Genomic DNA, 50,870 nt, shown 5'->3' with positions numbered 1-50,870 from the left:
TAACCACATTGATGTGGTCCTCTTTGACTCTTGATTTAAGGAGACTGGTAAGGAAAAGTACATTAAAGACCTGCCCAATGATCTCTCCAAGTTTGAGAAGATCCTGTCCAACAATAAGGGAGGATTTCTAGTTGGTAACCAGGTACTGTAATTAGTCGTGCTTCACATTCTTGTGTTGTGTTTTAGATCCTGTTTACATATTCAAGAAACCAATACACCATAGAAGAACAATATGAAATATACAATACACGAAGGTTGTGCTTACATGTGCTAATACTAAATCCCTTTCTACTTACTGTAGTTTTCTTTAAAAAAAGAGTGGCTTATTAAAAACACATTATATTTGCCCATGAAAATGTTTTTAATTATGAACATTTGCTGACAAAGCAAGGTTGCAGTTAATGGAATGCTAATTCTCTGTCTGTGTGCTAGATTTCCTATGCGGATTACAACTTCCTGGATCTGCTGCAGAATCTCCAGGTCCTTTCACCACATTGTCTGGATTCCTTCCCCTCTCTGAAGAGCTATGTGGAGCGTCTTTCTTCCCGTCCCAAAATCAAGGCCTACCTGGAGTCCGATGAGCACAAGAAGCGGCCCATCAATGCCAATGGCAAGCAGTGATTATCCTGACAGCTACAAGCAAACCACAATTTATTATTTTAATTTGAATATGATAGCAGAACAATCTTAAACATACTGTTTTATGTATATTTTCTAGTGAAAATAAATGGCATATGAGGAATATAATGTTTGTTGTTCTGTCCAAGAGCTCTGAATGTAAGCCAGATCTGCACTTAAAACCCTTCTTAAAGCACAGTTTTAGTTGGTTCTGATGAGTTTGTGTACAGTCCTAATAGAGCTGATTAATTAGTTTGTTGCCTGTTGCTTAACACATCCTGTTATTTTTTACATCTTTTCCACCATATCTTACTTCCAACTGCCACACACATGGGTGCCTACAGCCAGAGAGAAAACAGCCTTTCTTCTTTTTGTTTGCTGACAGGCCAGAGCTTGTTGTTTTGTCTGCTCATGGCTGCTGTCTATCTGATAACACGAACAGCCGCACACAGAAATCTTACAGCGTGTGGCTATATTCTTCCTTATACAGACAGATTTGGTTTAATGGAGTTAAACCTTGGATTGGCACTGGAAATTCCTTTGATGTTGAATGATTAATGATTACAACTCAGAAAATACAAAACGGATTTAGGAAAGCACAGCATGATTCCCCTCCTCAGTTAAAGTCCTTCCTAGCCCTACTAGGAAAGCAATGTAGGGAAGGCCTGTGTCTTAAAATAAAAATGACCCTAAATATTAAAGTTGGGAAAAAATGGCATTGCTGGACATCAGGATTTGCTGTTATTTTAATTCCATTAAAATATAATTGAAAAGTGAAAAAGAATATTGCAAGAACCACAAACAATTAATGGAATGATGATCAAAAATGATTAATGATTGGTGGAATGATTATTAAGGACTCTTTTGATAGTCCTTAATATATTCCATAATATAGGAATAAGATGATTAGTGTGGAAAAAAGTCATTGTAACTCTTTATAATAGTAATTAAGATGTGGTGGTACAGTAGCATTTACTGTACTTTAGGAACCCCTCTTGCCACTAGGGACTGGAATAGTCATCTATTCAACCATCCATTTTCCAATTTGTGGTCACAGGGTAACCAGAGTCTATCTGTTGTGTAAAACTGGGGCAAAGGCAGGGTACAGCCTGGACGGGACACCAGTCCATCACAGGGCAGACAGACACGCACACACTCACACCAGAACCAATTTTCCCGGAAGCCAATTAACCAACTAATTAACTGAGGCAGTAATAATAACCACTGCTAACAACTGTACCACCATGCTGCCCTGGATTTGTCATATTAGAGTCATATTAATGGATATACTTTAACACTTTCCCAAGCAATATATTGATATCTGATATATTTAATATATTTGGAATACTTTTATTTTCAGTGTTTTACTGGGAGTGTTCCTTTTGCCTAACTTGTGGCAGGCGTGCCGACATTTGATACTTATTTGCCAGAAGGTGTGTGTACATTAGGTCATTATTTGCTGGAGATGAGCAACACATTTAAAGCAAGCGCAAAATGAAAAATACATGCAATAATTTATCATTTTGAATATCCTGTAATAGACAATTGTATAATTTTGTTTTGCTATTCTACCTTGCATGTAGCAACTATGTGCAGTATACAGTATGTATATGCTATTTATATGGGCTAAGGGATCACTGCTTTTAAAACATTAAAGAAACATTATTTAAGAATTTAAACCTTTACTTGATATACAGTATATAGCTAATCTCTTTCCTGTCCCAGTATTTTAACAATATACTGAGTATAGCTAATTATAATGAATGAATGGCAAACCTCCAAAGAAAGCAACAGAAAAAATAATAAATGGGGCTATAAATTACACATCCAACAGTACTGGTAATAAGCATGTTCATTACTGCCATGAAGAAGTTCACGTGGAGTAGCATAAATGTCAGCTTTTCATTGCATTTATTAATGATTATTGTTTTTCCAGGGAGTAAATGTTCACTATTAACTTAGAAAGAATTCCCATAAAACCATGCTCAAAAAAAAGTAAATGAAAAACGAATGCATGTAAGCTCAAAATGCTCACAAAAATAAATACAAGTCAAAATTACCAGTGAAATGTGTAATCAAAAAGTAAAATAAAAACAGTGCACTGGAAAGGGTCAGTAACTTCAAATTCCTTGGCATCCATATCACCGAGGACCTCACATGGTCTCTCAACGCCACCTGTCTGATCAAGAAAGCGCAACAGCTCCTGTACTTCCAAAGATGGTTGAAGAAGGCTAAGATATGTCCCCAGATCCTCACTAACTTTTACAGATGCACTACAGAAAGCACACTGACAGGTTGCATCACAGTGTGGTATGGCAATTGCAGTATTGCTGACCGCAAAGCTCTACAGTGGGTGGTTAAAACTGCCCAGTCCAGGGGTTGCCCTCCCATCCATACAGGACATTTTTGAGAGACGGTGCTTGAAGAAAGCTTTAAGCATCATCAAAGACCCCACATACCCCAGCTACAGACTGTATGACCCTCTACCATCTGGAAAACGGTACCAGAGCATTCGGGCCCGGAATACCAGACTCAGAGACAATTTTTACCCACACACTATCAAACTATTAAACTCCCAGCCTCTCTCACCTACGATCTGAACCTCACAGTGCCTTCTTTCTTACCAAAAACTCAAACACACATTGAAATCTACCTCTACCTCACATATAAAAAAACTCACTCCCCATACTTTTCTATCCTTTATTTCATTCTGTTGATGTATGTTTTTGCACACCTAATGTTGTTTTGCACATTGCCTGTTGTTTTGCACACTGCCTGTTGTCTCTGTCTTTCTTTTATTATACAATTGTATTGTTGTTGTTTTTTTGTACTACTTATCGTCTGAGAGCTAGCTAAATAGCATTTCATTATACCATATACTTGAATATGAATATAATGACAATAAACTTGAACTTGAACTTGAACTGCAAATAAATTCTAAACAATCTAATCCATAATTATTAACTACATAGTGTGTTTCACCCCTATGACAGATTGACATCCTGTTCAGGGTGCATCTTGCTGAGGTAGGCTCTGGCTCCCCCATAATCCTGAACCGGGAGAAGAATCGGAATGCTTAATGTGTTTCAGTTAGTGAGTTTTATTACAAATTGGTTGTGATCATCAATGGATCTACCTGCACTGCACAGTTCTGCAACCGCGTCATCTTTTGATTATCAGTTTGATTATAGATGGTCCTAGAATTATCCTAGACTTATTTAGGCCAGGAATCCTACTGTCATGTTTGATCCAAACTTTACATTTAAAGCCCATGCTCACAATATTGTGAAGAGTATTGTTTCATCTTTGCAACAGCTCCTACCATTTCATATCTCTCCCAGACTGATACAGAAAAGCTAACGGATGATTTCCCTTGTCCAGGCTTTATTACAGTAGTGCAGTGCTTGCTGGTGTATCCAAACAGGCTCTTATCAAGTTACAAAATGTTCAGAACTCAGCAGCTCAGATCTTAAGTAAAACTAAAATGCATAAGCATATATTTACTGTTTTATCTTCTTAGCACTGGCGCTCTGTGGATTTAAGAAACAAGGTCAAAATACTGCTGCTCAATTTAAGAGCTTGAATGGTTCGTCTCCTGACAGCATTAGTAAACTTTTAACTCCCTCTAGACTTACTGTACACATTATTTACCTTCTTTGTACTCTGGCCTTATTTCAGTTCCCATGATAAGGTTTCAAACCCTTGGAGACTGTGTTTTCTGTTCTGTTACTCCAAGACTGTGGAGAGTCCCAGCCTATATGAAAGAAAATTGCTCAGCCCTTTCAAATCCTGTCTTTAAACTCACATACAGTACATTAGCTTTTATTTCTGTTTGATTCACTGTGTTAATTTGTATTTCATTGTCTCAGTTGTTTTTGCCTTTATCTTGTATTTTATTATGAGCACCTTGAAATGGAAAGTGCTGTTTTACACAAAGTTATGGTACGCTGTTATTATTAACTGAAGTTTACCCTAAAGAACACTCTGCTTGAAAATATTACTTAGACAGACTTTTTGTACATCTGCATAGATTTTCTGTAATGTTTTTTCTAGCTGCTTAAAATACACTGTATATCCATCCATCCATGCAACACAGTAGGCGCAAGGTAGGATACACCCTGGACAAGACACCAGTCCGTGCAGGGCAGACAGACATAAAAATACACGCACTCACACCAGGGCCTATACTGTATGTACAGTATATTTCTTAAATCCGGCACTTAAGAGCTACATTTGTATTTGGTTTCAGCCTGAATTTAAGAAATTACTTATGTATTCTTGTGAATATTTTCTATATCTTGTCCTGCTAACTATTTAAAAAGACCTATAAATCTACAGGAATGCAATTCCTGTAGATACAACAGTAGAATAAGGGCTGTCAGTCTTGGTCCAGCATTGTATCTACAGGAATTGCATTCTAACTGCAATTTTGGAGTTTGGCTACAACATTATTTGGCCTAATCTGCAATTATCAGATTGAAATATGTGAAGCGGCACAGGGCTGAGAATTCTGCGTCTCCACAGAAAAGCATAATGAATAGACAATGACTTCTTTGTGTGTTCCTCATTCTGTGTCCTGGAAACACACAGTAGGAGGTGGTCGGGGAGTGAGACTCTGCAAATGCAGGGTGATTATGTGATATTTTTGCAGTGAGGTGCAAATAACTCCACAGTAGCACTGCCTGGTGGTGTGCTGACTACATGACGGATTTAACTCTATAACTATTATAATTAATTAATACTATATAATTAAATATGATAAAACTTGTCTGTGCATTATAATATATAAAGCACATACAGTACTGTATAGGCAAGGCCAACAGTGTTGGCGGCACTATCTAAATCACCTGTTTCCAGCTCTTTAACCATTGCCAAATTTTAAATTTCCATTACAAACCAATAGGATTGTAGTTGGAGAAAGTGGGTATTCCCTTACCAGGAAGGACTGGCTATCTGGTAACAGGTGGATGGACAAATGGATGAAATAATGTAAAGCGTGCTTATAATATTAGACTCTTTGAGCAGCTTCACCATGAAAGTTGGACACTCTGGAAGAAAACAAAAATGTACCTGTGCAGAAATATGTTGTTTCATTACTTGCAGTTTTCCAGTTCATTATCATCGTCTTGTCTGTTTTCTCTTCATTCATTGTTCATTGTACTGTATTTGTATTCCTTTTATATTTTCATATTCAGTATATATAGTGCAATTAAGACTCTGATTTAACATACTGCAAAGTTCACCCCATTGAATAACATGACCTTCACAACATTGTCATGACGTTTGCGAAACCACCAGAGAGACAATATGGTTCTGATGTCCAGAAACGTCACAGATTTATATTTGCGTCTTGGCTTAAGTCAGTTAAAATCAGTATGCTGAGACCAGCTGTGCTGGTTCTCTTCTGATCCCTTGCATGTTCTGCATGAAGAATATAAACTCATGGGAATTATTTTAAAACATACTCAATCAAATTATTCAATAAATGTGTTCCCAATAAAGCAGTAATGGTTCATGGGCAAATGCCCACAAATCAGTGGATTATGGGCAAAAATGAAGGGGAAATGTGAAATTATATGCACATAGTGTAATTGTGGTAGGAGTAAATTTCAAGGGTTCTGGTGTACAGTAGTTGTGTGGATTCCTGTAGGAGTGGTGTGAAATGAATGCATACAGTATACACAGATGTCATGTAATGGCATATTTATTTGTAACATAATGTTTACTTATTATGTTTTGTAAGTTTCTGTGTGTAAAACAGCTTTAATACATGACAACTTTCTGAGAAATCAGACAATTAAGCACTATTGAATCACATAAAATAACTCTCAATTTTGATCAGGACAGTTCTGATCACAGTACAGTTTCTATGTTGAAAGCCAAAGCTGAACTACAGTAGATTTTTCTTTTGCCTGAGCAATGTTTTCCACTGATGAACTGGGAAAAAATGATAAATGGTAGATTTTTTACTTATACTGTACATATTTACAATAATGTATATTTTGCATTGATTGTCAACTTAGTTCTTGATGGTGTTTGTATATGAATAAATATAGTCAAACAAAACTACAATGGAACAATGTACAATGTACAGAAAAATGTGTCTATAATAACTATTATTTTACATTACATTATAATGTTCACCAGACATTATACAATTGTTGAATTCACAGGTGCTCTGTAAACTGTATAAAAGACACAAAAATAAGAAAACTGTGTTGGATACAAGAGTCTCTTTATTGCCACAGTACCTTCACACCTATGATTAGCCTTTATGAATCAGCATTCTTCAGTTTAGAGTTTAGAAATACTGTTGTCGTGATCGCATGTCTCTAATATGGTTAGGGTCTCAATTGGCATTGTGATTCTGAGGTCAAACTCAAAAGAGTTGAATGTTACGTGGTAAGACGCATGGATACTCCTGACTTCCCCTAACCACAGATATCTTACAATGATGAAGGGCTATAGTTTTTCAAATAACACCAATGTGTTTAATTTTTGCTTTGCTGTTTCTTGGCCTTCAAGTTATTCTGTGAGTGTCTATAATGAGATGACTGATTGAACTGAGAAACTAAATTAACTACTGTATATGCCTGCTTTTTAAAAATGCCACTAGAGCCTAACGTGACTGCACACCAACCTTTACTGGAGGACTGTAACATTAGTGATAAAACAAAATGAAACACTTTATTGTAAATGGTAAATTAAAAACTGAAGACTGTCTCTTTAAACTACATTCAAATAAATGGGGCAGACAAACATAAACCATGTCAAATGAATTACAACACATTTAACAGTCCTTGCTCCTGAGCAGGTTCAAGATATAAAGTTCAACTCTGCATTGTTGGTTGGCATTAATGATTTACAGACTGAAGCAAAAGTTAAATATAACTTTCTTATCCACCTCTGAAGTTTTCTCTATAGAGGCCTCCTTAAGACATTCTTTCTAGATTATTCCAGATAATCGTAATGAATTGGTCTAATTTAATTAACTATTAAGTAATTTGCAGTTCTCAAGCCTCAAAATCTTATAGAACTACAAGCTATTTGTTCAAATTCCAGAATGTGAAAGTGAAGACTTACATTAATTAACTACTATTATTAAGTAATAAAGTATATGGCACTGATAGTCTTTAGATGATTAACTTTAATTTGTAAACAACATAAATCTAGCATAGTTAGTGTCTAAGTAAAGATGTTACTTTGGTTGTTTGCTAATAAATTTTCATTTTTCATTTTCATCAAGTCCTATTTTTATGTCTACAATCCAACTAAGACTCTTGCATGCTTGGGAACTTATAGAAAAGAACATAAAGTGTCACTTTTAACTCTTTGTTTTAGGAAAAGTCTCACCATTTGCACAATAAGTCCTTAAAGCTCAATTGGAAACATAATTCTTTTGATAGAGTACTGTATTTAAAAAAAATAAAAATTGACTGAGAATTTCTTATTTAGTTATTAATGACATTTAGAATTTGGGTAACTTTCTGAATTGAAATAATGTACAGTATATTTCATACATATCTACATATACTACTCAATATGTGAATAGTCACTTCATTAAAAAGCAAGCTTTATTATTTAAAATCTCTTATGGACATGCTTATTAATGTTTGTGTATGTGGTGAGGGGTGTTGCGTTTAAACATTTGACAAAATCACTGTGGAAAAAAAAAATCTGATTCTTCATCATCATCATCTCATGAGACTTCCATCAGAGCATTTGTATATACATTATGCTCTGGAGAATATACTGAATGGAAAAGTCATGAAAGGACTGATTTGACAAGGAACTGATAAAATATACCACTAAAATTTGATTGCCAAAATGCCTGATATAAGTTCAGGTGTAAGAGCTGTCAAGGAAGTATTTTCTGATGTAAGCCACTTTGCAGAAAAATAACAGTATCCTCTGTTGCAGTTTCTCTTAAGTGGGACACCGATTCCTAAATGTGGTTTTAAATGCAGTCATTTGTGCATTTCTCATTGTCTTAGCAGTTAAAGTGTTTTTATTGTATTTGATTATTTTACTGCAGTCTATATAGTAATTAGGAATCAGAACGCCAGGGAGGGATCCTTGATTTGTACAGTTTTAGCTATCACCGTGATCGCAGGTATCACAGCTCCAGCAGGTGTCTGATCCCACTCTCCGAGGCCCACCCACCTGCTGGTTTTTGTTCTATCCTTCCTCTGAGTCACACAATTACACCCTTAACTGACTTAGTTACCAGATTAATTTAAACTGTTTGATTATTTTTCTCTCTTTAACATATTGGAGGTTGCCTTTTATCCCCCTATTAATCCATTTACTAGCTGTTTCATCCAATTCAGAGTCACAGGTGAGCCAGAGCAAGTCCTGACACACATGGCAGGATATATCCTGGATGGGACGCCAATCCATCTCAGACAGACACAGTCACACCCAACACCAGGGCCACTTTTCTCAAAGGCCCATTAACCCACCAGTATACATACAACACAAGATAAGATAACACCCCAAGTCTGGAATTGAACCCAGGGCTTTAGTGCTGCAAAGCAAGCAATGCTATCCACTGCACCACTATGACACTCTGGTAACATCAAAAATGTCTTAGTAGAAAAGAAACGTGCAGGGCTTCCAATCATGTAACTTATTAGTTCATTTAATTAAGCTCAGCTGGAAGGAAACCCAGCAGGTGTGTGAGACTCCAGAATAATGATTGGGAACCCTTGTTTATTGTTTAGCTCTAAGCAAACCCAGCCCTACAGAGTTGGAGCTGTCCATCTGAATTTAGCTACCAATTGTTTCCTGGCTATCAGACAGGACAGGTCTTCCCTAATCTTAGAGTAATTACTATGTACTGCAACTGAACTTGAATTATTTTCTTAATTGATATAGTATATACATTATCACCAGACAGTACAATAATGATATTTTGTGCATTTATAATAATATGTGCATTTATTATTTAATGGCATTTTTATTTTTTTCAACAGAATTTACATTTTCTAGCTTAAATATTATGCTAATTTGTAAAAATTTCAATCAGATACTGTAATAAGGATCACAGCAGCAACCGTGATCTTACTTGATGGAGGAAGCAAATGTAAAACAATGCAGTAAAAACTAAAATTAAATACCATTTCGCAATGATATTTTTATATCTCTAGGCATTATGAAAGTAAATTGATTTTCAATTTTAAAAAGGAAGAACACTAAACATTTTTTTCTTTGAGGTATTGCCAAACTTTGAGGTTACATCATAATGTTTCTCGTAGTACACTCAGTATGACTCAGCAAGATTTGCGCACAGCAGAAGCTTATAAAAGCATAGCAACGGAATCGCATTTGTCTCTATTTGCGGTGTGCCTTGCTTTGCAGTCAGAACCTCTCCAATAAGTAAGTGCACGTTATTTTTCACTTATATTGTACAATATACATGCAATACATGCAAGATCTCATGCAATATCTTAGTTAATAGTTTTCATATTTTAATTAGAATATTTTAGAAACGATTAAATAGGGAAGATTGCGTCTTCTGGCACATAAACGATCAAATTTGTGTAATTTCTGGCGTGACCGAGTTTCCTTTTTTGCATATTATTAACTAACTAGCAGTGTGTCTTGGTTCCCAAAATAGTTGTTTATTTGCATTTCTTAATGCTTTTTAAAAAATTCTCGGTAGTGGTTAGCAATTGAATGTAAAATACTTTCGATAAAAATCAGATCTCAATATGCAATTCGATTAATGTTTTCGAAATTTAAATCCCAGTCTAAACCAACTGCTGATTTTTCATGGTACTTTTATTACGTGCATACTAGTCAGACATTGTTTTTTTTTCTAGAATAGTTCAGCGAAATTAAATGCGTTCGTACTGTATGTGTGTGATACCGAATTGCTGAGTGAGAAACCTTTAACCTTAAGTACGACTACGTATTTTACGATCAACCTTAATTAAGAAAGTCGTCGGTGGACCTGTTTTCATAAATTGTTGCTAACATTTGCACTTTACCTATTTTAAGCGAAAATACGTTAATTTAAAAGACACCAGTCAATCTTTACATGTCTCCCATTCAAATACGTTGTTGCATAAAATTAGTATTGAAACTACCATTTGAATTGTGATTGATCACAACCCATAAAGTACTCAATGGATCGCTGTGCTGGCAAAATTACCATCACGAATAATCTTCTGTAATGTTTTTGCTGTATTTTTGTATTGCATACATTTCCGCTGTTGTGATCTTGCTTTACTGAACTTGAACAGCCTTACGTCTTTCATTCGGATAAATTCTGTAGTGTTTAAATTGAAGACTTAATCGGAATAAGAGCATTGTTCTCGCATTTTAGATCGCTAATCATGCCCATATAGCACCCGAGTTACACACCACTCTTCTACAGTTAAAATTTAAATATACCTAAGTGCATTTTTTTGTCTTTTCACGATGGATTTTTAGGAAACTGCAAGACTAAGATACTGTAGACTAAGATACAAACCTTGACCCTAATCTGTTATTAAAACTGGGAAGATAAGCAAAATAAGGATTAAGGTGATTAAGCATTGCAGAAATAAAGGACAGTATTTTTCAAAACGGCAGTATTAAAACCCTCAGCCTGCCTGCCTTGTAAGAAAAGTCTTAAATTTTCAAAACTATAGACTACAGGGAATGGAAAAGTCCATTTCCCTTTGGCCCCATTAATTAGAAAATGGTACATAGACAATGATTCCTCTGTGATGTAGAATTGCATAATACACAGTGAACTGGGAGTGAATGGTGAGGGACTGTGTACACATTAATAAAAAAAACATAGTTTGTGTTGTGGTTCAGAAAATGAGTTATTTAATACTGAGGTTAACACTTAAATTGGAATATTAAAAGCCCATATAATGAAATTACTATTAATTTTCTGTTTCTTCTAACTTTTTTCTTCTAATCTCATTGCAGTGCCAGCTTACACAATTACGTATTTCCCTGTCAGAGGTATGTAAACTCTGTACATTTCTGAAGTTTATTTAATTACTTATTTTCTTTCCTGCCATCTTTGGTGTAGAGAAAATGAAAAGATTGGATAACGTCCAAATCCGACATGAAGAAAGCAGATCTGGAGGGGGATCACCAATAAGACTCTAAAATTTGGAGAAAACTCAAAACAGTTCAGTCCAAGTCCAGAGCTCCAATGAGTCAGAATCAGAGTTATCTCAAGTAAAGTCCTGTGAAGGATCAAGTGATGCATATTACTATTTAATCATTTGTTTTCCTGACTTTAAATGTTATTTGGATGCAACATATGTGACAGTTGCAAAATAACATTACACATGTGTAAATTATAGCAAATAGTTTTGGATAAAGGCTAATTGTATGCACAAATAGTTGTAAGGCAAGTATTTAAAGTTGCCTGGATAAGAAGACCAAAAGAACGCTGTCAAAAATTCCTTGTCAACAACAGCAAAAATTATTGTATTGGCTAATGTAAATTAAGACTACATTTCTACATTGTACAATGGAGAATTGTCAGCTCAGTGCTTAAGTTTTTAAGTCACGTTTAAGTCACAGTATACAGTACTGTGCAAAGACTCACTTTAAGATGACAAATGCATTAAGTATGCTGTTGCTTAAACTCAACTGATGATGAAAAACATTCAGAACATTGACATTCAGAGAGACATCACTCCTCTCCCCCAAATAACTACTTTTAACTTTATGAGTACTTTGTGCTAAATTTGTTTTGGCCACTTTGTGACACTGGTTTCTGAAAGATTGTGTTTTGGAAAGTTCGCTCCCAGTGTATTACTTTGAGGAATTCCATGTGGGCATGTTGGGGAAAAACAACTTGAGGAAATGAAAAATAGTGCAGTAGCACCAACGAACAACACCAGTTTATTTCACCTGCGTTGGTGTAGAGGGGTCAGAGTGATGCCACTGCTTTAAGAAAAGAATCCTTAATATCTGATATAAATGAGAGAAATACAGCACTATAATTTTTTTTAGTTCTCAGAAAGCTGCTTATACTTCCTAAGGATGCCTATTCTGAAAGAATAGGGCAAAGGTTGGGACTATACTGTGAATGAGGTGTTAGTCCATTCAAGGGCAAATGCCTAGGCAATCTGGTGACTCCAGTTATCCCAGCCAAAATATATGTGGAAGGTGGGAGGAAACTGAAGCTCCTGGAAAACACACTAACCTTGCACACAATGTGCCCCAGTCCAAAACTGAACCCAGGACACCAGGAAGAACCTGGGGCATGGTTGGGGCTATTGCCTTACAGTTATGTAAGGATTCCCTATAAAAGGGAATGGAGGGACAGAAATAAAATATTGAATGAAGAAATAAGACCCTGTAATTAGAATAAACATCAAATACAGCATTACTCAAAATATACAGAACAGTTAAACATTGGACAGAATTGCCTTTTAAGATTCACAAATACTGCAGTGTACATTTCATTACACTACACGGTACTGTTAATGAACACAAAATACACAGTAAATATGGGTGACTCATAGTTTTCAACCCCCCCAAAAAACGCAGGTTAATGTTGAATTCACGTGAGTTGTGGCACACGTGAGTATTTCAAAAACTGTATTGTAAGAAGACTTTAAAAGTTTATGGCCAAATAGAGTCCCTGCACTTTCACTGGAGTTTGGGTGCGAGGGAACAGTGGGGGGCTCTTATAAACTGAGTCATGTTACAGCAAAGAGCCCAGTTTCTTGAAAATCAAGATCTTCCAGTTTGTTTGTGGTCATGAACATGGAGGGGATGATGTGCTGCTGTAGAGGCCCAATGAAAGATGCAGGGGACACCCTTTGAAAATTTTTGGTGCATGACAAAAACAGCCTCGCAACAAGATAGCTGGAGCAGAAATAATGCAAATATGCAATTCCATGGTGATGCCCAGTGTTCTGAAACAAATTCCCTACCAGCACAATAGCTAGTGCCCAGACAATACAGTCTGGCAGTATTTCCTACAGTTTCTGAAATAGGTAATATGCCGCGGTGGTTTTATCTTTCCAGTTTGTTAAAAGAATTTGCAAATGCAGAAACAAAGAACAACCTCAGCGTGCCATGGTTATTTCTATTGCATGGCTTTTTGCACTTATCAGTAAGGACAGAAAGTATCTCATTAATATTGAGCTTCTGCGATATTCACACATGATTTCATTAAAGAAATAGCTTCAGGACACAGTTTGTTCACAGGACTAAGCATATAATGGGAACAAAGGATCTTGTGATTTAGTTTTAAGTATACCACACATAGATTTCAAATGACTGCAATGGCCTCTAGCGTTTTCTGCAATCTTAGAATTAAGTGCATTATGTGCCTTGCCACAGTGTTTGTCTTCCTGTTTTAAATCCTGTAATGGTATGCTTAACATTGATGATTTAATTTAAAGTGCCTTGTGTATTGTGAACAGGGCGCTGCGAGGCGATGAGGATGCTTTTGGCGGACCAAGGCCAGGACTGGAAGGAGAATGTGGTTGAAATTAACATGTGGATGAAGGGAGACCTGAAAGCTAGTTGTGTGAGTTATTCACATCTCCATTTGACCCACCTTGTTTGTCTGCTGGGAGTTGATCACTTCTTGAAGGGGGGTTGGTGTAGGTAGGGTGGTCCCTTTCCAGGCCATCAAGGCCCATGGGGGAATGAGGGGCAAGGGCCACCATTTTTCTTGGCCATACAACACAGGAGGTGGAGGTGATGTGGTCAGCATCCCACTCCAGCCGGCCTTTTACCCCTGGAAGGGTTAACCCCCGATACTCATTTGGAAAGCAGGCTGAGTGGATCTGGGAGCCGTCTGGAAGGAATTAGAGTAAGCTACATTGCTTGCCCCTTACCTGGGATTGAACCCAGGACCTTCCGGTCAGGAGATAGACTCCCTTGCTGTCTGATCTACAACAGTCCCCGGGGGATAAGTCTAGTCTTCTATAAAGTTGGAGTTTTAAAAAAAATGGTGTCTTCCAAATAGAGCTGGACGATCATTGGATAACGATAATTATCGCGATATAATTTTCCTCGATTTAATTTTAACAAAAGTTCGATAAATGTTCGATATATATTTTAATGCTTTGCGCATGATATGCGTGTGAGTGTTGCAGACCGGGCAGCTAACGTGGTGGTGTTTACCCACATGGTGGTGGCTGACAAGATTGTAGTTACGAGTGGAGAAATGAGCAACACTGAAGCAAATGTAGTGCTGCCAACGACCAGCTTGAAGGATGATGACATCGTTGGCAGAAAAGGTCGTTCAACTTCGGTAATTTGGAGATATTTTGGCTTTTTATGATCAGACATAAAACAGGAAAGACAGGCAAAACCACAAACCTATTTCACCATTTAAAGCAACATCACCCGTTAGAACGCGCAGAAAGTAAAAAATTACAGTCACAAACTAGTGTTGTTAGTGGAAGGGGACCATCTATATGCACCAGGCCAGTATTCAGTGCGACTACACAGCAGCAAACCATAGTAGCATCATTTTCGAGCACCGTGCCTTACGACAAAAAAACGAAAAGACATGAAGACATCACAAATGCAGTTGCATATTGCATTGCAAAAGACATGCTTCTCATTAGCACTGTCGAAAATGAGGGATTCAAGAAGCTTATCAGAGTCCTTGACCCCAGATACGAGCTACCTGGTCGGAAACATTTTGCACTGACTGCGCTTCCTCGGCTGTATGCAGAGTGTAGGGAGATGGTAGAGCGGCAGCTGCAAACGGTGCCATTCTTCGCCACTACTTCTGATATGATCCTTTAAAGCACTTTAAACTTTGCAGTCTGTCTGAGCCATCTTCTATGTGTGTTTTATCACACTGCAGTATTTAATTTTTCTATTAAGATATTTATTTTGTAAATTTTACTCATGCATATTTTGACATAAAAAAGACTTGGAATACTCTCTACCTCAGATTTGTTTAATGTTTCTGCTGTTTGGCAAGTGTTTGTTGTGTTCTTAAAATAGAGTTGTTTAATTTACCAATTAACTGTCTGGTTTCTTCAGCTTTCACTCAGGAGAAAAAATCTGCCTTTAAACTTGAAAGAAATAATGATTTGACATTTATCGTGATAATTATCGATATCGACTGATATGAAAATTTTTATCGTGATAATGTTTTTGGCCATATCGCCCAGCCCTACTTCCAAACCTTGAGTCTGTTAGCTTTTTTTTTTCCTACTCAATCTTTTGTTAGCACTTGATCACATTGATTTTTCAACGCAGTTCTGTTTTTGCTCAAAATAGAAATGTCATCTCTCAGATGTTTTATTTAATGGAGGTGTTAGGGAGTGTATGTTCAGGTTCTTCATCAAAAGCTGTCACACATCTGTAGGAAGGGGGGTGGAAGAACAGAAAAAAGCTTTAATTACCTGATAAAATAGCTTAATGAATGGATCAGTTAAACCTCATAATTCAGAAATGATCTACAGTAAATAATAGAAGAAACCATTTTTTTTTGTATTTTCTATTCTGTATTTGTGAAGTAAAGTAAGACCTGCTGTCAATGTCCAAATCTAAGCAGTGTGTGAATGTTTTAAATTAAAATATTCACTTAATCGAAGTTTTGAAACTTTTATTTAAAGTATGTGTGCTGTCTTGGCTATCATAGAACTGTAAAGTAACACTACAAAAAAACTGTGTTCTCACCAAGCTCTTATTTATCTAGTTGTTCGGCCAGTTGCCAAAGTTTGAAGATGGAGACTTCACCCTGTACCAGTCCAATGCTATGCTGAGATACCTGGGCCGCAAACATGGTATGAGTTGAACATTTTCACCCCGTTTTCAAGAAAACAATACTGTTAATTTGTGTAGCTTTTGTTTAAACTGGGTAAAACTTGCATTGAATATTCATGAAGGGTATAAAAGTAATCCATTTATTAGCTGAGGGTGAGCATGAGATTAAATGAAGGGGAACGGTGAGACCTGTAACCTTTGCCTTGATCAGTTGCCAGAATACTGTGGAATTTGCCAGTTAATGATGTTGAAACTCTGTATCTCTTTTAATATAAAGACTTCAAATTTCATAAACAAGATGGTGCCTCGATTTCAGTCAATAGCTATGCAGTTGTCAGTGTCAAATAAAATATTTATAATCCTTTTCTTTAAGGACTTTATGGAAAAGATGACAAGCAAGCTGCTATCATTGATATGATGAATGATGCTGTTGAAGACCTCCGACTCAAGTACATCAAACTCATATACCAGGAATATGTAAGTATTGAAATGTGAAATGTGTAAAAATTCTTTCCATTGAATCAGGGAAGGGCGACTTAGTTTTTACATGGTAGCTGGCCACACCTTCACTCAACTGTCGTTCTGTGCCGGTTACCATGGATACTAATCTGACTGTTGTCTTGTACTACCTGGAGGCAATTATCTGTCACTCCCACCTCAGGTGGTTCAAACTACTAAAGCTGTGATCTGTCAGTACTAGGGCACTCTGTCATAGTGTTCACTGTTTCTTGCTTTAGGCCGAGTTTGCTGTGTCTTTGGTTTCTGGATTCTGGCCTCTTGCTTCTTCTTAACTATTTTCATTGAATTCTCCTGTTGTATTTTGTACTGTGTCTCTCACTTAATGGAATCTGCTTGTTTCCCACGTCTCCAAGCCCGTATTAGTGGATGCATGCATACTGTTTACAGTATATAACATCAGACTCAGCTTGGAGGATGGTGGGAGACAACTGCAATACAATAAAATTTTCTAAACACCTAATGCTGTAATACCTATCGATTTTATCATTCTCAATTTCCCCTTCTTTACCTGTGTTCCTTGACTGCAGGAAACTGGTAAGGAAAAATATATTCAGGACTTGCCCAATGACCTCTCCAAGTTTGAGAAGATCCTGTCCGGCAATAAAGGAGGCTTTGTAGCTGGTGACGAGGTATTGTTTTTTTTTGCTTTAATTTTCTGTGGATTATAACTTTTGAATGCGGTTAAATATTTGCTACATAGCTGTCTTAAGGTCCTACTGATCACCAAGTAAGTGGTAGTACCTAAGGAAAGTATAATTCATGGCTAATACATTTATACATCCCCCAGTTTGACTTTATACCATGTGTAGTTACAACATTCCTTTTTACAGTAATAAATTGGGGATAAAGGCATGGACTGTAGTTGAAATGGGAACAGGGAAGCTTTAAACCGTAACTGATTCTGTTCAATACTATGCTAATTCTCTTGTTTGGTAGATTTCTTTTGCTGACTACAACCTCCTAGATGTGCTGCGAAATCACCAGGTCTTGGCCCCAAAGTGTCTGGATTCCTTCCCCACACTGAAGAGCTACGTGGATCGTCTGTCTTCCCGCCCCAAAATCAAGGCTTTCCTGGAGTCGGATGAGCACAAGAAGCGTCCCATCAACGGCAATGGCAAGCAGTGATGATCCTGACAGCTACACAGGAATGGAAATCCACTTTGTTCACAGTTAGCCTTGGAGTTCTTTTTTTACTACTCGACTTGAGGCATGACAGTCCTAGCCTGATGCTTGTGAGCCAAGCTCTTTAGTTTCTACACAGTTTTGATAACCGCAGTTCCTATTGGGACAACAGTCTTCGCTCAGTTCTGTGTTTAATAAAATCTTTCAGAAACCTTTTTTTTTTGGGAGTTTTTATTAGCTGTTCTACCCGTTTCGTTCTAGTGGGAGTATTCTGTGCCTGTGTTCAGTGCATGTGGGGATATGACATTTCATGCATCCACTATGTGCCACTTCGTATCTCTAAAATATAACTCAAGAATCAATGGTTATCACATGGAAGTTTTATAGTAAATGTTTTAAAGCCAGTGTAATGCCATAATGGTGCTATTTTCCCTCCAGTTCTGTACTTTGTCAGAAGTAAATTCCTTTTCAAATTACACTGTAAATTCTGGTGACAGTCTTGCAGGCATCAGGTTTGGAAAAGGGGTCTATTAACAGTAAACAACATTAATCCGTACTTTTTTTCCAGAGGATGAAACCTTATTTTAAAAAACAATTTAGGGCACGGTTAACAATTGAGTTGTTCCGTATAAATAGGTATAGAAATAAGCAGTCCGCTCAGATGTCTATAAAGGGCATTTTTATGGTTGAATATTTAAAACTGTTGAGAAAAAAAGCTTATTTTGTGAGTCTGTCATTCAAGTTTATAAGGTCACTCTATAGACTGTTGATCTTTACAAAGCTCTGCATCACATCAGCAATATTATATATTATCTAGACATTCATAACCCTCTTACCGTTTGTAGGGTTTCATACTGTACTTCCCTTCCGAAATAACACCGATTTTAAAATGTGATCATTATAGCACAAAAAATGGTCTCGGTGGAATATACAGCATGACAATATACTGCAAAATCCACCCATACAGATAATTACAGTTGTGGTTTGTAGCTGAATTTCATGTACATAAAACACTGATATCCGATTTCTTGATGATAGAAAATGATAAAACGGATATCAAAAATGAAAGAAGTTAAGCAGTAGGGTCCGAAACTATGAAATGTGTATATATGTGTACACGTATATGTACAATGTGTACATATTTTGGTTTGTGAAAATAGTACTTATTTGCTTATAATAAATTCAAAGTCTTTCTCATAATAGCAGATCACATCTTTAACCTCTAACAGAATATGATGACTAGTATTACTGTAAATATAAACTCATTTTGAAACATAACAGCAAGGAAAAAAATGAGCCACTGTTACAAAATATAGCTTAAATTTTAAATAGTATATTTTACTATGAGAGAGATGGATAAATATTTATGATTTGATTTTAATTTCTTTCAGTTGGTGTTACAAAATCTATAAGAGATTAACCATGCATTTCCAATTTATGCCTTTCAAACAATTTTTCATCATATTTTGTTATTACATCCTTAATTAGATGTGTAATTGAATAAACCCATTGGAATACTGTGAATTAAGAAATTCATTATTAGGGACTGGCAAATCATGGACAAGCATGAGTCTTTTGTAAGAGACACAATTGCCTTATTTATCAATTAAATGAATAAAACATGAATATTCCTTTTATGTATACTTTTGACAAAATATGATTTTTTTCTCTTACTGTTCATTATTCTAGATTTCTGCCTTTTCAGGATAAACAAATGTGGACAAAGCATAGCCACCATGCTAAATGTTACTATTGAAAGAAAAAGGAGTTTTTGCTGGTGATCACAATTAAGTAAATTAAGACCACTGGGATTCGAAAAATGAACCACAAAGATTCAAAAGAACATATAAACTCTTTCTTCTGACCCTCTCCCAAGAATATCTGGCAGCAACAGAAGAATGCACGGCATTGCAAAGCTCCATAGAGAGCAGCAGGAGGCATTTAATAATCCTACGAAATTCCTTCCACAGTCAGACAGATATGCTGACAACAGGCTGCGTAGGGATGTCAATATATCATGTTATATCCTCCCTATCCTGTAATTGTATTTTCTAGCTCTAATACTATCAAGGCAGAGTTTCTAATGTATTTATTGGGTAGTTGCATTACATATGAAAATAACGGAGACTTTAAAAATAAAGTTCAAACTGTTTTCTGGTAAACCATCTGGGCCTGCATACGCTTGAGCCAGTAACAGGCGAGTCATGGATTGGTCAAGATTAATAAAATCTATGTGTCTGAGTTGCATAACTCAAATGTTCTACATCAGGGGTTCCTGAGGCCTTTGCATTCCAGCCAAGTTTAATTGCCTAATGTAAGTCTTAAGTCAATAAACAAGTTGTTTGACTGAAAAATGTGCTTTTTTTTAAAACTCAGAACACAAAAGTTCAGTTGGCGTGGCAGTGCAGTGGTTAGCATTACTGCCTGGCAGCACTGGGGCCCTGGGTTCAAATCTGAACCAGGGGTGCTATCTGTGTGGAGTTTGCATGTTCTTGTGTGGGTTTATTCTGGCTGCTCCAGTTTCCAATTCCAAAGGCATACTGGTAGGTTATTTGGCTTCTGGGAAAACGTGCCTTGGTGTGAGTGTTTGTCTGCCCTGCAATGGACTAGCGTTCTGTCCAGGGTGTATCCTGCCTTTCTCCTGTTGCTTATCTGGGGATAGGCTCTGGCTCCCCTGTGACCCTGAACTGGAAGAAGCAGTTAAAAAAAAATAGATTGAATGGAAGTTTGGAATTGTATCTGACTTGTGAAATATAAAATCTAAATGGTGTCCAGTCAAAGAGTTCGAATGAATCCTATTATAAAGTTAGTTAAGGGATGAAGTGTATAACCTAGCACTACACTGGAACAAACACTAGTAGGAGTATGGCATTCCAGGACCAGGATCAAGGACCCTGTCCTAAATATATTATATTGTTATTTATAATAAGAATACGGATCGCAAATCCCCGTATCATAATGATTTATGACAAACGTTTTGTCCAGTAACGATTCACTGCTTATGTACATCAGTGTCATGATAACGATTTGTGTACCTCTGTGTATTGATTGGACAGCCGACACGTAACCTTAGTAACTTATTTAACGCGTACAGGGTACAGTACGCCCATATTTTATAACGTGTATGTTTTATATAAAATAGGAACCTTGAGAATTTGATGCAGTGTTATTAAATATTCCAATCTATAAATACTGATTCATTTCCACTACACTTTGGAAATGTAAATTTAAATATCGTACGAACAATTATCCACGTAGACACGTGAACACCTAAACTCAATAGTACAAAAAACGCAAGTACGCTACTGCAGTAATTGGACAGTATCAGTGTCTTAATGAAAAATATATCCTGATTCCTTATGATCATGATGTGCTTGGAAAAATGAAACATGTAAAACCCCTGACAATGACAGGAAAACTACAAGATTATCTAGATCTACGCTAACCCCTCATATTACTCTCAATTTCATAGAACTATCCTAATTCTCATTCACATTTTTCTCTTTTGAAAGCGGGTTGGTTTTAAGGTAAGGAAATGACGACCGAGGTCCCGCCTTCAGTGTCTTTTCAACATCCTGGTGCGCCGTCAAAACTGTCTGCAAAGCAAAGAGAAAGTAGAAGCTTGAGCTCCCAACAATGTCAGGTTTGGAGGAAATTCCGCACCTCAACTCCGAGGTGCAAGAAGATGGACACAACGAGGCTGGGGGAGAGGTGGAAGCCGAAGATGATTATGTAGCCGACCTGTGCGTCGGGGGATACGTGTTCTACAGGTACGGACGCACAAGTCCTCTGCACGCACTCGTGCAGACTTGTACAGTATTTCTACAGATTGCCGAAAAAGCTGTCCTTGTCTTATAAAAACTATAAATCAAAGAGTTCATATTTACGCTATTAAAACGCATTTCTTATTTTAAAATGTACTCTTTCGTGCGTTGCTTAACCCGTAATGAGCTTAACACTTGGTCGAGGAGCTCCATTCCAGTTTCCCCCCCCCCCCCCACTAAGTTACAATGATGAATTTATTGCACAATTAAAGAACATGTCTAAACAATAAAAGGCTTATTTATAGGCAGACAGGAATACAGATTTAGGTCTGTTTCTTGATTTAGAGTGTGGACGGCTGAAGTCTGTAAAATGATTGTACGTGTAGGCTTGGACTGGCCCCGGATGCGTCAACAGCCGTAATCTTTTTACAGGACGCTATGATAGTTTCCTTCCTATCGCAGGCTGGACAGTAGTAAGGATTGTTAGACGACACCAGACTGAGAAGAGCACAGCTATGGTGTAGTGAATTCTGTATTATGAGATGGTGTGAGCCACTCACGCTGCTGAACGTAAACTGTATTGTGTTTTGCTGTTATGCTAGTAAACGGTAGTGGTCATGTCTGGTACTTGCAATGGACTGTATGCTGTTATTTCACTGTTTTGTAATGATTATTATAATTTCTATAATATTTTGATTGCACATAATATCTCATTGCATGTAATGTGAATAAGTTTATTGATAATTTTTACTGTAAGAAGCGTTCTCAGTCAGAATTAATATTTAAAAAATATGGATCATCCCCGTGTTATATTCTTATATTAAAGTTTCCTTAAGAATTATTCGTTTGTTTTTACTTCATTATGCCAATGAGTGAAACACCTGTTTCTTCCATTGTTCTTTTCTGTAAAAGCTTTTTAGTAGAAATGTTGGCCAATTGGGGAAGTTCATGACAAAATGGATACACAAAGACCTTAGTAGCTCTAAATAAAATTACTTGTTTAACTCCTGTGGCATATACTGGACAGTGTATGAAATGGAGCACTTTAATCATGATCATACACATTTGTAATAATGAAAAGAAAACATCTTGCAAGACATCACAGTGGTGGAATACTAATAATTTTATTTATATAGTAGGTAGTACAGAGAATATTATACTGTATATACAGGAGATAGGGTTACCAAAAAGAAGATTAATGAAAAAAGTAAAGTGTGTATACCAGCAGCAGAAGAGTCCCTAACACTTGATTGTGCTATAGTGGTTCTGGTCATTCAACAGACAAGGAATGGACCAGAAAAAACGTCTTCTTGGGTTACAAGCGTTCAAACTCGAGCTGGAAGTATTCTTAACCTGAACTGGTTGCTCTGAAGTCAAAATGCAGCCTGACCCTAAAGAATAATGTGGGTTTTTCATAATCTGTTACAGTTTATGCATACTCATTGTTAGGGTAACCGTTTGAGTAAACAAGTGTGTATACAGTAAATGCTGCATTTAAATAATGTACACTGTGTAATGCAGATTTTATTCACAGGTTTTATTAACATGTACAGTATGATGTTATTTAAACATGCAGTTTTTGACACATGTTATTAAAAATAAAGAGCAAGATATTTGCAAGATAGTCATTATAAAACAATTTAATCAAAATATTGTACTGCATTCTAATACAATTTAAGGAAGTTGACAGTACCTTCAAATGAAAATTAAACTTTGCACTAATGTCCTCTGTGTCTTGTTCTTAAGATTGGTGTTATCATCAATGAAATGAGTTACATTCTCTCAGGGAATTTGTGTTCACCTTAAATTATTATTTGCTGTCTCAATAAACAGCAGTTTATATTTGGTATTTTTTAGCTAAAAAAGCACATCATCACTTCTGGCACACCATAATACTCCCATTAAATTTCAAATTGCAGATCTCCCTCAGTCATTTATTTCCAGATTTCCAGGACAGAGTGTATATAAGGTTCATTTTTAGCCTGATCCGCTCCTTGTCCTAACTTTCATCATTGAAGGGCTGAAGGAAAGAGATAAGAAGTTGGTGTCTTCACCAGGACTTATTTTTATTATTAGCTTTTTTGGGTTATGCTTTTAGTGACTTACTCAGCTGTATAAACGGGTATATTTTCCTAAAGCCATCTGAGTGAAGTATAAGCCCAAAGCTGTAACTACAGTTCCACATTGGTGTGCACTTCATATTCCATCTCATTTTACCTTCTTCTTACAGTCTGAATTTGTATCTAACACCACTTCTTTATGGATGTCACAAGAATTGTTAATGGGCGATGCAGTTGGAGTGTTTTCATTGATGTAGGGCTGCTTGTGTATTTGGAGCCTTTTCACAATCTTAATTGTGTCAGGTGATAGTTCCAAATCTGGCAACTCTGAAGATATTTTTATATAAGAAACCACATTGTTGCTGATAAAATGTAGAGTGATAAGGAAATAATGGGAATTTGCTCCATATCCAGAAAATGAGTGTGATAACAGAAACCATTCTTATTTAATCTTGTTTTGCCTTTTGTGAGATGGAAGTTGGCTATGTGCCATTCTCTTTTACCGTGAAGGGCTCCAGTGCCTCATGATTGAGCATCAATAGCCATGTTTGTAAATCTTCTGCTTAAATAGTGTCTTTCTTTTGCTCTCTTAACATTCTTATGAAACAGAAGCCTGTATGCTTGAGAGGGGTCCTTGCTGACCTGTCAATAATTGTTTAAAAGTGAAAGTGGGCTTCTGTGCATTGTTTTGCAACTTTTGCAATCAGTTATTTTCTGTTTTATTTTTATAATCAGTTTAGGAGGATGTGTGAAAGTTTTTTTTATAGATTGCTTTTAGATCTTGAGAATTTTTAGACGTTTTATTACAGAGCGCTTTGCGTTGATCAGTAGCAAAGAAACCCGATTTAATACGTTAATACTGCCACAAAGTAAAATGTGAAAAAGTCCAAGGGGGGTGAATACTTTTGATAACTACTGTATTTGGCACTCAGCATTTGGATTTGTCTTTTCAGACTTTTGACCAGGAAACTGGTAGTTCTTGTGGTAAAAAGGTTGTCTGGAGCTGTGGGTTATTAGTTAAGAAATTTAATCTCCATCTCTCTGTGCTGGAGGGAGGGATGCTTAGTATCTACAGACAGAAGGTTGCATTCATTGCAGACATAATGCTGTACCAAGATTACGACTGTTTTTGCACAAAGAGTCACCTAAATGTTAAAGGTGTGAAATGTACATTTGATAAGGTGCAATATTAAGAGCCCCTATTGATTGAATTATTTTTATTTTGCCGTATTAGTTTTTCTTCAATAAACTATGACAGCTTAAGCATGGTTGAGAATCCTTTATGACTTTGGCTGACATGATCCTGGGATACATGTGCTTTTGTTTCTTGCAGGAACAGAAAGGAATGGTCTGACATTGAGCCACTGCCACAGGACGATGGTCCCAACCCAGTCGTGAAGATTGCATACTCTGACAAGTGTAAGATCCCTTCACTGAAGATGCGTGTTTTTCCGAAGATTTTGCATTTGCTTTTCCTTTTCGATTCCAGTCTTAGATCATGTTTCTGCTTTTGCTAGATTTTCAGTTTTTTTCATTGGCCTATAAAACAAGAGAGTTTGCCACTTGAATATTTCCTGCTTCCGCCAAGCTTTAGACTGTATTTTGTGAGTGAATGTTATGAGTTAAGCAAAATCAGAAATTACCTGAATTGTAAAGCACTGTACATGTTTTGTTTTGAGCTTTTAAGGTAATGGTTTTTATGAATTGGGTGAAGGAAAACAAAATAAAAGTGGCATCTATATTAAAACAATGTTGCAAGCCATCTTTCTAGGGATCTGATGGGGACTTATTAATGTAACATCGCCCTCAGTTTGTGAAGGATGACTTGCAATTAGCTGCTACAAACAGCAGTTTTGTCTTAAAGTTCCCATAGTTCAGTCATAAGTAGAGCTCATGTTAAAAAATACTTAGTTTGTGTCTTTTAAGAAAGAGAAAGGACAGATTGTCTTTTAAATAGCCAGAGATCAGAATGGAAATCCATTCCATGCTGTGTTGTTTTAGTGTTCCACTTAAGAATTGTACATTTCTATTTGTATTGCTAAGGCTTTGATTTTTTTGTCTCTTACAGTTATGGATGTGTATGATTACTTCCGAGCCGTGTTAAAGCGAGATGAGAGAAGTGAAAGGGCTTTTGCATTAACAGCTGATGCCATTGAACTTAATGCTGCAAACTACACTGTATGGTAAGCTGCCTTGGGCTTGTCTTCAGGTATGATAAAGGAAACCAGCTTAGTGATGGAAAACATTTTGAGTCATTGGATTTCAATATTTGCAGCCGTTCATAATGATTTTATTTTCACCTGATTACACAGAGGAAGGGTTTGACAGAATGTCTGTTGTAAATGGGCATAGTGAAAACCTTGCAAAGCTTCTGGTCTGACATGCATAGCAGATATCTGTATGTGTGAAAATCTAGAGAATATAAGGCTTTTATGTTTTTCTTCTGTTTTTGAATTTAGAATCACCATTTATTGTTGTATCTCCTATAATAGCTAACCCACTTCTCAGCAAGCCAGGACATTTCTCCACACATCCTTTGCTTTATATCCACTGCTTACAGCTTGTGGTTCCATACTTGCCTAAATTTTACATGGAGTTTTAGATCACCTGTGGATGGATTGTCTCCCATGGGTCATTGTTACTCTGGCATCGTCTTAGCCTTACAACCCAGAGTTTCAAAGCTCTCTAGGTGAGATTTTCCTCTATATCTCTGTAACATCCAATTATTGCTCTCTGTATTTCCCTTTGCTTGGAAACTTCTCTGTTTCATACTGAGACAGGGCTTCCTTTTACTAAGGCTGCCTTCCAGGATCATTGTTCCTGGTCTCTAGACTGCCATTTGGCTACTGCCTTTCTTTTTCAACTCAGTGGACCTCGGAGTTGCCTGTTCTTTTCTCCTCAGGCAGGAAAAAGGTTAAAGCTCCGAGACCTTGATCCCCCTCTCCATGGCTTGATAATCATTGCATTCCTTTCTGGTGGGCGAGAACTCTTCTTCTTCCCCTGATCTATGTGTAAGAGAGGAATTAATGCTGGCCAGCTGTGCTGTCCAGGGGTGAATACACTCTCTAGCCTTTGTTCATCACAGCTCTGGAATTTCTATAAAGAAACTGATGCCAGAATCTGTAATTTTGCCTTCTTCAGTGCTGGTTCAGGGCCACGTCGCTCCATTGCCTTCGTTTAGTACTTTTATCTCAGCAGGTTCAAGGCTTCTCCTTCCCCCTCCAGGACTTAGCTTTTCTTTATCCCGTTTCAGAGAGCTTTATTGGTATGACCGATGCAATAAAACATTATTGAGTGACAAGCTCACTGTTCTTCGGGTTGTGACAGGAGATTATGAACTGGGCTACAACTCTAGTTTCGTAGTTTCTAGTTTCCTCCCCACTTCCCCTGTTGGGTCAAAAGCAATTCTGATTCGGGCAAGAGTGGAAAATTTGTTCTTAATAAAGAATAAGGCCTCCAGTGCCTCATGATTGAGCATCAATAGCCATGTTTGTAAATCTTCTGCTTAAATATCAGTGTCTTTCTTTTGCTCTCTTAACATTCTTATGAAACAGAAGCCTGTTCTCCAATTCTGCCTCTGTTTGGCAACTTTGGGGTATATTTATCTTTTTTGTCCTTTTTGAGCTCTTCTTTATGCACCTCTGGAGTATGTATGCTCCTGTGGCTAATCGTCTGTGAGTATTCTTCATTTTTGCATGAAAAGCCACAGGGCTTTCTAATTACTCTGCTCTGCTGGGAGGTCTTATCACTCCCCTTTGGTTCCTATCGGGAACTAAATAAGGCCAAACAGCGCACCGCTGGATTTAAGAATTGCCAGTTACTCATAGCTCCCAAACACAGAACAGAATGAAGAAGAGTAGGCAACCCTCTTACCTTAGAGTAACTCATATTTTAACATATCGCAGGCACCGCATTTGCATACAGGAGGTTCAGAGCTGACTGTGATGTCTTACTGACTGCATCTAATGCCTGCAATTACTCAGGAGGTCACAGGGGCTACTATGTAGTGGAAATCTAAGAGAACCCTCGCTGGCAATCAGTCAGTTATGGGGAATCTGGTCGCAGGTGGCTGGTGACATGACCTAGGCTGGAAACCCTGACCCCATGATCAGCCTGTGTTCAGGCCTATACTCACTGAGCTCCTTTTGAGGTTGTAACCTAAAGATCTCTTATCTATCTACCTAGCACTGACTCATGTGGTGAGTGAGTCTGCTGATGTCTGTTAGCTTACTATAGTTAACTGTGTGGCCAGGGGGTTACCAGGTATCTTTCATCACCAGTGGACCTAATGGCACACTGTCGCACAAGTTAGCCGGCACAGCTGTGTAATAGCTTGCTGTTCCAGTTGACTTTCTGGCAGCCAGCCCATTGGCCTGAGTCACAGGCACCACTGGAGAAAAAGAATTGCAGAAAAAGCAATGTGCTGTATGGCATTCCGATAGATTCTGCTCGTACCTGAGCTTGCCATAGACCACGTCAAGCCTTTTAGTTTGGCTCACAGAGAAATAAGCAACTCCTATTAAAAAACTGTTTCAGTTATGCATTTTGAGAGTTATGGCTCTTATATTTTAAAAGCGTTTTCTTTCATTTTTATTATTTTTTTCTGTTATGCTCATACCTTATTTATTCTACTTAGCAACTTCTGTGATTAGATTCGGAACCTGTTGCAGCACAGAAACTTGTCTGAAGTATATCTTTCGAAATACCCTAATAATTTGCGAGTCAGGACAGTCCCGCTGACCCTCATAGCATATGTGGAGCTGCTGGACTAGTATACTGTAGAGAAGCAAGTAGAGTACAATGTTAAATTAATGATGAGTTAGAACGAGTAGCTCTGACTTCTTATACACCATCTTATATGTTGCTTAGCATTGAACAGAAGACTTTTCAATTTAAAGAAGCTGCAGTGAACAATTTGTAAATTTCAGTTTAGATAAAAGATAAATATTAAAGAAAGAAAATATCATCAAACCAGCTACATAGAGTAGTACAATGTCTTTTAATAATAATCAGCACTTTTCATTCGTATTGTAAAAGTGAATTTTAATTCTTTGGATCTTATATAATACTAAGTTAATATTTGGCTTTCTACAATTCCAGGCATTATCGCAGAGTCCTTTTACAGTCTTTGAAGAAGGACCTTTATGAAGAGATGAAGTATATAACGGCCATCATTGAAGACCAGCCAAAAAACTACCAAGTCTGGTAATTACATTTTTTCTTTCAGTTTCCTCTTTCTTGTTCTCTCTGACTAAATGAATGAACCATTGTTTATTTACTGTACTGTATGTATTCCTCATGGGGTTATAAGAATTTATTAAATATTTATGGATCGTGATATTTCTTTCACACTGTGTATTTAATGTTGTAATGCATGATCCAGTGTGATTGGTGAACTAATGCAACAGTGAAAAAATGAACCATTAACGTGCAGTTCTTATCTAATTTAGATTTATTTCTAACAAGTGTGTTGCAGAACGTACCCAGCCTTAGTTATCAATTGCACTGAAGCTTCTTTAAATAAACATTGGAATACCATTGTACTCTCCCATTGGCATTGAGTAGTCTGGTCTTAAAAGCTTATCATCCACAATATTGTGGTGTTTGCATTGTTACAATGAAATCAATCTAAAAAGGCCATTTTTAGATTAAATTTCCTTGATTGTATTTATAATTTGCAATTATGTTTGTTATTGGAAGAAATAGTTATAAATATCAGGTTTGACTGCCCTCCAGTTCATGAACTACAGGACTGCCACATTTGACTGATTTGGAACTCCCAAAATGTTTGTGCGGTAATATTTTTCTTCATAATTGGCACAGAAAAATAATTTTGGTGTCATCATAAAGGTATTGTATGGGGCTATATTTTTCTTCACTAATATTTTATGAAATGTGAAGAAAAAAAGTTCAGTGAAGTTAAAAAGTCTGAATCTGTGACTTTTTACATTCCCCTAGCCTTTTTCTTTACTTGGTTTTAGATATTTCAGAGTTTAGACCGCCACCAACATTTCCCGCAAGTTATATTTTGTACCGACTTTTGTTTTTGGCAAAGGACAGCGTTTAATGTATAGTACCAGAACATTGAAAGAAAATTGGAAAGGATGCCAAAGATGAGTGTCCACAGTTATTTACTTTTAGCATGTACATGTGTAAATTGGTACTGGGTTGCACATATTTTATATTTATAAAAGTATAATTCCATATGACTATAACATCTGTCTTGAAGTTATACCACCATTAAAATAGAATATTAACACTGACCAGTTTGTAGAGATGAAAAAGTGTATAAAACTGTCCTCTTGAGAAGCAGAAATTATTTGTTGTTTTTATGAGAAGAAATATATGTGTTTTGCCTCATTTAAGTCCCTTTCTGGTGCTAGATTGTCTTTTAGTCAGGGGCAGTATGTCAGTGATGCTGATCTCACAAGGTCTGTGCTCTGGAACTGTGGGTCTGACTCTGTGCTGAGTGTTTGGTCTAATCTGTACACATTGACAATTGGGAACTAACAGCCTGTGTTCTGGATGTAAGGCATCACAGACGGATGGTTGTGGAATGGCTGAATGATCCTTCTCAGGAGCTGGAGTTCATTGCCGACATTCTCAACCAAGATGCCAAGAACTACCACGCCTGGCAGCACAGGCAATGGGTCATTCAGGTAAGATTTGCCCTGACATGTAGTCATGCCTTTACACAGTCATAAAAGCTCTTACCGTGTGGGAGGGAAAAAAAAGCTATCTGAAAATAAAACAAAGACGCGCATAGGTTTCAGCTATAAATATTTTAAAAAGTACCTGGTTTTAATGTCCTTGTTCAGCCTGTTATAAACCTGTATAAATTCAGCACATCTGTCTAGAAATACATATTGTGGATCATGCAGATCATGGCTGTTTACCAGAATTTGTCCTGCCAGCTCAGCTCTTAATGATTTAATTGAGAGTTTAACTCTTTTCAAAGGCTTTCAGCTGGTGGTGATTTAAGGAGACCAACAAAAATTGTTGCTTTTTTGTTAGACCGTGCGCTATTAGGAAATTAATCTGTATTTCATCACATTTAATGTTTTTTACAGTTGGACTTTGAAATAAATGAAATCTGTTTTTTTCCAAACTTAGTTCGATGACATATAACAGTCCTGTTCAGATCAAAAACTGGCTACAGCTCTGCGTGGCTCTACAAGGCTGTTTGTAGAACTGTTTTCCAGCTGCACAGAAGTTTTTTAAACACTTAGTTAACTATGAGCTCACATTTTTTATTACATTCAATAAAATTGTATTTTTTTGCCACTTTGAATACAGACAGGCAAACCAACAGCATAAATACAATTCAAATGCCTATTCTTGTTGTTTATTTATTATATTCACCTATGAAGGTTTTCTATATTTTGCACATGGCACATTGTTTTAGGCAAAATAACCTCTGCTGTGTATCATCTTAGCATCTGATTTGTGTTGGCAAATACAAATATGATTTATTTGCAGTTGTAGCATAGTGACAGAAGGCAAATGCCATCCAAATCAAATCTAAATGGTTCAGCAGAGAGTTTCAGAAGAGATGCTTTTTCCTGAATGAAAACAATGACTCAGACATTTTAGACTTGATGTGAAATAAATGTATACAGAGCTGCTAATGTGTCCTGAGCCCTGTGTAGGATGTGTGTTTTATTCTTGGCAGGAGTACAAGCTGTGGGAAAATGAGCTGGAGTATGTGGAGCAGCTCCTGGAGGATGATGTAAGGAACAATTCAGCCTGGAACCAGAGGCACTTTGTCATCGCCCACACCACGGGCTATAACGATCCAGCCATCATGGACCGAGAAGTTCAGTGAGTGCTGTCACTGAACAGTATATCTGTAGTGTGGGTTTATTTAGTACCCTTTTTAATTTGAGTTGTTTAAAACCGGCAGGTTTAAAGCTAGGTAAATTGCTCCAATTTTAATATACAGTACATGTATTTTGCCTATAAGTATATCATGAAAGCATGTTCTGAAAATAACAAATGGATAAATCGTCTGTGTGTTTTATGTAGGCAATTTTTAATTTAAAATCACCCTTTAAGTTTTTAATAGCCACCTAATTTGGAATAGCCCGTTGTGGTTTTTATGTTCCTACATGCAGCTGTGCACCTGTAAATTCACCCAGGGGAGAACAAGAAAGTTTGGTCAGAATCCTTTAACCCACACCCCACTTCTAGCTTTTGTCTTTTAACATGTTACAGGCTCCACAGCACTATACTGCAGGTTCAGTGCTGATGAGAGGAGAGGCGCGCCCTCACTAACAACACTGCATGCCTGCTAGTGCCCATGAGGCCGCAGGCGTTGATGAGAACCAGGAAAGCCCTGGCCGACTAATCCCACCCTAGTCTACACCTTGGGGAGTCTCTGGGGTGGGTGGCCAGTAACGTGATCCAGGCTCAAATCGGTGATTGTAGAACTCAGCCTGCATTAGGGCCTATAACTTACCAGTTGAGCCACTTACACCAGGCAGTTATTTTTTGCTTGCTTCAAACCCAAGGATAACCAAGAGACTCAGGTACAAGAAAGGCTCAAGTCATCATCTGCCCCTTAGTCATGTTAGGTATTGATATTTAACCCATTCAGCAGTGTCATTCACTTAATATCGGAGATGATATTATCAAATATGTGTGGTTTAACAAATACTGTTCATTACACTTCAGAAAGTAGTGGATATAATTGTAGTAAATGGTTAGACCCAGCACATGTCTGCAGCAATAGTACCGTTTGTATCAGTCTGAATTGTGTTTTAAAAAAATAAACAGTTATTTTCAACAAAAATTCATGCATGTAAGAAGGCATTTTCTCATCACTAAATATTAAATTCACAGATATAACAAAAATGCATTGATTTTAAATATAGATTAGAAGAAAATTAGTATTTTCCTTTGACATTTTTAGATCTTAAACATGCGTAATGGAAGACAACCTATGTATTCATATATATGGCATGGCCCTATTGTAGACTGAAAAGTCCATCTGTAAAAGTTTATTTTGAATGAATGGTCTCGAGGTGTCTTGACACAAATTTCATAAATGTTTTAGAATAATGTTTGTACTCGTGTTAATATGTGAATAACAGACCTTTGAAAACTCCCCTTTTATTTATGTAAGTTTACCTTGAGTAAAAGTATTTTTGTCACTGTATTACAGGTACTGTCTGCAGTCCATCAGAAAGGCTCCTCAAAATGAAAGTGCCTGGAACTACTTGAAAGGGTATCTTATTGTACAGCTAATTAAATTGATAAAAACAGACTTGTACTTGTATCCCATAACTGATGAGCTAATTTCAGTATTTTTATGTGCAAAATCTTTGAGACCTTTAGATCAAATGTGAGTTATTTCTATTTTCAGCCAGCAGGTGTCAGCAGTGTTGTGTATTGAACTGTAATGTGAAAAATATTTAAACTTGTACATAAACACTGCATAATTAGCTAAACTTCTGCTTTGATATTGAAGATAGTATTTGAATACCTTTTACTGCTTTCACACATAACATTTTAAAAACAAAGCTAACAGATCTGACAAGTTCTAATAAGTGGAAATCTGGGAATGTATATTATATATATATAATATGTTATGTGTTTATAATTATAAAGTGTTTAGAAAAACAAATATTTTCTGAATAATGTTACATATTTATATAAACAGGTAAATGCTGATTTATGGCTAATTTTGCAATTATGAAATTGATAAGAAATTTGAAGACATAAACAATGAATTCTGCAAATTACATTTTTTAATTGCTATCATGCAGGCATGGCCGACTACTGCATGACTGTTTGAAATGTATAATTATACACTGTGTAATGTAGCATTCAGCATTTAAAAAAAACACCTTTTCTTGTTTGCACAGAATGATTTCTAACTTTTTGTGCCCGTTTAAGGAAACTTTAATTGCAGAAATTATTATTTTGGAAAGGCAGAGAGATTATTTGTGTCTCATTGGTGCAGGCAAAACGGGAAAAATATTTTGTTCCAGTTTTTAGTGATTTTAATGTACAGCCTTTAGTCACTATTAATACACACCATAAACGGCACCTTTTTTCTGGATTTATCATAGAATATTACAAGATCGAGCCTTGTCGGCACGGCCAGGCTTGCTGGAGGAGATTCTGGAGCTGCGGAAAACACACAGCTCTCCCTACTTGTTTGCCTTCCTGGTAGACTTATATGAAGACATGCTCGAAAGTGAGAGCAGTAACCAGGAGGAGCTCTTAACCAAGGCACTTGAGGTCAGTATGGACTGCAGGGGATAGAAAAGCAACAGGAGACGCAGCTCCGACGGGGGTTGACAACAAGACAAGAATATCCTAATTAATTTATTAGTGAGGAAAGAAGTGCATGACCAAAGTGCCTTTTAGTCCTTTCATGAAAAGCCATTTTACGTAATTGTGGGTTGATGAGGAGGAATAAATGACACGAGTTTTGTCTGTAGGCATTGGATAGAGGATTAACAGATTTAATTAAATATCTTCCAACAAGCTGGAAGGTGATCTTTGTTTCTTATCTCTTTGGAAAGAAAAAAAATCTTCTCTGGACTGACGTGTAGCTGTCGTAGAGCAACATGCTCATAGTGGAATGTGCAATTCCATGGTTAATTCTGCACATTTAACTGATTATTTAATGCTTACTTTAAGTGTTTATTTTAACATTATTTATTGATTAATATAGATGACAATAGGAATTATTTTCCAGCTTTTATGTCAAATACACACAGCACACTCCTAAGGTATTCCTGTTAGGTTAGTTATATAATTCAGCTCTTCACTGTAATGTGCATAATGAGACATTTATTTAATAATTGTAGTGATTAGAGGGCAATAACCATTACAGATTACAATTTACAAAGACTTCATATGGCTAATGGTTACTGCATTTATTTTTATAGGAGAACCTACCTTTAAACCTGGAATGTTTTTAATGATAATATTAACAGGAAAACAATTTAAACTAGCTTAAAGTAATGTAAATGTAAAGTGATGATGTTATTCTCATCCACACCATTACATTTCCAGTTGTGTAGAATAGGAAATAGAGTATCATCACATTTTGTTCTGACTTTGGTTCCTTTCTGTTTTCTCTGAATACCAGTGGACAGTTGTTCTCTTCTGTACACAAAATTCAGTGTTTGTGCTTAACCGTAAATACACCTTAAAAAGACATCCAGAGCATAAGAAGCACAGGCTCCTATGAGAAATCCTTTTCAGGGATACTGGGGAAACCTTAGACACATTAGATTGGCAGCTTTTCTGTATTTCAGGAAGAGTCTATCGTGGTAATTCCTTTCCTTTCCATTGTAACACGTTGTTCACACAATGCTTCAGCTAATCCTTAATTCATCAAAGTGATCTTCAACACTTGGGTTAATTAAGCAATTAAACCTGCAAAGGCACTTGGTTGAACTCTTATGATCCAGGCAAGTCAGGGTGAGTTTATTTTCTAATCTTCATACTCTTAAGTCTGCACAGCAATCCAGCAGTGATGAACTTTTGGAATTTAAAAAACCTTAACCGTGATTATACTAGCTGAAGATGGAGGCGACTGTTAACATTTCAGGATTAAATATGCATGATCAGCATAAGATATCTCTAATCGGCACTGCTGGCGTGAAAGTTTTTTATTTTCTTTGTGCTGCTGGTGCTCTGCAGCGTGACTGTGACTGTACCTTCCAGGGAGTGATGTCTGGTCTGTAGAAGAGAGAATGAGTAATGCTGGAAATATTGCTGACTATCGCCATGACCCAGAACTGAACACCTCCCACCACCCAAACTGTTTAAATACTGTAAATACAGCGAACATTTGTATTATAATTTATATGATACAGAATAATATTCTATTTTATGATGGTTAAGGTCATGCTGTCATTCATTCATGACTGCTTGAAGTCATACACAACCAGTTCAGCCACAGCACTCCTAACACTGATGGGCATGGCTCTGCAATGTTCAAAGATTAACTGTAGCTCGGCCCACTGGCTAGGGTCTTTGGTCTCAGGGTTGTGTTTTCTGTTCATTTGAGCTAAATACTGAAAATTTTAATACTTAAAATCAAACAGTTTTAGAATTTTATATAAAACTCCGTAATAGTTCTGAATTTTAACACTTTCATTTTTTTCCCCATTTTTCAGCAGTTTGGTCAACTTAATGATGAACCGTCAAATATACAAGGATAGTGTATTTCCTGTAATATTTTGGCTGTAACTCACCTGGTCGAAGAAATAAGAGTGATAGTCAGTGGAGTCATCTGCCCTCTCTCACTTACAGTATGAAGGATGAGGCATGGAGAAAATGCAGCAGTGGTGAAGCTGGGGTGGAGGGTGGGTGCTAAAAAAGAAGGTGCAGTCCTTGCTCAATCACAGACTTTATACCCGTCACTTATGCATGGAAGAACAAGATGAGAATTTGACCTCCTCACGATTTTTTAACACCATGTTATGTACCAGCTGTAATACAGTCACATAATTATAATTAATTCTAAATGATAATTAATGATTTCTGATTATTTTGAATAACAGTTTTCTTCATTAATATAGACGTTAAAGCAGATATGATCATTTTAAAATGATTGTTTTAGTTTTTTAAGCATTTACACTGAAGACTAAAATGGTGCAAGATGTGTGGCAAAGAATGTAGAACTGTGCTGTGATATATTACACCACAGACATTATTAAAATAAACGCGAGGGAGATCCTTGCCATTGTTTTATTGCATGTAGTAGGTGATAGATTTGTCAAAGCACACAAAAGGGACAAATATGGCCTCAGCCAACACAACCTTAGCTGATTGTGCATGGTTCTGGTTTAGTGCATTTAAAGAAACAGTGATGTATGTCCTTCATCGATGCTGTATATGAATAGGTAGCCCTCTTGCTATAACCTCTTCAGCAAAATGGTATGATTAAAAGGCAAAAAGTAATTGGCACCCAGAATAACTTTAAAAGCAACGATTGCATGGTTTCATGTAATCAACAACAATTTACAGTCACATACAGTAACTTCTCAATGGTTACTCTAAGTTGAGTACTAAAGAAATGATGCAATACAAATACTTTTACAAGAAAAGTGGTTACATTAAATTTCTCCCACGCTACCTGTAAACACAGCAGAAATATTTAATTATGCATTTCCTTGATTTTTGTATTCCATTTCTCATGTACTTTTTCAAAATTCTAGAGTTCGAATTTTGTTGCAAAGTGCATATTTATACTGTTTTTGTGTGTCTTATTGTAGCTTTAAAACTAGACAGTGGAATTAACTCACAGCATTATTAATGTTGGCATATAAGAACACTTTTTTCTCAATCATTGCAGTTAAAAATTGCTGAATGTGAAACCAAAAAGCATCTGAAAAGGTGCCTGAGATGCAAGTAATTATATTTCTTGTGTTGGTGGGGTTGCACCTATTTTGAGGGGAAATATAACATTAAAGTGTTCTTTCTGTATGGCGGGGAAAGTTAATTGCACAACATAATTGAGAGTTTAGGGGATATTGAGTAGATGTATATTCCATCTGTGATAATGAATATGCGTATTAAGGAACAACAAATATACATTTTATGATTTATGGAATATGGAAGGGGAAAAAAAGTATGATGAAGAAATGTTTGAGTACATTTCTGTACTGAAATGTACATGAGTACACAGTTTTAAATTCCAGCTCCCTCTTTCAATATATACTTATTTCACATTTTATTTGGCATCTGACTTTTCTGTCAGATAAAGTACCCATCCACTATTGAATTCAGATAATGATTTTTGCTTTCTTTTACAATTTGATTGCGTTATAAAATCCTACTGTTTTTGTTCCAGCTTTAATAGGTCTACAGCATCTTTATTTTTGTGTACCTTCTTGCAAGTGCAAATACCGATGCAGAATAATTTAAACAATTGTTTTTGGATGCAAAGGTTTTTGCTTTTGTATTTGCTTATATGAAGTCTGTGGGTGAGGCAGATCTATTAAAATAAGAGTAGCTGCAGCGTTGGTAAACCAGTCCAGTCTGTGCATAGTTTGGAGAAAATTAATTCTCACAAGTCATATCTGTATGTTTAATATTAAAGGAGTGCAAGAAAGATATTAAACAATAATTTGAGCATTCGTTTTTACCTGTTTACATCTTATTGATCTTCCCACTGTGCCTTTGCAGACATTTATGACTAAGTTTTCAGAGTCCCATGTACCTTTGTTTACTGTTGGAAGATTTTATTTTGAAGCTAGAAACTGATCTAATCAAATCTAAAACTCTCCTAATACAGTTCTCTCACTCTGCCTCAGTCTCAATTCATTATTTCTGTGGTAATCTTATACATACCATGTCATACTAAGACCTACGATTAATAAGAGAAAAGTAATAGGTTTAATCCATGCTGAAAAAATAATACAAAATAAAACACAACGTTCACCCTAAGAAGGCTCCACGGCCGAAACATTGTGTTTTCTTTCTTCTCTTTTCAGCATGGAATAAACCTATTACTTGTTCCTTCACAGCCTACGCATAAGATTATAAGATTATATGCACAGCACGTCAGAATATCTTATCCTAACACAGACAATACTATATTTGTATAAAACGGAAACTGGGGTTTTGTTGATCATTTTAAGCCTGTGTTTTCTTGTATATTTGGTATGTAACCTTGTCTACCCATTCTCTTTTTGCTAGCAATGGCTACAAGCAGTCCTCATAGCTGTTAATTAAGAGCCCTTGTTAATTGCTACCATGTGCTTTTTATGAGGATGGTCACCTTCTGTGTAAAAGTATAATGATGATGATTTACTAATGGATGTTTGTGTCATTTTATTTTCAATTTATAGCTGTGTGAACTACTTGCAGAAGAAAAGGATAGCATCAGGAAAGAATACTGGAGATACATTGGCAGATCACTGAAAGACAAATATGGCACCAGTGAGGAATCCACAACTCCTTTGCAAGAGCATCAAGAGAATTGTGGAAATGACTGATATGACCAAGGATTTGAAATGATAATTTGCTGCAGAAAAATAATTTTGGCAACAGGTCATCATTACCACATTGGTAATGAGTATTCATACCAGCAAGGATAAGAAGAATGCATATTGAAAGTATTCAAATCATAATGCTGAGGTGTTTAAATTGAGTTCAAGAGAGGTTTTGGGTGGTGAACACCAAGAACCTCCCATCACAGAAAAAACTTAACACCCTTAACTTAGGCGGAAACTATAATATCTTGCCAAAACATTGTGTAGCCATATTCTGCATTGCTTAGACTGTAAAGTCTTTTGTACGCTAGAATTAATAATATAATTGTACCTGACTAAAGCTGTTGTCCTTGCTTCTGTTTACAAACTCAGTTTTATATTTTTCTGCTGTATAACATTTGAAGTATCTTATGTTTGTATGAAAGTGTTATGTAGAAGATTCAGAAAGGTAAAGTATTTTCAAAGGGATTAAGTGTATGTTGTGTTTCCCCCCCAAAAAATACTTAAATTGCAATGATAATTAGTGTGGAGGACAGCTAGTGAAGAAGAACTTTATTTATATCAATTATCCTTTATACTTCATAAGCTTGGCTGATTATATTAAAATAGGAGGTTTAGAAAACACTATAGGGGCAAAGTACATTAATTACATTTAATGCAAAGAAGTGCAACTATTACATAAAGGTAGTAAAAAATAAAATTAGAAATATGTGATGGGAATACCCTTAGTTTGAAGAAGCTAATTATGAAAAAGACAAGGTTTTATGTTGATACACAATTTGCATCTTTAGATATTGTGGGGAAACTACTAAAAGCAAAGTAAGTCATAAAATACAGTGTGAAATACAGAAATCTTAAGGCATCCGAATATTAGACTTTGTTTATGAAGAAGCAAGAAAAATATTGTGACGAGTCTGGACTACTGTTAGATCACAAGAATCGAACTTTATTAGTCTTGAACAGAGAAGACTTCTTTCTAAAGTCTTGTGCGAGAATTGTGTGGTGTATTTTGATCACAAACCTATGGGAAAAAGCCAGCCAAAGGTCATAACATTTCTTCTTTTAAAAAATGGCTTGATGAAATTGTTTACTAGCAGCCCACCGAATCACATGGTTTGAAGGGCCTCCTGCTGTTTGTGAAGCTCCATGTTTCTGAAAATATAAATGTATGGAGTGAGAAGTTCTTTTGAGGCTCTGTGCACAGATACATTTTCAACTTTGTAAGAGTATGCCTTCACTATCCATCCATTAAAATACAGTATTTTCTAACTGCTTCTTTCAATACAGGGTTGAGGGAGACTCAGAACCTATCAATGCAAGCAACGTGGGTAAGGCAGGGTATCCCTTGGGCGGGATGCTGGTCGATGATGGGGCAAACAGACACAAACACAGACTAACACCTTGGGCCAATTTTCCCTGAAGTCAATTAAACTTCAGTATGTCTTTGGACTGTGGGAGGAAACCAGAGTTTCCCCGAGGAGAGCATATAAACTCCACACAGATAGCTCCTCAGGTTGGAATGGAACCTAAAACTGAGAAGCAGCAATGCTAACCTGCCTTCAGTATTTAAAATTTAAATATAAATATACAGTTGTATGCAAAAGTTTGGGCACCCCTGGCCAAATTACATGTTTTGTTGATTTTCTAAGAAGAAGTTAACACAACCTCTGCAGCAAACAAACTTAAACTTGACATATTATTGCAACTATTTATTTGCTGAATTTAACAGATTGAAGAAAATAAAACAGTAAACGTGGCATGTGCAAAAGTTTGGGCACCCTATCAGTACTTAGTAACACCCCCTTTCATCACATCACAGCCTCCAAACATTTCTTGTAGCCAGCTAACAATCTTTCTATTCTTGCTTTAGGATTTTTCCCCAGTCTTCCTTGCAGAATGCTTCTAGTTCAGAAATACTTAAGTCGTCTTGCATGCACTGCATGTTTGAGATCAACCCACAGATTTTCAATAATATTCAAGTCTGGGGACTGTGAAGGCCATTCCAAAAACCTTAATCTTTCGTTTCTTGAAGTAGTTCATGGTTGATTTTGAGGTATGTTTTGGATCATAGTCTTGTTATAATATCCAACTTCTTCTCAGATTCAGTTTCTTCACTGACTGTTGGACATTAGCTTCCAGGATTTGTAGATAGTAGAATCCATTCTTCCCTCTACCCGCACAGTATTTCCTGTGCCACTGGCTTCCACACAACCCCAAAGCATAATACTGTAGATCCACCCCCATGCTTAACAGTTGGTGTTCTTTTCTTCATCTTTTTTTCTCCAAACGTACCTTTGGTGATTGTAGTCAACAAGTTCAATTTTTACTTCATCAGACCACAGCACTTGGTTCCAAAATGCCTCTGGCTCAACTACTGCAAGTCTTGTGTTGTATATTTCAGGCGTTGGCTTTTGTGATGAGATCGCAGGTGAGGTTTCCTTCTGATGACTCTTCCATGCAGATCATGTGTGTGCAAACAATGCTGCATAGTGGACCGGTGTACCACTACTCCTGTGCCAGCTAAACCTTCCTGCAGGTCCTTTGCAGTAATATGGGGGGTTTTGCTTTGCATTCCTGACCAGTCTATAGAAAGTTCTGAGGTTTTTCTTGGTTTTCCAGATCTTGTCTTGACTTCAACTGTTCCCCTTAACTTCCATTTCTTAATGACATTTCAGACAGTGGAAATTGCAAGCAGGAAGCGTTTAGATATCTTTATAGCCTTCCCCTGCTTTGTAAGAGTCAATTATCTTTATTTTCTGATCCCCAGTCAGCTGCTTCGAGGAGCCCATGGTTGTTGAGTGTAAGCACAACACCCTGAGAGGTTTGAAGAGTCAGAGAATTTATTAAGCTCTGGAATTGTCGTCACCTGTCTTAGATTAAGGCCTAACGAGTCAATTAAGTTCTGAGACCTTACAAAAAAATTACAGTAGTGGATCAACTGGTAGGGTGCCGAAACATTTGCACATGCCACATTTGCTGTTTTATTTTTTTCCATCTATTAAATTCAGCACATAAATAGTAACTGTCCATTAAAATTTGCAGAAATATGTCAGGTTTAGGTTTGTTTGTTGCAGAGGTTGTTTTAACTTCACTTAGAAAATCAACAAAATGTAATTTGGCCAGGAGTGCCCAAACATTTGCATACAATGGTATATATCCGGTATTAAAAGAAAGGTAATCATTCTGGCTATGCATGCATTATAAGAAGAAGAAAGTAATTTCAATAATTGGAATTTGGTATGGACCAATTGTGATCCATTCAAATAGGTCCAACCTTTTCATAGAAATACATCCTGCCTACTGAGAGATCAATTACTTTTCGGCAAGCTGGAGGCTGAATTAAGTGCAGGCTGTTCCTCGCTGTCTGTTCTTGAAAGCAATTACTTGTCTATCAAGACAAATTTGTTGATGATAGGGTCCGTGTTGCAAGAGCACAAATAATGAACCCTCTCCAAGATCTACTGGGAGGCCCAAGTATGATGGCCGGGAGTGTCTAGTTGCTACAGAACTTCATCGTGCTCGATGGCATCCTCACTGCACTGTGCAACATTCCTGGAATCACGATTCCAATTCCCGTGAGCTTATCTTGGCATTTAAACATACCAGCAACACAATATACATTCACAAACTGTCAACAATGATTTCTTTGCAAGATGAGAATGTGACAGTTATGCCATACATGACCCAGCTCCTTGGATTGTAGCCCCATTGAACAATTGGATAAGTCTGAGCAATGCAGTACCTATTCCTGTGTATAACTGTGCAGGAATGGCATGGGATCCCAAAAGACAGCATCTACAATCTAGTGCAAAGCATGTATCCCAAATATGAACTTGCATTGCTTCCAGTAGCGTCTATGCTAATCATCTCTTGACTTTTCACATCAGGTCTCATGTTGATCATGACAAATAATAATGAACGTAAAGTCAAATACATTGTCAGTTTACCTGTGGACTTGTTTGAGCAGGGCATTTTCCTGCAGATTTTGTGAATTTGCTATATGTGGTTTCTTCTGATGCTCGTTATGTGTAATTTTTCAAGAGGTTATTATTATCTTTAATGCTCTTAACTATTTACGGAAACGTCTCATTCTTGATAGATTGAAAATTTTTTCTGCTTTCTTCAACATCCTGAAGGTCTTCATGCACGAATGCTCCTCTGCATTTTACTTAATACCCCCAGAGGGGCAGCACTGTGGTTCAGTCACCAGTATGCGTCACCACCCACCTGAAACAGACAGCAACTTCCATTTCAGTATCAGCCATTTCAGCTCAAAGATGTATCCACCACTACAATATACTACATACAGAATATGTATGTGAGATCATTAAATACAGTTAAAGACAAAATCAGTAATTATCTGTTTCCAGCTTGTGCATGTGTTTCCTTTTCATCCATGTGTGAACCTACATACCTGATTTTGGAACACTTATGTATTTTCACTGATCACACCTTAGAATGTTTTTTAAAGAAAATGTTATGTTGTCTCAGTAGAAGAAAGGAACCTTAATAAATTATGATGAAGCTCATAACGAAGTGATGTTCTAGATTCAACCATGTCATTTTTTTGGTTCTCTGCTCCTTAGTCTAGGTTAGTTTTACTCACCACTGCTCCCGGGGAACCGTACTGTACAGTATGTGTGTGTGTTTGTTGGTTTTATGTAATTGAAGCCTTAATTGACTTGATGATATGATTAATTTGATTTATTCAGTTACTAAGCACATTTCATATCAAACTTCGATCCATTTTCTTATTGTTTTATCTAATGCAGGGTCGTGTGGAAGCCAGAGTCTATCCCTGCGAGGGATTTGTGCAAAGTGGGATACACCCTGTCCAGGACGCCAGTCCGTCCAACACACTCACCCCAGGGATAATTTTCTAAGAAGCCATTTAACCTACCAGGATGTCTTTGGACTGAGGGAGGAAATATAAGCACCCAGAGGAAACCCAGCATGGGGGGAACATACAACCTCCAAGCAGTGGTAGTCCAGGAATTGAAACCAGGGCCCCAGCAGTGTGGGGTAGCTAAGCCATCCACTGTGACACTGTATTGCCCATTAATAAACTCCAAAGCAATTGAGCAGCTTGTAAGTCCAATGAAAGATTCAGTTAAGTAAAGAGAAAGGTGGAACTGAAGGCCACTGGCATGTGGGCCCAGGGCCAGGTTTGAGAAATGGTGACCTTGAGACGGTCGTCTAGGTCAGTAGTTCTCACCCCTGGTGCTGGAACAAGTCTTCTGCTATTCATTGCTGCTGTGCTTTTACTAGGTCTAACTGCTCCTTTTGATTAAATTTCCTGTTACTGCTCTCAGTTTTTGGTTTTTGCTTCCTTATTTCGGGCTCAACAGCCTTTACCGTGTGATTACTTTATGATGTTAAGACACTAGTGGGAAAGTTATATGCATTCCGTACACCTTTGTGTGGGTTGGAGTGAAACGCATGAATTTGTCCGGGGTTGACATAAATGATATAATAAATGATATAATGATATTTCGTTGATATAAACTTAAAATGGTCTTGGCTATCAGAGAGCAGTTAGCCTAATAGATGAGGAGCTCAGTGGGATAGAAATCCAGGCATAGATGTACTCCAAGCCCAAGATGGAAGCCAAGATTTTGGGGGGGTTGGAGTGCTCAGTATGGTGCCCAGTATGGGCTTTGCGGAACTACAGACTTGGGATTTGTGCTTTATATCTTATTGTGCAGCTAATGGAGGAGATTGAAAGCTTTGGTGCTTGGGTAAGCTATTTTATTATGCTAGTAATTGTTAACCATGTACTACCATTAATAATTACTATAGTGAAATGTTAACATGTTTTTATTTTTGTCACACTTTAAAAAATTTAAATCTGTCAGGAGGTTTCCATGTACTCATTGGAGATAAAATATTAACACATTTTCTGGATCTTATTACAGGCAAGCAAGTCAATTCTTAAGACATTGCAGCGACAGAAATTATGTAAGGCTTCATTGCATTTAAGAGCACGAATGTACTGTAGGCTCATTCCTCACTGGCCCATTAATATTAAATCATTGAAAGAAGTAGACAAGTTACCAGCTTCTGAGAATAATCTGAGCTATGTCGTAATGGAACTGCCTAACCCACTTAATTTAAAAGGATTTCCAAGTTGGAGCACATTGTGGTTAATTGTCTGTCTGTCGTCATTATTCAGCTTTAGAAACAGCTGTTTTTAAACCATATTTGTTAAAGAAGATATCAGCTACAGAAACCATGAAATCATTGACATTAAATTTCAGCAAATCAGTTCCCAGCCTTCATTTTACCAGTGTCACAAAATGTAATGGAGGAACCTTCCTGTTTGCACTGTGACAGTAGCCAACAGTGATATCTGACTGCTATAGATAAAAAAAATAAAATCTACACAGGTGAGCACTATCAATTCTATCAGTACATACTATATGTGAGAAAACTAAGGGCTAAATCAAATGACATTTGAAAATGTAAGGAGATAACAATCCACAATGTCTATTTAAAATACAGTAGATTTTCTTCTCTTTTCTTTATTTCAGATGTACTGGTTTGGAAATTGTATTTCTGATCAACACCACTTGCAGCAGAAAAGTTTTCCTTTGTAATTCTATCCCACCTGTAGTGATCAATCCCGACCCTAAAGCCCTTCAAAGCTAAAGTTTTGGATCCTTGCTGGAAACTTGAAATAGTTCTTGCTACAGTAGGAGCTACACTATGTTAGTTGACTAACTATCTGTTTTTATTAACTCTTCCAGTATTGTAATATATTGTAGAATCTTAGTAATTGAAGTCTCATAAACATACTAGCACATACATTCAGCTTTTTCCTCTGGTGTATCTGTTTGAGCTTTAAATTATTAGAATTCCTTTAGTAAATTTCGATAATTCCACAAAAATATTTTATGCTACCTAAAAATAATTACAAAATTTACAAAGAACAGCTACATTTTCACTGGCAACTCTGAATTCCACTGTGCCAAGAGTATAAATTAGTAATCAAATGAAATGATACAACCACACAAACTGAAAACAAGAAATATAATAAAGAACACATTGAATGAATAATTCAATATATCAAGAACAACAATATTAAACAGTAAAAGATTTAATACAGTATATGGGATCTGCCCAATAAACTCAAAAGATTATTATAATAAAAAATATTTTATTTATAAAGCGCAATTCCAAACCCAAGAATGCTGTACAAATACAAATAATGTATTAAAACATATTTTTAATATACTAATTTTTAATTAATAAAATAAAAGACAAACATAGATAGATAAGACTTTATTGATCCTGAAGGGAAGTTGAGGTGTTACAGCAGCCCAGCCCCAAAATAAAATAAAATAAGTACAGCAATTCGAAATAAACTATATAGTTAGGTGTGTGCAAAATATGCTCATAGTCACTGTAAAACAATATGTTTAGCAAAAATATGTGCAAAATGAGCATAGGTATATACAGATTGAAAGTACCACAGTATAAATAATATATTAATACAGTGTCCAAAAAGTACAATAGTGCAACATGCTGTCCATAGACGAGCAGATGAAGGGCTAATAGTCCTAGCCTAGGGCAGTGTTATACACCCTGACAGCCGCCGGGAGGAAGGACCTGCGGAAACATTCCCTTGAACACCGTAGCGGGAGCAGTCTGTTGCTAAAAGTGCTCTGCTGCCCAGTAACAGTCCCATAAAGCGGATGAGAGGCGTTGTTATGATGGCTGTGAGCTTGGTCAGCATTCTCCTCTCAGCCACCACCTCCAGGGGGTCAAAGCTCAGTCCCAGAGCCAGTCTTCTTGATGAGTTTATTGAGTCTATTTACATCTCTTGCCATGATGCTGCTGCCCCAGTACACAACAGCGTGACACATTCTAAGACATACAGTACCTGTACAGTATTGTACATAGGCCCTAGGAAAAAGGTGAGTTTTAAGTGTAGATTTAAAACAGTCAAACAATCTGCCTCTCAAAGGGTCACAGGAAGGGTATTGCATAAATAGGAGCAAACACGGAACAAACATGGTCACCAGTAGTCCTACATGTAGTCCTAGGTACAATAAACAAATGACCAGCCTCAACTGAACAGAGCCTACGGGAAGGAGTGTATGCAGTACATGAAGGGGTTCAGAAATTTGTGATGGAGCCAGATTAATCTGAGCCTTATAAATCAGTAAGAATAGCTTGTATTGAATATGTCACTTTATTAGCTCACTGCCTAAAACACTGTCCTACCAAATTGCCTCTACAACAGACTTCCATAGTTTAAGCATTGCGATGAATTTCAGCAGATGGTGTTTTCCTTGCTTTCAGTACAGTAGATCAGTCTTTTCTGAAGCACACCATTAAGTGCGTGTGTGCGTCTGGATATCAATTCTTTCAGGCCCTCCTTTGTCAGGTAGTGCTCTTCAGTTTAGTGATGCACAGACCCCAGTTCCACAAATGCAGAGTTTTTGGATTACTGTGTCAGTAGAGGCCACTGAATTTCACTTACTACACTTCCCTCTCCTACTTCCTCAGTCTCTCTTAAGTATCTCTCCTGTAATTCCTTCTTCTGCATTTAGCAGACCCATTTTTGCTTCCATTTTGCTTTAGTGTCCACTGGATATGTAATTATACAGCTCTTGGAATTACATTACATAGTACATTTATTTGCTGAATTTAATCTTTTTCTTCCTAATTTTGAGGACATCTTGGCGTGGGTACAGAAAGTATTTGCACACGTCATGTACAGATACAGTACATACTGCAGACAATGTATAATATGTATAATTGTACATGTAATTTTAGTCAACTCTTGTTGTACTTTACTGAGTGAACACTTATAGGTGCTGTTCTGTAATTCACCTATCTGACTGAGGAAACCCCAGCACAACTCCTCAAGTTGGAAGAGCCACTAAGCTGTTGCAGGCATGGATATAAATCAGAAGATTCTAGCAATGGCTTGCTTTTCACCTGTATTTATTCTTTATGTTTTTAGATATCCATATATTTACAGACAATGTCAGGGAAAAATGTTTTCAGCACACCAGGGTATCTCTGCACTATGATCAAGTCAGAGAGGCCATTTTGGTGTCTGTAGCTGTGCCTCTTCCTGCTGGGATTCAATGTCAGTTGCTTGTGGGCACATAACATTACTCCCTAGACAGTAGATAACTCAGCCGCACCAAAAGACCAGGTCCTCTGGTGCAGTAGAGGTCTGGATTAAGCAGAGGGTGTGATGACCCTTCTGTAATGTGCTCAGCACTCTAAGCTCCATTACACCTTTGCAGATAAAAAAGGCAATGCACTGATGTAATCAAAGGTTGTGCAATAAGTCCTGATTATACTTTTCTGATTTAAACACATAAAACATAAGACATAAGACTGTATGGAAACAGTAGAGATCTTAGATTTTCTGAGCTCTAGCTGAACTTGAAAGCACCTTCTCTCTCTGTCTTTCCAGGACAAATCTCCAACATGTCTTAAAACACACTGACTTTTGTTCATGTGTTGGGTGGCAGTTCCTACTGTACCTCTGCCAATCTTATCTGGTTTATTAACTCAGGGAGAGGCATAAATACCTTTAGTCCACTGGTATTACCAGCTATTTGCTCATGTATAATTATCCTCCCATTATTACGATCCCTGCCTCCCGGCAACGGAAGAGGCAGAAGAAGCCGTAGCCTTACTCCATCAGTTTACCTATCAGTTTTCTTATTCACCACCACACCCCCGTCTCATCCTGTACTTAAACACCTGTCTTTTCCTACCTCCTCGCTCAGTATTGGTTTTCCTTTCGAGCTTCCTAGTTGCGCTACTCCTTCTTCTGTTTTGTGTCATTCTTGGTTTTCGGATTACGGTTTTTCCCCCTTTGACGACGGTTTTTCGGATCACGCTTTGGCTTCGGTAACTCGTTCCCTATTTGGATCTCTGGCTTCCCCTGGACTCTCGGCTTGTTTCTTCGACTACGGCTTTCTTTGGATCACGGCTAGGCTTTATCAGCTCCTGCAAGTGGGTTCACTCACTTGTTTCGGTTTCTCTTACCGAATCCGTAACACCCATGGCAACCGGGGTGATATTATCACTTTTAAACCTTGTCTGGAAGACACAGTGTGCCCAAAATCTCCATTGCAGAATTCAGAGAAGACCATCTAATGGTGGGAGAAATCGCCTCTAGAATCAAGAACAAGAAGCTGAAATTGTCAATATGGTGTCGGTAAATAATAGCATTAGTCTTAGAGAAATCCAAACATGCAGCATAGAGGACAAAGTTATATTCAATAACATAAGGAATGTTGCCATATCCACTATTGATCGTGTGCTGAGAAGACACAGGGTGAGCATGAAGCAAATAGATCGAGTTCCGTTTGAGAGGAACTCTGATCGTGTGAAAGAAATGCGATACGGGTATGTACAAGTGAGTTTATCATTTTACAATACTTTACATATTCACTATTTTGTGATTCTTACATGGTCATGTCTTCATCCAGAGAATACTTAAGCTTGATGCAAATGCTGACCAAGTCGAATATGTCTATGCTGGTGAGGAAAGGTTCAATGTGTCCAAAAGGCGTCATAGAGGAAGGAACATCATAGGACACAGAGCAACAGTTGAGGTCCCTGGCCAAAGGTGGGGAGAACGTAACCATGTGTGCTGCTATCAGTCTTCAAGGGGTCAGCCATCGCCATGTCACAATTGGCCCACACAACACAGCACTTCTTCTGGAATTCCTCAATGCATTGTATGATCTTTTATTCCCACCCCCGGTGAGACAGCATAGGACCACGGACCACACTACCTGCTATAGTGTGGTCCGTGTGGTATAGCTATATGCTATAATATGGGATAATGTCAGCTTCCACCATGCAAGGGTCATTCAAGAATGTGTCACGATCGTAATCCCTCCTCTTAAGGGCGCTCCGGCTCTTTCACATTTTGGTTGATTATGTGCACCTGTCCAATCCTGCCCCTCCTTATTTAAGCCGGGTGCTCTTGCTACTCCTGGCTCTGCATTGGAAGACGGACGCCCAGAGGCCCGCCTACCACCAAGTCGCCCTACGTCCACAGCTTGAGAGCATAGGCCTCCTATCGGCATCCTGACCCTGCTGAGTCCGGGGTTCAGAGCGCCTGGCCTCGTCATCCTGTTTTTATTCCCTGTTCCTGTAACGGATCCCGTTCCAGTTTTTAACTGTGTCTTGTTTTCGTCGCGGATGGATCTACCTTGGACATCGCCCAGGATTTCCCCTTGGACTCCCTTGGACTTGTTTGCCATGGGCCTTGGACTTGTTTACTATGGCCACGCCCCCCGAGCACTATCGTCACGCCCCCCTGTTCGTCACCCTGCCCTGATCCTCGTCGTTTCTTCCCTGTTGTCCTTTTCCACTTCCGGATTATACCGTCTGCATATGGTCGTGAACTATGCATCGTAACAGAATGGTTCACCACCCACCCACACATGCAGTACAAATGATCTTCCTTCCACCCTACTCCCCATTCCTCAATCAAATTGAAGAATTTTTTTCCAGTTGGCGATGGAAGGTACCGTATATGATTGGAACCCACACCAACAGGTGACCCTTCTTGAGGCAATGCATGCAGCCTGGGATGATATCAGAGGCTTGTCAAGGATGGATCCGTCATTCTATTTTTTGGGGGCTGGTGATCAAACTACTGTACGTGATTCTGTGATTTTGAAATGTAAATAAGCTGAGGTTATTCTGTAGTAGCTGGTTTTGTTTTTTTTTCATTCATATTTAATTTCGATGAGAGAGTTTTGTGTTTTGCAGCACAATGTCTTATTCAGTGCTCAGTGTGAGCTACGAATATGCTGTATGTGTGTATAATTCTGACTGAATTATTTGGTTTTGAGGGCTGTGTGTAGAGTTTTATAGCTAGTAGTGAGTTTTTCCTCGTGTGTTTAAGGTTTTGAGAATGTGGTATTTGAAAATGGGCTTTGTGTATATAGTTTTGGAAAACTGGTGTTGTATTCTGAGAAATGTGCATATCCAATCAGGAAAAACTGTAATGTATGTAGATTACAGTAGCATGATGTTGCAAAGTTTAAAATGTTTAGAGGTTGTTCTGAAAAAAAACATATGGTTTCTGATTCATTGCAGTAACAGATTTTTCTAGTAGTGTTTTG

General features: G+C 37.3%; 3 protein-coding genes and 1 pseudogene across 3 annotated transcripts in view; all 4 read left to right on the top strand.

The window, feature by feature from the left end:
• The window catches only part of LOC148840707 (glutathione S-transferase P-like), a 5,100-nt gene extending 4,379 nt beyond the window's left edge, over positions 1-721 (top strand). Inside the window, exons 6-7 of the mRNA XM_088924398.1 lie at positions 41-142; positions 433-721. Of these exons, the coding sequence (XP_088780524.1) occupies positions 41-142; positions 433-621 (291 nt within the window). The 3' untranslated portion in view covers positions 622-721. The remainder of the gene's footprint in view (positions 1-40; positions 143-432) is intronic.
• Positions 722-9,908: 9,187 nt separating this feature from the next.
• LOC148840706 (glutathione S-transferase P-like) lies at positions 9,909-18,183 on the top strand. Its single transcript, XM_088923206.1, has 7 exons — positions 9,909-9,996; positions 11,545-11,580; positions 14,013-14,119; positions 16,259-16,346; positions 16,700-16,803; positions 17,373-17,474; positions 17,782-18,183. Coding segments are annotated over exons 1-7 (627 nt in total). The 5' UTR covers positions 9,909-9,995; the 3' UTR covers positions 17,971-18,183.
• Positions 18,184-21,528: 3,345 nt separating this feature from the next.
• On the top strand, positions 21,529-39,094 carry fnta (farnesyltransferase, CAAX box, subunit alpha). Its single transcript, XM_088922494.1, has 9 exons — positions 21,529-21,737; positions 25,125-25,210; positions 25,860-25,974; positions 28,892-28,996; positions 30,324-30,450; positions 31,464-31,612; positions 32,955-33,017; positions 33,865-34,036; positions 38,611-39,094. The coding sequence occupies exons 1-9, from the start codon at positions 21,604-21,606 to the stop codon at positions 38,755-38,757; spliced, it is 1,098 nt and encodes a 365-aa protein (XP_088778620.1). The 5' UTR covers positions 21,529-21,603; the 3' UTR covers positions 38,758-39,094.
• A 9,693-nt stretch (positions 39,095-48,787) lies between these two features.
• Positions 48,788-50,077, top strand: LOC148840704 (uncharacterized; annotated as a pseudogene).
• The last annotated feature ends 793 nt before the right edge of the window (positions 50,078-50,870 follow it).

Source organism: Atractosteus spatula, chromosome 1 (assembly GCF_055471065.1).
Source record: "Atractosteus spatula isolate fAtrSpa1 chromosome 1, fAtrSpa1.hap1, whole genome shotgun sequence".
NCBI classification, from domain to species: Eukaryota; Metazoa; Chordata; class Actinopteri; order Semionotiformes; family Lepisosteidae; genus Atractosteus; species Atractosteus spatula.
Note: the sequence above shows the minus strand (reverse complement) of the source record. Positions and strands in the feature narration are given on the sequence as shown.

Coding starts and splice junctions, on each gene's coding strand:
- fnta (XM_088922494.1), top strand. CDS start 21,604: ATGTCAGGTTTGGAGGAAATTCCGCACCTCAACTCCGAGGTGCAAGAA. Junction 25,975..28,891: donor GCTGCAAACTACACTGTATG/GTAAGCTGCCTT, acceptor CTACAATTCCAG/GCATTATCGCAGAGTCCTTT. Junction 28,997..30,323: donor CCAAAAAACTACCAAGTCTG/GTAATTACATTT, acceptor TCTGGATGTAAG/GCATCACAGACGGATGGTTG.
- LOC148840706 (XM_088923206.1), top strand. Junction 11,581..14,012: donor TACGTATTTCCCTGTCAGAG/GTATGTAAACTC, acceptor TATTGTGAACAG/GGCGCTGCGAGGCGATGAGG. Junction 17,475..17,781: donor GCTTTGTAGCTGGTGACGAG/GTATTGTTTTTT, acceptor CTTGTTTGGTAG/ATTTCTTTTGCTGACTACAA.